Here is a 72,089-nt window from a genome sequence, read left to right as displayed (position 1 = left end):
TCCTTGTATTATGGTATCTCTTATCCTATTTTCTCTGTTCTTCCCTCGACTCAATCTTCCTGCTCCCCCATGTCATCTCTCCATTCCTCTCCTCCCCCTCTCTTTCTCCCAGCTCCCTCTCCACTCCCCCCATGCTCCGACTCAGCTAAGGAGATCCTGTCCCATTCCCATTCTCTGAGGTACCATGAAAATCTACCTTAGTGTCTTCACTGTTTCCCAAACTCCCTGACAGAAGGATTGTACACTGACACTCTCCTGATCCATGTCAAAAATCCATATATGAATGAGTACATATCATATTTGTCTTTTTCTGACTGGGTTACCTCACTCAGGATGGATTCCTCTAGTGCCATCCATTTGCCAGTGAATTTCAAAATCCCATTGTTTTTTTCTGTTGAGTAGTACTCTGTACCTCATATTTTCCATCTACTCTTCAGTTGAGGGGCATCTAGGTTGCTTTTAGATTCTGACTGCTATGAACATAGTGGAACAGAGTTCCTTGTTGTACGAATGTGCATCTTTTGGGTATATGTATAACAGTGGAATTGCTGGATCTTGTTGTAGACTGATTCCTATTTTCCTGAGGAATCTCCATACCGATTTCTCAAATGTCTGCACAAGTTGGCATCCCCACCAGTAGTGGAGGCATGTTCCCCTTTTTCCGCATCCTCTCCGGCATAAAGTGTCATTGGTGTTTTTTATTTTAGCCATTCTGTCAGAAAGCTTTTAACTCTTCTCATTCCATGTGTCAGAGAAAGAGGCAATTAACCAGAACTATTATGTGATTCTCTCGAATTTAGAAAACAACTGATTTATTATGATGCTATATAGATGTGTCTCATAACATACCTGAGCTACCTTGTTTTATAGGAGGAACCTGAGCCTTTTGATTTAGAAATTTATGTTGGCAAATACATCTATTTTCTCACATGTTTTGTCTTCAGTTTTTAAACTTTTTGGGGTATTAGTGTGCATGCACAGTTCCTTGGGTGTATGTGTATGTGATGTGAGTATCTGAGTGCAGGACCACAGATGCCACAGTACATGTTTTTGAGATTGGAGGTATGTCTTAAATGTCATTCCCCACCTTCTGCCATCAGTGTGACAAATTCACTTGTTCTTTCCTGCTAAATATGTTGGTTTTTAGTTGGTCTATAAGTTTATAGAGATTCCCATGTTTCCACCTTCCAACTTATAGGTTACACTGGGAATGATATCAGAACTCTATCCTGTCTTGTCTTCTTGTTCGCTGCTAGTCTCTCTGCTTCTTACTCATTATGAGACAAGGCATTCTTCCCTACCACTCCTTTTCCACTAAGACTCTTCATATCACTTGTATGTCCAGACACAATGGGACCGAAACATAGGTTAAGATAAATCCTTTCTCTGGTAAGTCTTTTGGACAAGAATTGTTATTATGCCAATAAAATTGATTAAATGTGCACTAGATCAGGATCAGGGCAATTATCTGCATCTCCCCAGGAGTCTCAAGTAGCAAATTTTTCTAGGGTGCTTTCTTTTCCTTTTCTATATAAGGAAAACTGAATCATAGCTGTATGTATTTTAGAGCTAATATGGAGAACTTATGTCTGTACTAATGGCAGAATATATTGCCTTAATTTCAGTTTAAAGAAAATAATGCTCATCATTATTATCATTGGTGTTTTGCTGTCATTATTAAATTTGGACTGAGGGAATTCAGAAAATGCTTACATTTAGTCTTACTTATCCCATACTCAGTTGCCTTGTTAACCTGGCTTTGCTTGCTTGTTGGAGGCACCGCCATGGCTTAAGAAACTATCCAAAGGAATAAGTAGTGTGAAACCATGATGATCAACACAAATCTCAGAATCCAAAATTCAGAGACAGATGCTATTACCATCTACTGGTAAAGGTGGCAATGCTGGTATGGGCTCAGGTGGCAATTGATCCTACCCCTATCTGAGAGCTTGGATCCAAAGAACTAAAGGGGGCCACTGAGGATTAAAATTTCTGACATATTAGGCAATCATTGACCTCTGTTCAGCTTTAGGACATGGCACTATCCAAACAATATCAAAATAATTCTAAAAAATCCATAATAATTTGATGTAAAGAATAAGGATTGACAGCTGACCAACTCAAAACTTCACTAAACATAAAATGTAGTGTCCTCTTTGTAATCTATAAGTACCCATGTGACCAAGTACACACAAGATTACAGCTCTCAATGTAAGGTTAAAAATCAATGGGCTACATGCATATTCCTTGATTTTGATATTATCTTATGAATAAATAAACATCTTGATTTATACAAGTGACAAAAATTTTATGCAATGAAATTTGCATATAATACCTGGCTTTGTTTTAATGAATGATATATGCACACACTTTGATTGTCCAACTGAAAGTCAGCAGTTGAGAAGGACTGAGATTCACTAGGTTCAGAATGTGAAAAACTTTGGCTACCCAAAATGTAGAGAAAACTATAGAAAAGGAGAGAAAAATAAATTTGTCCTTGACCTATTCCGACATCTCATTGACATCCCATTGATGCCTTATTAAGTAGATCTATTTCTCCTTTCATGATTTTCACAGGAAATCAATTTTCCTCCTAAAATGAAAATATTTCACACAAAAATAAAGAGCTGTGTGTGAAAGATCTGAAATCAGAGAAATGCTTGAGGGGTGTATGTGCTTTGAGAGAGAAGACATATTTGACGAAGAATTTGCTCTTGTATTTACAAAGCTGAGATATATCAAAGAGAAGAAAAATCTTGTGGTCTTAACCAAGCAAGATGCCAGACATTGGAGAGGAAAACACATAGAGGCTTTAGTAAGACTCACAGAATAGGTCAGCTAAATGCAAATTTTGAAACTGAAAGGCTGCTTTTAGTCCACCCTTCTTGCTTAGAAGAGAGTTTTAAGCCTCTCAAAATTCCAAGAGGCTCATATATTTTGGACTAGTTAAAATACTATTAAACCAGAGAAGGATTATGTAGATTATTAGAAGGGGGAATGGTGGGTTTGCTCATTTTTTTTTTTTTTGCTATCTTGTTTTATTTATTTTTTTTCCGTTAGTTTTTTTTAATTTTAAATAGCTTGTTTTACATGTCAATCCCAGTTCCCTCTCCCTCCCCTCCTCCCGCACTCCCCTTCCACCCTCCCTCCCACCCTATTGCCACATACTTCCACATAGGGGATGTCTAGAGTCTATCATTTTACTCTTGGTAGGGTCAAGGCACTCCCCTAAGAGTCCAGGCTGAGAGAGCATCTCTCTTTGTGCTATAGGCACATGAAGACAGATTGTATACCAGGAATAGACACTGATCCACAGCTCAGAGCCCCATAGGTTGCCCAGTAATGTAGCATTCTCTGAATCAATTTCGATTGTTGATGCTTTCAGTTTAATTCCCCTTCATACATGGTACTATTCATAAGTATTTGTACAGGGGCTGCAGACGACCAGCAGGAAATATTTAGAACATGTTACATTAACCTGTGCATTGAGAATTGACAATCAAACATAAATCCCTGGATACTGTTGTATAGATCAGCTCCTCTACACCATTTGGATGTAAGATGGAAATTTTTATGAAATTGACCAAAACACTTGGTTTACCGACGTGGTTTCTATTTGTTCAGTTTGTGTGTGTTTTTTAGTTTATGTATGTAAACCCATGTTTGATTGGTGCTTAACTTTTAACATATTCGTGATATTGATGGTTCTTAAAATTTCAAAATTACGTTTCATATAAAATTTCTTACATACATATATTAACCCCTCCAATTAAATTAACACAACACCCTTTTTAAATATATCTTCATGTGACTTATTTGTAAAACCACTGAGGTAATTTACTGGTCTATATAGACACAAATATAGGACCATCTATTGGATCATGTGTAGCCCCTTCTAGACAGGCTTTCTGAAGAAAACTAAATCTTGTTCTGCCAGAATCAAGAAAATGCTGATCCATACCATCTGTGACAGGAACCTTATGAGTTCTAACCATTTTATGCTTTATCCCTGTGCCTTTAATATAGTATGATACTAATGTCTGATTTACAGTTATTCATGGCACAGTCTTTTAATATTTAAACATTGACAAGTATGACTCTCTACTGATCATGATCACTATTTCCTTATAAAAGAATTTTATGTTTCAAGGATTGAAAAATACCTAATTCCATGTGTATAAGGATATGAATTTAGGAATTAGTTTTTTATATTTCTATTTAAGAGCAATATTATATGATTCTTCAGGAGATTCAGGTCAAGTTAAGGGATCTAGGTATAGTTCTATATTGTGAAACGAGCCTTTAATCCAATCAGAGTTGTGTGTTAATGCCATTGAATTTAAATCACTGTAATTATGACTGTGCACCTATTCTTTCAGGGAAGTTGCTGTTTAGCTTACAGTCACAGCTAGGTAATTGGTTAAAAATTGTGAGGACTTTATTGAATGAATTAAGAATTATAAACACTACAGGTATTTGAAAAGTATCTTATGGAAATGTATTACTAGGTACTTAGCAAAAAATAATACACATGTACACATGTAAAGAGGGATTAATGGAGTTATCCTCTAATAGATGTACAATGCATCTGCCAAGTATCATAGTTTATTCAATGAATAACTCCAGTTCTAGGTGTGGAATATGTCTTTATGAGTTGTTGTTCAATGGAATTACATATAGTACAACTAACATTGTGGACCATTGCTGTTATCCCTGTATACAGTGAATATTTGGATATAGATCCTGTTACTGAAAATACCACATACTTGAGTTCATAGAACATGAAGGAAAAGGTATCTCCATGGAAACTTCATTGCATTGTGCTGGAAAGTTGTATGAACACTACCAGTGGTGGGGTGTAAAAAGCTATTAATGGTTTTAAGTTATTAATTCTTAAAAAGAATATGTAACTCTGCTTGCCGTACTCAAGTAACCTAATAATTCCAGTCTATATGCACAAATTTATTTTAGACTATATGGTGTTATTTTAAGACAAAATTAAATTAAGAAGGAAAGTACACTTTCACTTCTGATAAACACAAAAGTAACCACCAGGTTAAATATTAAATTAATCAGTATTTAATTAAATAATAAAATATTGATTAAGAACTTTTTTTCATTCATATTGAGCATTATGTACTATGAACACAAATAGAATCTGTCCTTACATTAATGGAAGTTGGTCACTGAATTCTTATGCTACATAAGGAAGATCTGGATATTTCAAATGTTATGGATATACATTCAGACACTGATAAGAAGCATAGTGCCATAGAACACTAAGCACTTACATTAACATATACATGTAGATGGCTGAGCAGAATACTGATGTACTTCTCTATTAAAGCTGCTCATGTGATAAAAAGGAAGCTATGCTCTATTCCTTGATCATATTAGAAAATGATAACATGATTTAATATTTATCTTGATATATTTTCCCAAGGAAATAGTTATTAAAAACTTGATGAAGAGGCCAAGTGAGCAAAGTAGAGCAAGAAAAACGTTTGAAGACAGCTTTGGCTTACAACACTTACCCTTAAATAAATGCATGGGAATTGGAACGAAAAATGTATTATGTATGTCAAAGGAACAGTCATTAAACTGTTCCCTCTAAGTACTCTTGGTAAGCCATTTTCAGAATGAATGGCTGAGGTTCAATAAGGGCACTTCATATTTAATGTCTGCCTCTAGGGTATTATTCTCTATGAAGTTTCTGTTCAACACAGATTTTTTTGTTTAAATGTCAATTTTGAAGAATGATTTCTGCTATTCTAGCAAAAGATTACATACAAGTTACAAGAACACTTATAAGCTCTTCCTAATATATACTAATTTGGTCAATAAACAAAAATGATTATCAATGACACTAAAAATGAACTCTGAACAAACATGGTAGACACAAGTCTTGATCAAAAGAAGAGCTATTATATTTTGGCACTTAGTAGTAGAAACATATATATATATATGTATGCATATATATGTATGTATATATATAAGTAATTTGGTGATGAAAAAGAATAATGGACTTATTATCTGACTGAAATTGTATGCATACATTATATGTAAATATATTGATGGTAACTCTATAAAAAGTGTTAGTGTTTTTATCACACAACTAGGAACACTTGATTTTTGACGAAGAAGCTAAAACTATACAATGGAAAAAAGAAAGCATTTTCAACAATTGGTGCTGGAATAACTGGGTGTTGGTATGCAATAGACTGCTGATAGATCCATGTTTATCGCCTTGTACAAAACTTAAGTCCAAATGGATCAAAGAACTCAACATAAATCCAACCACACTGAAACTCTTAGAAGAGAAAGTGGGAGATACTCTTCAACGAGTTGGTACAGGAGACTACTTCCTAAACATAATACCAGTGGAACAGACCTGAGATCGACAATTAACAAATGGGACCTTCTGAAACTAAAAAGCTTCTGTAAGGCAAAGGATACAGTCAACAAGACAAAAAGGCAGTCCACAGAATGGGAAAAGATATTCACTAACCCCACATCTGACAGAGGGCTAATCTCCAAAATTTACAAAGAACTCAAGAAGCAAGTCTCCAAAACACCAAAGGATACAATTAAAAGGTGGGGTACAGAACTAAATAGAAAATCCTCAATAGAAGAGTCTAAAATGTCTGAGAGACACCTAAGAAAGTGCTCAACATCCTTAGCCATCCGGGAAATGCAAATCAAAGCAACTTTGAGATATTGTCTTACTCCTGTCAGAATGACTAAAATCAAAAACACCAAAGACATATTATGCTGGAGAGGATGTGGAGAGAGGGGAATACTCCTCCACTGTTGGTAGGAGTGCCAGCTCGTACAGCCACTTTGGAACTCAGTATTGAGATTCCTCAGGAAAATAGGAATCAATCTACCACAAGACCCAGCAATTCCACTCTTAGGCATATATCCAAAAGAGGCAAACTCATACAACAAGGACATCTGCTCCACTATGTTCATAGCAGCATTATTTGTAGTAGCCAGAACCTGGAAGCAACCTAGATGCCCCTCAACTAAAGAGTGGATAGAGAAAATGTGGCACATTTACACAATGGAGTATTACTCAGCAGAAAAAAACAATGATATCTTGAGATTCGCAGGTAAATGAATGGCACTAAATTAAACCATCCTGAGTGAGGTAACACAGTCACAAAAAGACAAACATGGTATGTACTCACTCATATATGGATTTTAGACATGTATCAGGATAGTGCCAGTCTGCACTTCCACTGACAGAGAGTCTGGGAAACAGGAAAGAACCTAAGAGATATGCATGGTACCCCAGAGAAGAGGAATGGAGCAAGATCTTCATTCCTCTTCTCTCCCTCCCTCCATGGGGAACATGGCTAGGGGTGGGGGAGAGTGGGAGCTGGGAAGAAGAGAGGGGGAGAAGAGGAAGAGAGAGTAGGTCATGGGGGAACAGGAAGGGTGATTGGGGGTAGAATAGGGGGAAGAGGGAATCATAGGTTAGAAGAAATGTCAGGCACCAGTGTGACCTATAGTGATCTAAAGGGATGACACCAACTGGCAAGCTAAGGAACAGTGGAGGGACCAGCTCGAATACCCATTCCTGATAATGAACTTAATGTCCATAACCATCCTGGAGCCTTCATCCAGTGACTGATGGAAGCAGAGGCAAACACCCACAGTTAAACACTGAACTGAACCCATGGAACCCAGTGACAGAGAGAGGAGCAATGAGCAAACTGGCAAAGAATGGGCTGGCAAAACTACCAGAGACAGCTGATCTGAACAGGGGAGAGCTCTTGGACCCCAGACCGACAACAGGGATGCGAGCATGGGACTGATCCAGACCCCCTGAATGTGAGAGTCAGTGAAGAGGCCTGGGCAACCTATGGGATCCTGGGCAGTAGATTAGTGTTTATCCCTGGCATACAAACAGACATCGTGTGTCCATAACACGAAGAGGGATGCTCTCTCAGCCTGGACTCTTAGGAGAGTACCTGGATCCTGCTCTGAGTGAAGTGACATTCTAGATATCCTCTGTGTGGAAGGAAATAGCGATAGGGTGGGAGGTTGGGGGGGATGGTGGGAAGGTGCGGGAGGATGGGAGGGAAAGGGAACTGGGATTGACATGTAAAACAATCTATTTAAAATTAAAATAATAATAAAAGAAAAAACAAAAAAACAAACAAAAAAGACATATAGTTATACAAACATGGATGTATACATCCAGTTTTCAAACTATCATGTGAAATATACAGTGTTTTATAAGTAAGATCTGCTTCCTTTCATAGGATCATTGAAGGGCAATATTTTGTTCTTTGTGTTTTTTATGATAAACACATTTACATTTTAATATTAAATATGCATATCAGAACTATAAGACACAGTCATAATAAAATGCAATATAAATACAAAGCAAATGCTAAAAAATATTTTTGAAGGGCAGTGTATATGCTCACGTTAGGCATCTGTCTGCTGGGTAGAGGAAAGAAAAGCTGTTTCCCCCTTGTGAAGCTTGCAAGTCAGTAAGAAGTATGGAAAAAAAGTGGTGATGAAATAAACCTTGGCATTAGATATTCAAGATAAGGGAATGATGCTGTCAAGAGAACCTCCAAGTATTTGTTAATAAAAAGTGAGTGAATGCCAAGAGTCATGTAGAATATCTTACATGCATCAAGATCTTAGAATAATATTGTTAAGTAAAAGTAAAAAGGACAATAAATGGTAGCAATCATTGACAGGTAGAGAAATATATCATTTATTATCTTTGGAGTACTGCTACCAAACACAAAATGTACAACATTTGGTTACTGATTCCTCTACCTTTATCATTAATGGTAGATATATCAATGCTCCCAAAAGATGAGTCTAATGACTTTTCCCAAATCAAGTAAGATGTTAGTTACATCAAACATATGAGAGTTTGGTTTTAATTTTCTTAGTTTGTTCCTTGATTTAGAACCCAGAAAAGAAAACCATATGAATTCAAGGACAAACTTTGCTAAATAATTACTAAAAGTACAATGTGTTTCAAATCATAAACCACAGTTCATTTCATGAAAGAATTAAATGTCAATCACTGTGTTTTCTTTAATCAAATCCTTTAAATACATATACTATTTTTCTTATGTAGGTGAAATTATTTATTTATTAAAAATTCACAGCATTGCTTGTGAAAGTGTCCCATTATTTTTGGAAAATTTCTCATTTTTCTAGGTTAACATTTTCAACTGTTTCTTAAGTACAAAGACAAAAATAATTATGAGATCATAGCATTAAGCACTAATGTGAAAATATGTAATTAATATTTCTCCCAAGTATCTAACTTCAATGGTAGTTTTCAAATTGTGATTAGCTATTTTTATATTTAATGTTTGCTTGTTACAATGACAATTTTGCATAAAACTTTTATAAAGAAGAGAATTTAAATTAAAGTACTAACTTTTAATGACAAATAATTTGAGACGTTGAAAATGGAGTTCATTTGGAAGTCAATGTGTATATGAATATGTTTTATTTAATTAAATCATGAAGTGTTTTCTCTTAGCAAACATGGGAGCTGCTAGCAGGAAAGTAGCCTTGTCTTAGTATTTGTCTATATTCTGTTGAAGTGCATGTTAACATTTTAGATTCCCATCATAGCACGTTTTCAATTGAAAAGTCATATTTTAGGAAATCAAATGTTTGAACAAAAGGAATTTTAATTGTTTAAGAGTCACGTAGTGGGACAAAGTCATTTTAACTGCATTCATTTGTTTTTTTAAGTGGTGGACCAGAGATGGTGTTCATCAGTTTTAGATCCTGCACTGACAATCCTCCAGGCATATTTTGCAAATTGTTTCTGTACAAATGTTGCTTTGTGATTTAGATCAGATAGAACACATGTGCATGTAACCCAAAAATAATGAAAAAATACTTATAAAGGAAATGAAATGCATATTATAGATACTCATATCTCGTTATTTTCAGTTATCAAAATGATAATCAGCATGCTATGAATTCAGTTGGCTAAGGAATTCTGCATCTCTTTCTTTTCTGTTACTTGCTTTAATCAGTTAGTTTCATTTGTCTTAGTTTTGAAAGGTTTACTGATAGAGAAAAAACAAGACAAAAACTATGGATTAATTTTCAGGAAGACATTTCAATTGTACCTTTAATAAAATATAAAAACACAATATTTAAGCATAATATATGAAAAAGCAGAATATTATTAAATAAGAAATATATGCATATTCAATAACTGATCCAAAGTGTAACTGAATCCATAGCTCAGATATTCAAACAAAATCCATTGTATTTGAAAGTTATATTGTTAGTTAAGGAGGGGTAGAAAAGAATTTAAATATTTTGGAAGAGTTTATTGTATTGATTTATTCACTGTTGTTATCATAGTTGTTGGTTTGGTTTCTATGAATGAATAGGTAGAGTATAAACAAGTTAATTTTGTTTCACAAAGCACAGGAATCTTGGAAGTCAAAGACCAAACTATTAGAAGTTTTAGATAGGATTTGGCTGCATAAAGGGTTTAATATATGTTGTTTTTTGCTATTTATTCACACAACAAAGCAAAGAATGGGATATCTGGAGGTCCCTTTATAGGGGAAGGAATGGTATGACACTTTTTGTTTGTATTGTTCCCACAAACGAATCATCTTCTAACAGGTCCCTCTTTTCTAGCAACATGTATTGATTTGTGGGCTAACATTCCAGCATTAATTTTCAGGAGAATTAATATTCTTTCACATGCCATTATTTATTTTTTATTATGTAAGTTTCAAGGCATGATATACTGCATTTCATTTTATATAAATATCCTGCATCAATTATCAACAAATGCAAGCACCTAATTAAAAACATTAAAAATACTACTTTTAAAAATATTTTAGATTCATTATCATAATACAATTTTTAATGATCTAAACTCTATTAAGTTGCAATAGCAACATCCTTTAAACAGAGAAACTAAATTAGTAATGTGTCAAAATGCCAAGTCCATCATAGTTAACTATGATACTTTTACAATTGCCAATCTGACTATTAAGTTGTGTTGTATTTATTATACCATTGATTCATTTTGACTTAACAATTGATTGCCTTATTTTCAGAATAATAATTACACCTGGGAAATGATCATTTTCCTTACTCATGACAATCATTCAAATGAATGACCATAGTTTGCAGATTATGAGCTGCTTGGCTCTTGTAGTAGATGTAATCATCTCACATGATAGCTTACTATTTTAATGATATGATATTATCAGAAGTTTGTAGCTGGTCTTGATACAAATGATGTACAATGTGTATGGAATGTAGAGGAAATAAAATTATGTTATCCTAAAGCATGCAATTCCAATATGTGAAAGATTGCAAAATTTGATTCCAAGCATTTTGGGTGTTAGCATTTTTTTTGTTTTCTTTTTTTGTTTTGTTTTTTTTTTGAATTTTTTTTTGAGGGTAGAGTTAAATATTCTTTTTTTTTCCTTTATTTTTCAGTTTAAATGTAGATAAGAAACAAGGTTGCTTCACAAGTCAGTTCCAGGTCCCTCTCCCTTTCTCTCCCCTCCTTCCGTGCCCTCCCCCAATCCCCCCCCCCATTATCCCCTCATTTCCCCAGGGAGGGTGAGGCCCTCCATTGGGGTGTCCATATTCTGTCATTTCATATAGGGCAGGGCCTAGACCCTTCCCCAAGAGTTCAGGGTGAGAGTGCACCTCACATTGTTCGATGGGAGTCTAAAGTCCCTGTGTATACTCGGGATGGGTACTGATCTGCTGCCCAAGGCAGATTACCTAGGCCTCCTCACTGACACTCACATTCAGGGGGGTCTTGATCAGTCCCATGCTGGATTCCCAGGCTGATGCCTGGGATTCAAGAGTTAACCTTTGTCAGGTCAGCTGTTTCTGGGGGTTAAACCAGCCCAGTCTTAATCACTTTGGTCATCAGTCCTCCCTCTCTGTTACTGGCTTTCTTGAGTTCAGCTCAGTATTTAACCAAGGGAGTCTGCCTCTTCTTCCATCAGCCACTGAATGAAGTTTCTGTTTCCCAGACTCTCTGGCCATGGGATTGTAGGCTGGCACTCCCCAGATCTATGTCTAAAATCCATATGAGAGAGTACATTCCATGTTTCTCTTTTTGTGACTGTGTTACCTCACTCAGGATGATTTCTTCTAGTGTCATCCATTTGCCTGCAAATCTCAAGATATCATTTTTTCTGCTGAGTAATACTCCATTGTGTAAATGTGCCACATTTTCTCTAGACACTCTTCAGTTGAGGGACATCTAGGTTGCTTCCCAGTTCTGGCTATTACAAATAATGCTGCTATGAACATAGTAGAACAGACATCTTTGTTGTATGAATGGGCATCTTTTGGATATATGCCTAAGAGTGGAGTTGCTGGGTCTTGTGGTAGGTTTATTCCCATTTTTCTGAGAATCTCCATACTGATTTCCAAAGTGGCTGAACCAATTGACACTCCCACCAGCAATGGAGGAGTGTCCCCCTTTCACCACATCCTCTCCAGCATAAATTGTCATTGGTGTTTTTGATTTTAGCCATTCTGACAGGAGTGAGATGGTATCTCAGAGTTGTTTTGATTTGCATTTCCCGGATGGCACTTTCTCAAGTGCCTCTCAGCCATTTTAGACTCCTCTATTGAAAATTCTCTATTTAGTTCTGCAGCCCACTTTTCAATTGGGTCCTTTGCTGTTTTGGAGACTTGCTTCTTGAGTTCTTTGTAAATTTTGGAGATCAACCCTCTGTCAGATGTGGGATTAGTCAATATTTTTTCCCATTCTCTGGGCTGCCTTTTTATCTTGTTGACTGTGTCCTTTGCTTTACAGAAGCTTCTCAGTTTCAGTAGGTCCCATTTATTAATTGTTGATCTCACTGTCTGTGCTACTGGTGTCATGTTCAGGAAGCTGTCTCCTGTAACAATTCGTTCAAGGGTTGGAGAGATGGCTCAGCTTTAAAGGCTAGGCTCACAACCAAAAATAAGGGTCTTAGCATTTTATTATATTATCCTAAAGCATGCAATTCCACCATGTGAAAGATTGGAAAATTTGATTCCAAGCATTTTGGGTCTTGGCATTTTTAGAAAGACAAAAGTAGATAGATTCACTAAGCTTCAGATCTCCCATTTTAACCAAATTACAAATATGTCTCTAATTTGTTTCTGAGATTTGAAGACTTAAAGTAGTTGTGAACTTATATTTCACTCAAATTCAATACACATTTAGAAAACAAAAGCTTTTGCTGTTATTAAACAAATTATATTTTAAATATAGATGATTTGATTTCAGTGAATTTTTAAAATGTAATTTTTGCATGAAACAATTGAGAATAATACACAGACACAGAAGTGCTTTGACTAATTAGCTAATATATCCTACAAACAAAATATTTATTTTATTAAATGTATTACAGTATAATTTACTCTATGACAAATGTAAATTTATAAGTTTAGAATTAACAATTGCATCAATGTTTTAAATTCCTATTGAAAAATTATTTGTTTATGAACAACTATATCCATACTTTTGCAGTTTGTGAATAGAACTTTATTCTTTCCCACATTCTCTTTGAAACAGAAATCCCAAAGGGAAGATATTGCAGGTTAGAAATTGCTCTTCCCAGATGTGATATTTTTGAGCTCTGTCTCAGTTATCTTCAGGGGTTGAACAATTAAAGTCAATGCTTCATCTGATTTCTTCTTTGAAATGGTTAAGACATTCGGAACAATCTGTATAATTTATTTAACAATGACATAAGAGTGGGTATTTGCATAGACCATATGTAAAAACAGAGATGCAATATTGCATGTGGTTTCCCCTGTGTTTTAAAGTCCATTCAATCTCACGTGAGCGTGCACTCACTGTGAATTCTCTCATTAGAATATTTATGGTGTATCTTTTCCTATATTTTTTCTAATGTCTTTTCTTTGGAACTTAAGATTTTCCTGAACCATAATATCCATGGTGTATGAATAAGAAAGTATAATCTCACCCTTCCAGTCAAACTACCACACATTGATTGGGTCAGAACAGACTAAATAAATCACCTCTTCTCACCTGCATCCACTTTGCTGAGTAACTTTCATATAACGAATGGTGTTTTGAAGGCTGCTGGAGCCATCACAATCCAGAGGTAAGTTCAGTAGTGAAACATTTGATCACTTTTCCACCTGAAAATAAAATTCTTGATGTGATCTTCCAGGTTCAACAAATCTCCAAATGTCTGATGTTTTAGACTGTTAAGTGAAGCTCATCTTAAAGATGGGAGAATAAGAAAGGAGATGATTTTTATGGGCAGACTTGTTTTCCTCCTTCATATGGGTCTTTATCTTTTCCTCATTATTTCACAAAGTGCTATAAAAGCTTTGTCAAATTCTTCTGGCTGAAATTTGGATCATTCATGACTCACTGCACAGTTCTTATATCTTGACTCTCTGAATTATTGGAAGATATATTTAAATGATACAATTTGTCTTGATATCATTGATTTAAAGTTGTGTGGTTCTGGCAGTCCACTTCATTTCCTCTGTAATTTGGATGTTCACACACTTATCTGCTTCATTTTTTTCTGCCTTCTTGTCATGTTCAGTCTTACATTACTTGTATCACAGCAACAATGCTTCTCTCTCTTGGCATTATAATGAAAACACCACTCTGTGTCCGTCATCCACTATTTGCTATCTGCCCTATTTGTATCTGCTGAGTTACTTCAAGATAAAATGTCCTCAATTGCACTTCTTTCACAATATTTTCTGAATATCAGTCACAAAATCAGCATAAAGCTTGCCCCTCATCAATAATACACAGTTTTGGAGCCAGCAAAATTACACATTGTCCATTGATTAATGTTATATTGAAGATGTAAAACCAGAATTTACTAGCTTATTAATAAATACACAATAGTATCCAAAATCATTATCTATTGGTGTTTAGGCATATGCTATACAGCTCAGCCTACATGCCTTCAGAGTGATTAGCACATTGCTACAAGTTCTTTCAATGATAGAGCTGAGTCGTTACATGTGGATATAAGTCTTGTGCTTCCTCTTTGATTTCTTCTGAAGGGCTGTTAATTCCACAGGTTTCTTCGGTACAGCCTCTGAGAAGAGTCCTTGGTAGTATTCTCATAACATTACCACACATTTATTCCTCACAATTCTCTTTAGTGCAAGCTCACAAATGCAATGTGCTTGGATTGCTATGGGTGTGGTTGTATTTCCATTGCTCATTCTGTATCATTCCTGTATGGTTTGACTCATGATAAAATTATTATTCCAAAAGGTTTAAACAAAAAAACAATTTAAATATCAAGGACTAATAAAGCAAGATCACAATCCATAAAAAATGTATATGGAATTCTGCATCCCTAATTTCAACATTGGGGAGTATTGCTGGTATCATCTGTGTTCAAATAGCTTTGTACACTGCCATATGTACAGCTATGTCACTCTCAGAACACATAGCCTATCTATCTGATTAGTTCCACTTTGTACCTACAACTTTCATTGGTACATATCACATGGCCCTGATATTTAGAGCATTCTTGGCTTCATGAAAATATTGGATTTACCTTTGAAGTGGCATCTTCACATCTTCATAGCAATAAAACTTGTGTATTTTTTTGGTTAATAAGAAACTGGCTTCATTCATAAGACTGCCTACATAATATTTTATTTAAAATATAAGTCCAGCATATGAATTCTATAAATAAATTGGAGACTAGGATAATAGAAATAATGGGATAATATATCTGGCTATCATATTAGATTTTGGTGTAAAGAAAAAGTTAATGGTATTTATGTGGTATGTAAATTTTCTCTCTTGCTTAGTAAATTATGTGTAGATAATAACAAAGGCCTTGATTTATGAGCCATGTAGATGGATTGAAAGCATTAGTAAATGAATAAATAAAGCATAATTAGAATTTGAAAATATTTCAATTCAGTGACAGCGCCAATGAATATCATATAACAAAATGTAAAACTATAGATAAAGTATCCACTAACCACACACATATTATTTTTTATCATTTTTATTTTAATTTTAAATAGCTTGTTTTACATGTCAATCCCAGTTCCCTCTCCCTCCCCTCCTCCCACACTCCCCTTCCCTCCCACCCTCCCACCCTATTGCCAAATCCTTCCACATAGGGGATATCTCGAGTCTGTCATTTTTACTCTGGGTAGGGTCCAGGCACTCCCCTAAGAGTCCAGGCTGAGAGAGCATCCCTCTTTGTGCTATAGGCACACGAAGACTGTTTGTATACCAGGTATAGACACTGATCCACAGCTCAGGGCCCCATAGGTTGCCCAGGCCTTCTCGCTGACACTCATATTTGGGGGGTCCAGATCTGTCCCATGCTGGCCTCCCCACTGTCAGTCTGGGGTCCAAGAGCTCTCCCCTGTTCAGATCAGCTGTCTCTGCTGGTTTTGCCAGCCCATTCTTTGCCAATTTGCTCATCGCTCCTCTCTCTCTGTCACTGGGTTCCTTGGGTTCAGTTCAGTGATTAATTGTGTGTTTGCCTCTGCTTCCATCAGTCACAGGAGGAAGGCTCCCGGATGGTTATAGACATCAAGTTCATTATCAGGAATGTGCATTCGAGGTGGTCTCTCCACTATTGCTTAGCTTGCCAATTGGTGTTATCCCTTTAGATCACTCGAGGTCGCTCTGGTGCCTGATCTGTCTTCTAACCTATGATTCTCTCTTCTCCCTATTCTACCCCCACCCCCTCAACTTCCTGTTCCCCCATGACCAACTCTCTTCCTCTTCACCCCCTCTCTTCTTCCCAGGTCCAACTCCCCCCATCCCTCGCCATGTTCCCCATCCATTCAGGGGATCTTGTCTCCGTCCTCTTCTCTTGGGTACTATGCATATAATCATATCTTTTATGCCACACACATATTTTATGGCTTGAAACATAAATATTACCCATAATAATATGCACACAGTGCTCTGTTGGGAGATGGTAATCTCCTTTAAGAGACATGGTATAGATTAAGAAATTAAGATGTAGACGGTATATGCTCCAAGGTTTTGATGTGCTTACAATCTGTCTTTCTTTCCTTCTCTTTCCCTCTCCATTTCTCACCTCCTTTCTCTCTAATTTTTTTCCTCTCTTCCCTCTCCCCCCATATGAATGTGTGTGCATGTGCGTGTGCATGTGTGTGTGTGTGTGTGTGTTTCCCCTGTTCCCTACCCTCTGATGTAAAGCATGTCACTCACTTCTGGGCTCTACATTACTATTTTCTGCTTCATCACAGGTACAAATCATCGTAGACATCCATTTAATTCCTGAAATTCCTAAAAACAAGAACAGAAATAAACATTTTTCCATTGAAATTGATTATCTCACATATTTTGTCACAATGACAGAAAGATAATTAATATAAATAATCAGAAGGACAAACATAAAAGAATAATTTATGAGATTATGATTACATGTTTATTCTGAAAATAACCACTAAAATATAATAATCGAGGAATTTCTTATAAAGCATAAGTCAAGTAACAATGTAATCAAAAAATGGTTTCAGATAAATAAAAAAGCACATAAAGAAGCAACAAACAATGAGTGATGAAAATATAGAACTAATTTACAATAGGAATACTGTATAACATGACAATGTATGAAATATTACCTAAAAGTTTTAGTTTTAAAGAATGTGAACTATTTTAAATTAAACAAAAATATGTCATGATAAAATACAGTGTCTTTAAATAAATATATCTTGTAATGTTGAAATTCTTAAAATTGATTGATATTAATAGTACCTTATATAGGTCAAACAGTATGATTTTTTTAGTATTGTATGCAGAATAAAACTAGAAAGAAAAACACTTAGTCATGAAACTAATAATCAAAGTTATTCTGGAAAGAGTTTGGTAAACTATTAGTTATGGTCGTTTTTAAATAACATAGAATATTTACTTAATTTTCATCTCTAGAATATAAGATACAAAGAACAATAAGAGGGATATAAAGAAGCATGATATTTAAAAATAATGGAAATCAATGAAGAATAAAATCAAAACAAACTTATCCATAATATGTAAGTTTTTGAGTGAATGTGTTAAATTATGTATTTTATATCCAAAGGAAGCAATGTAGGATTATGTTGTACATTCTTGCCTTATACTGCTCAAGAGCAAAATCAGCAGTCCTCTACACACACTTCCCTAAGTATACATTTTCCTAAAAGAAAAATGCTTCTGTGCTTCATTTGTCTTATTTGCCCAGAGGTATTGCTTATAAGATACCTTGCCAATTTTTTAATGATGTCAGTGAATGAGCCAGGATTGTTCTATGCCAGCTGCACAGGACTAATTATCTGCTTTTCTCAAATGTCTGTCTTTAATAATTATGGCTTATTGGGACTATATAGGCTCTAGGCTTGGGAGAGACAAGAGTACTGACTAATCATTTTTTGCCTTTTAATGAATATCGGTTTTATTCGTCAATTTAAAGATGCCTAACAATATCTGCCATACTCATGGATTGGTGACCATCCCAATTGACATCAGAGAGCCTTCATCCAGTAACTGAGGGAAACAGATGCAGAGACCCACGGCCAAAAAATGTTACTGAAGAGAGGTGGGAAGGATTGCAGAAGCCAGAGGGATCTAGAACATCACAAGAAAACCCAAAGAAACACCTAACCTGGGCTCATAGGTGCTCACAGATTCTGAATCAACAACCATGGAGCTGACATTCCACTCTCCTAGGCTCTCTACGTATATGTGACTGTTGTGTAGGTTGGTCCTCTTGGGATTCCTAACAGTGGGAGGAAGAGTTGTCCTTAATTAATGTTTTGGCTGGTTTGGGGAAAACTATTCCTCATACTGGTTTGCCTTGCCCAGCCTTACACATGGGGAGATGTTCAGTCTTACTGTAACTTGATATGTCATTCTTTGTTGATAACACATAGGGGACCTGTCCGTGTCTGAACAAAAAAAGGAGGAGTCGATTGGGGATTGAGCAGGAGAGGGCAAGTGGGGAGAGGGAATAGGATGAAAGGAGAGAGGGGAAACTGCATGGGATATAAAATAAATAAATGAATTTAATTTATAAAGAAAATAGGTTAGGCTGTCACATGAAAATCCTAATAATTATTTCTGTTACTGTTCGGCATCTGTATGACCTGCCCTTGGGGTTCTGACAGGATGTGCTTTCAGCTGCTGTCACTAAGCGCATCACCTGCGTATGTTCACTATGTTCCCATTTAAAGGGACCCTTGTCATTTCACATTCTCCTCTCTCTTTATCTCCCTCTCTCTGTTTGTATGTCCCATGTCTCTCTCAATCTCTGTCTCTGTCTCTTTGTCTCTGTAATAGCATGAATGTACTAGACAATAATATATAAAAATTCCATTTGGTAAGGGAACTTTTCAGTTTATTGGTAAACATTCACCATCTACTCCAGTCAGATTGGGTTATTATATATTTCCTCTGTGTGGGCAGTGGGTGGGTGGGTGTGTATTATGAACCTGAACCATTTGACTTGGCACAGAGACTCTCCAGCAAACTTGTAGCCCCCTCCTATCTGTGAATCACATATATATATATATATATATATATATATATATATATATATATGAAAACAGGTTTGTTATGTCCTAACAATGATTTCTTTTCTAAAGGATTAGAAACATCAAAGAGCTGCTAAATCGTTATGGATTTATACTGGCTTAAATGAACACCATCAGGCTTCACCCTTGTGTGTGCCTAGTATTCTCTTATATCTTGTATCACATCTGTAGTAGATTGTCTTCCCAAGGAAGACAGCCTAGGAAATAACCTTGAAGATAGAAACACTGTGTCCTTCTGTGACAGAAGGTAGATATGTTTCCTCTTCAATACTATTTATCAAAGAAAATGCCTCCTTCCGGGCTAATGGTAGGACAGGTCTACTAGCAGTTTTCTTTATAAAAGCGGTTTTCCAAATTTAAATTTCCTCAACTGTGACATGAAATTACTGTGTATAGCATCCACCTGGGGCTGTCTCAGCATTGTCTTAAGGGAGTTTAGGGGCTGTGAAAAACCCAATTGGTCATGAATCTCATGCCAATTGCAGTGCTGTGAGAAATAAAGTCCCTCATCTCTGAACTAGGAACCCCTGACTTCTGGGAGCATCTGTGAAACCGTGGCAGTTTACCTTGCTTAAGTAAAGCAGCAGTTGAAATCATCTATAGTTCTTGACATATATGTTCCTATATCAATTCATTTATTGTTGACTGATGAATGAAAAATGACAATGTATCTGTTAATGAGGTTCCATGTAAGTTTTGTACATTTGTACATTATGTTATATACAAGTGAGGTATAATATGTTTCCTTCACAAGCAAACATTGACTGTACACTAATTCGTACATTCCCATATCTGCACTTTTTACTTTTCGATATACACAATTCATATATCACACTACTATACTATAATAAACTAGAAGCATCCTCACAAAGTAGCAAGTACAACTATCAGGAAGTTGGAAATATTTTCTAGGTAACATTATTAAAGCAGATAAAATCAGTACATTGAAAACACACAGGTATGTACAGGTGAATTGTATAAAATAGTACTAAAACAATAAAAGGAATGTGGCAAAAATACAATGGAATATTTGTTATTATCATTATTACCATTTTTGCTTTTGAAGACAGTGTTTCCTTGTGTAGTCTTGGCTGTATGGAACTCACTCTATATACCGGACTTGACCAAACTTACAGAGATACACCTACCTTTGCTTCCAAAGTGCTGAAATTAAAGGCAAGTGCCATAAACAACTGGCAGAATATTTTTACCCATAAAGTAGCATAAAATTCTGCCATTTACAATTCTATCAATGCAGATAGAATTGGAAGTCATTTTGCTATTTGATGTAAACCAGGTGTGGAAAGACAAAATTACTTGCATATATTTTTCAACCTGAAACAAAATAGAATAATTTTCTTATGAAAATGAGTCTTCCTCAATATATTTCCTAAATAATTACCTTTGTTAGTATGTCAGTATTACTTATCTATGGCCACATGCCTCATCACATTTCTATTGATTCATTTTTAATTAAAATGTTGTATTTTATTTACTCAATTCTTAATATTTGCATGGCTTATGTATAAATATATAGAGAAAATAACCTAACCTTATTTGTAATAGTTTTAATGGTAACATGTATGAAAATAATTTAAGTGAAAACAGAAATTACTAAGAAATGTGGTATGTTTTAAAAATGTGCTGTTATAATTTTATTTTTATCAGAATTTTTTTATTAATATTTTTTTTATTTTCCATTTTAAATTTAGATAAGAAACAAGGTTGCTTCACAAGTCAGTACGAGGTCCCTCTCCCTTTCCCTCCCCTCCTCCCGTGCCCTCCCCCCGATCCCCCCCCATTATCCCCTCATTCCCCCAGGGAGGGTGAGGCCCTCCATGGGGGTGTCCATAGTCTGTCATTTCATATAGGGCAGGGCCTAGACCCTTCCCCAAGAGTTCAGGGTGAGAGTGCACCTCACATTGTTCTATGGGAGTCCAGAGACCGTGTGTATACTTGGGATGGGTACTGATCTGCTGTCCAAGGCTCAATAGATTACCTAGGCCTCCTCACTGACACCCAGATTCAGGGGGTCTTGATCAGTCCCATGCTGGATTCCCAGGCTGATGCCTGGGATTCAAGAGTTAACCTTTGTCTGGTCAGCTGTTTCTGGGGGTTCAACCAGCCCAGTCTTAATCCCTTTGATCATCAGTCCTCCCTCTCTGATACTGGCTTTCTTGAGTTCAGCTCAGTACTTAACCAGCCAGTAAATGAAGTTTCTGTTTCCCAGACTCTCTGGCAATAGGATTGTAGGCTGGCACTCCCCAGATCTATGTCTAAAATCCATATATGAGAGAGTACATGCCATGTTTCTCTTTTTGTGACTGGGTTACCTCACTCAGGATGGTTTCTTCTAGTGTCATCCATTTGCCTGCGAATCTCATGATTCCATTATTTTTTTCTGCTGAATAGTACTCCATTGTGTAGATGTACCACATTTTCTCTATCCATTCTTCGGGTGAGGGACATCTAGGTTGCTTCCAAGTTCTGGCTATTACAAATAAAGCTGCTATGAACATAGTGGAACAGACATCTTTGTTATATGAATGGGCATCTTTTGGATATATGCCTAAGAGTGCAGTTGCTGGGTCTTGTGGTAGGTTTATTCCCATTTTTCTGAGGAATCTCCATACTGATTTCCAAAGTGGCTGAACCAGTTGGCACTCCCACCAGCAATGGAGGAGTGTCCCCTTTCACCACATCCTCTCCAGCATAAATTGTCATTGGTGTTTTTGATTTTAGCCATTCTGACAGGAGTGAGATGGTATCTCAGAGTTGCTTTGATTTGCATTTCCCAGATGGCTAAGGATGTTGAGCACTTTCTCAAGTGCCTCTCAGCCATTTTAGACTCCTCTATTGAAAACTCTCTATTTAGTTCTGCAGCCCACTTCTTAATTGGGTCCTTTGCTGTTTTGGAGACTTGCTTCTTGAGTTCTTTGTAAATTTTGGAGATCAACTCTCTGTCAGATGTGGGATTAGTGAATATTTTTTCCCATTCTGTGGGCTGCCTTTTTGTCTTGCTGACTGTGTCCTTTGCCTTACAGAAGCTTCTCAGTTTCAGTAGGTCCCATTTATTAATTGTTGATCTCACTGTCTGTGCTACTGGTGTTATGTTCAGGAAGCTGTCTCCTGTACCAATTCTTTCAAGGGTACCACCCACTTTCTCTTCTAAGAGGTTCAGTGTGGCTGGATTTATGTTGAGGTCTTTGATCCATTTGGACTTAAGTTTTGTGCATGGCGATAAAGATGGATCGATCCGTATTTTTCTACATGCCAGTCTCCAATTATGCCAGCACCATTTGTTGAAGATGCTTTCTTTATTCCATTGTATATTTTTAGCTTCTTTGTCAAAGATCAGATGTTCGTACGTGTGTGGGTTAATACCCGGATTTTCAATTCGATTCCATTGGTCTGCCTGTCTATTTTTGTGCCAATACCAAGCTGTTTTCAGGACTATAGCTCTATAATAGAGCTTGAGGTCAGGGATAGTGATGCCTCCGGACGTCGCCTTGTTGAACAGGGTTGTTTTGGCTATCCTGGGTCTTTTGTTTTTCCATACAAAATTGATTAGTTGGTTCTTTGAGAAAATCAACAAGATAGACAAACCTTTGTCCAAACTTACCAAACAGCAGAGAGTAAACACGCAAATTAACAAAATCAGAAATGAAAAGGGGGACATAACAACAGACTCTGAGGAAATCCAGAGAATCATTAGGTCATACTTTGAAAACCTGTACTCCACAAAATTCGAAAATTTAAAGGAAATGGATGACTTCCTGGACAGCTATCATTTGCCAAAACTAAATCAAGAACAGATAAGCAATTTAAATAGACCTATAACCCCTACGGAAATAGAAGCTGTCATCAAAAGTCTCCCAACCAAAAAAAGTCCAGGTCCAGATGGCCTCAGTGCAGAATTCTACCACATATTCAAAGAACAGCTTATACCAATTCTTCTCAAAGTGTTCCACACAATAGAAGCAGAAGGGTCTTTGCCAAACTCTTTCTATGAGGCTTCAATAACCTTGATCCCCAAGCCACACAAAGATACAACCAAGAAAGAGAACTTCAGACCAATATCCCTCATGAACATTGATGCAAAAATACTCAATAAAATACTGGCAAATCGGATCCAAGAACACATCAAAACAATCATTCACCACGATCAAGTAGGTTTCATCCCAGGGATGCAGGGATGGTTCAACATACGAAAATCCATCAACGTAATCCACCATATAAACAAGCTGAAATACAAAAATCACATGATCATCTCACTAGATGCTGAAAAAGCCTTTGACAAAATCCAACACCCCTTCATGATAAAGGTCTTGGAGAGATCTGGGATAACAGGGACATACTTAAACATAATAAAAGCCATATACAGTAAACCAACAGCCAACATCAAACTAAATGGACAGAAACTCAACGCAATTCCTCTAAAATCAGGAACAAAACAAGGCTGTCCACCTTTTCAACATGGTACTTGAAGTTCTAGCTATAGCCATACGACAACAAAGGGGGATCAAGGTGATACAAATTGGGAAGGAAGAAGTCAAACTTTCACTGTTTGCAGACGATATGATAGTTTACATCAATGACCCAAAGAACTCTACCAGGGAACTCTTACAGCTGATTAACACCTTCAGCAAAGTGGCAGGTTACAAGATCAACTCAAGAAAGTCAGTAGCCCTACTATATACAGATGATAAAAGGGCTGAAAGAGAAATCAGAGAAACATCACCCTTTACAATTGCCACAAACAATATAAAATACCTTGGGGTAACGCTAACCAAACAAGTGAAAGACCTGTATTGTAAGAACTTTGAATCTTTAAAGAAAGAAATTAAAGAAGCCCTCAGAAAATGGAAAGATCTCCCATGCTCTTGGATAGGTAGAATCAATGTAGTAAAAACGGCAATCCTGCCAAAAGCAATCTACAGATTCAATGCTATCCACATTAAAATCCCAGCACAATTCTTCACAGACCTTGAAAGAACAATTTATCAGAATTTTGATGTCTGTGTGTAAGTATTTATTCATCATATAGCTATGAATGCTGCTCTTTGTGAGCTTGTGTTTTCACTTGATTTATTTTATTGCTACATCAAAGTAGCAACAGATATAAAATTATAATAGCAATAATGAGTGAATATATTCTGTAGCTGAATATATTCTGTAAATAGTATATCTTCGATATCATGGAAAAATCCACATTATTTCATGATACAATATTTAAATTTATGTTGTATTTTCACTTAATTTCTTTTGTTCCCATTAGGTGTAAAGAGTTAAATAAAATTTATTATAATAAATTTTTTTAAAGTACTGTCTTGCATTTCTGAAATTGCTTTAGACAGTAAGCAATCTGGCATTTCTTAGGCAGCTATTCTTATACCCCACCCTGCATTTGAAGGTAACATCTTTTGTTGGCAGTTTGTTTTCTATGTTCCCGGTATATTTCTCATGTTAGACTTATGTCAGATCTATATGTGATAAAGATTGACACCTCATCTGTGGCTTTCTTCTTCACGCAGTTGTTTTCTTAGGCTGGGAGGTAGAGGCACACACCTATAATCCCAGCATTTGGAAGGCAAAAGCAGGAGCTTCTATGCTCGTTTGAGGCCATCCTGGTCTACAAAACAAGTCTCAGGACATCCAGGGCTGTTAAACAGAAAACCCCTGTCTCAAAAGTTCAAAGCATTCCAGCCACAGCTCTGCCCCACACCATGTGCCTGGGGCCCCGCCAGTAAGACGCAAGCAAACTCCAGTATTTCTAACCTTGAGACCCACCGGAAGACTCCATCAAAAGCTATGTACCACCCCGGAGCATATCCAGTGACAGAAAAGCAGGGTAAATAGGCCCTATTTTGATCTCTTTGTGATGAGGAAACATGGTTCTTCCCAGTGCCATGATGGACTGAGCAGGACAAGGAAACCTATATGGAGGACTCGGGTGGTCGCCCTGGTTCTGAGGAGAAAACACTTGCCCAACTGGCACTTTGTGGCATCAGGCAGATGGGCACTATTATGGCAAGTAAATGTATGGTGTGGTATGGGAGACAGAGAGACAGAATAGTCCCTGTCCTATGGACAGAGGCACTTTTAGGTTTATTAAACCCTGGGTTTCAAGAGTTGACTTTAAATACTTGACAAATAGAGGCCCATACATAAAGTTTACCTCTATGCCTCTATCTCTCTCAATATTGGTTATATGTACCTTCAGCAATAATAATGCCTCAGGTTTCAAATTAAGTTCTTTGTTCCCATTGGATCTATTTTTGTTCAGCATGATAGAACGGGCATAATTGCAGTGACCTAGGTTGGTGGTGCAGAGTGATGTATAAAACCACGCTGAGTGAACAGCTACTATTCTTCTGCTAAAAAACATATCAATAAAATTGACTTTTTATAACAATGCTATTTATACATCAGTGATGTTCATCACTCAACCCCCTTCAAAGAGCCTTCTTACAGCAGATGGTAATTCCCACAGAAGTGCATAATGGGACAAAGTGCATAATTTTTAGCCTTCTGTCCTAAAAGAGATGTCCTCATAATACTCCTCACCTAACGTTCTATGTAGTAGAGGAGGCAGAAAGATTGTAAGGTCCAGAGGTGGTAGATGATTTTAAGGAAACAGTGTCTTCTAAGTATCACAGTATGGATAAATATATATATATGCGTGTGTGTGTGTGTGTGTGTGTGTGTGTCTGTGTGTGTCTGTGTCTGTGTATGCGTGTGTGAAATCACAGGGATTGTAACATCATGTACAGGGTCTGCACATGTACAAAGAATAGAAAAATGACAGCACAGAGAAGGGAAAGTAAACATATAGTCCAAACTCTAACCAAGAAACAATTTACTAGACACCTTAACTAGACCCCTACTGGGAAAAAGAAAAGTAGTTTTTGGGATGGGGGTGGATGGAATTTGGTTGGGTAGGATCTGAGAAAATAGTAGTAGGAGGGAAAATGTATTATATAAAACAAATAAATAACATTAAAATAAAGTGAAATATGCATACACATCTGTATTAGCAAACATTTGGTGATGTTAATTGCATCTAATCAATTATAACTAAATCATTAATTACCATTTCTAGCTTCAGTTGGTTATATATTAAGTATTTAATTTATATTAATTAATAACATCAGTTTAACAGGCACTCTCTTACACTTATTTTCTATTTTCTTTATTATCTCTAATCTTCTGGCCCAAGATTGCTAAGCCAAAATTTCAGTCCCCAGTGGACAGATGTTCTTTCTCAATTAAATGTTATATCACTTCATGCTTATACTATAAAAAATGTTCATTTCCCTTTTATCCATAAGCCTATAAAGGAACACAAGCCATTAACTTTCTTTAATTAATCTTTCTATTGCAGAGAAATAATGTAGGCCACATATCTTTGAATGGTGCACTAACTCTTGCCCTAGAACTGTGGTTTCTTAGAGATGCTTGTAGTTTAGTCAGTTCCCAAGGTTAGTTCTGGACTGTTTCATTGTTGATTGTAAAACAGATATTTCAAATATTCAAGAGAAACATTTGAAAAGTAGCATCTCAGCTAGTAGCTTTAATGTTGTTCTGAATGCAGAACTTTGAGGAAAATGTAACACTGGTATTCTGAGACACTAGGTCATCTGGACTCTTTGTCTTGTCTTTATTGGCATCTGTTCCTTTTTTTTCAGAAGACACAAATTTATAAAGTTAACATATATGTCTGGGTAATAGAAGTATGGAATGTGTGTTGTGTACAAGTCAGTTAATGTGATTTTTTGTTCTATATTTGTGTAAGCAAAGGGGATCTGTTAACTTTCTAAGTCTGCTTGAACTGTATAGTCAAACCTATACCCATGCCATGTGAAAGGATGGCGTGTAGTAATCAGTCAGCAGGACTCTGTAGCCAAGGGAAATTTTCATATCTCATCCAGTTTCAAGCTGTTTCCATGTAGAGGTAATAGCAGACATGTCACTGTATACTATGCCTTGTTAGAGTTTTGTATGTGTCTGTAAATGTGTCTGGACCTGGCTGGAGTGTTCCTGGCCATATGAAAACCAAGTCCTTGACTGGAACTTTTTTACCTTTCTCAGTCCCTATGTTTGGATAATCAAGTTTCCAGGTTAGATGCCATATGTAGTTAAATTATTCAGTCAGGTCTGCCAGCCCACAAATACCTGAATACACATGAATTGTAAAAAGCCATCCTACATTGAATGTTATACTCTTTCATTATGTATTTTTATTTATGAAACTATCAGATGTAATTTATTACCCTATCATGTTATCTTACTAAGATATAAGTGGTGTAGATTCTTTTGTGCTAATCAATATAATTATATTATTGTTCTTGCTTTTATTAGAATAAAATAAAATGCTTTGCACAGTTTAAAAAGTCAGGTATTAAAGAGTTCACATTCATTAGAAGAAAAGAGAATGAAAATGCCAACTTTTCTGAAACACTTCAGCAATGATACCCTTGTTTTAGAGTTTCACCCTGATATTTTGGTTTTTGAAAGAAGCTTTGTTTATTTGATTACTTAATTATTTTATGCCCTTCAACTCTTCCATCACAAATGATTTGGAGATGTCTCTCTCACACACAAATGCCATATGGCTATGCTTGTGAAATCCAAAGCATAAGATAAACAGATCTACTCTAGATGTAACATACAAAAGAAAGAATAAAGGATCTTTAATTTATTATGACTTCATCTGCCTTATTCAATCATGCTTTAAGTAATTATCAAGAATATTGCAATATATATGTCTTAGCTGGGACACAAATGCCATTGATTTTGTTGGACAACCCTGTCTTATGTCCAGTTCCCAGCACTTACACATCATAAAGCAGTCCAGCAATATGAGCCATGAGAAGTTCAAATTAAAGATCTTGTCTGACCTTCACTTCTTACTTGCAAATTGGAGGAAAGAATTGGTTGACAAAGTGCCCTGTTAATATAATTATCAAAAATAAGCTAACATATGATGGACTTGTGATAAATTAAATTCAAATACTCTAATATTTTAATTATGTTTATTTATTCTATGCATATGCATGTTTGTTTCATGTAGCACTAGTGTTGCTGGTACCCAGAAATGCCAGAAGAAGTTTGTAGATCCCTCAGAACTGTAGCCATTGACAGTTATGAATCACTAAGTGGGTGTTAGCAATCCAACTCAGATCGTCTGAAAGAACAACAAATGTTCATAACCTCTGTGCTATGTCATCATCCCTATAAGATTCAAACCCTAATAAAAGAATATACACTCATGTAAAATTATTATGATAATAAGGTTAGTAAATAAAAGGAAAACACAATGGCTTCTCTCAAAGGTGACTATTTTTAATGGTTAATATCATTTGAAAGAAAATTGGTCAATTTTGCCTTTTACTTATTTTGAGAATGCAAATTGATGTCAGAATGAAATAGCATACTACCTCAGAGTCAGTTTATTGGAAAGAAGAGGTAGTAACAAGAACAGGAAATGGTGTAGAACGACTGGGAACATCATAGGTATTGCTACTGAGCATGCAGAGTGGTATTTATTTATGATCAGTAACCTATGATCACTGTGTTGTTATATTTATTGATGTGTTCAACTGCATAACATTCTGGAAAGGAGAAGCCATCATGATAATGATAGGTCTGTGTTTTCCAAGAGTTATCCAGCTGAAGCAACTAGATGAATAAATGGATCACAGAACCTCTGTAGAGCACCAAGAACACTCTATTTAATGCTGTAATTGCACGTTCAGGTTATTGTCCATTTTAATAAATCTCATGAATAACAGGTAAGAAATAAATATGGTGCCAACTCAGGGGGCCAACAATGCATCATGATTGACTTAACAATGTCTCTCTCTGACGCGGGTGTTGAGGATGAGGAAAGTCATGCAAAAAAAAAAATTGAAAATGTGCACTTTGTATGGGTTGTTTCAGGCTTGAGCATATGAGTGAGAAAACATACTTACCTCTTATTAATCTGTACTATTGTTAAGTCACTGTAAATCTAATTTGACATTAGATTTTGGTACATTTTCTTGTGTCTCTGGAGAAGTATAAAGTCCTGTATCCTGTCACACATAAACAAGTTATGCTCTTTATTTCAAAAGTCAGCTACAAATACATCAAAGTGGGGTACAGAAAGACATCAAAGTCAATAAGGGTATAACACCAGAGAGGAACATGCTAGGCTCAAATGGGTGGTACAAACATATTTACCGATGTAGTTTTCTTCTGAATTTGGCTAATATATAACAAGTTGAATTTGAATTAATATTAAGCCTTCAGAATCCAATGTAAGTTTGTAAGCAGAGTTTCAGAAGATATTTCAAGTTTCAGAGAATTAAATAATTATTATATAATCAATAATTATGTGTTGATGTGCACAGGCTGGGCCTTACCTTTCAGCTGTTTAATTTCTTACTTTCCTTTGTTTTTATGCTTTTCTATGTGAGTAAATGGCATTATTATTTCTTTTAACATAAGACTTATTGGCTTGAAATGATGTTCAATCGGTTAGCACCATTCCTTTCACTTTCAGACAGGCTTGATTTTCCAATTTGGATGGGATTATTATTCTTCTCCACTTGTTTTCAAAAAGTATTAAGCACTCTTAATCACTGAGTGACTATGTTTATTGGTTACTTCAGCAAATCAATTCTTCCTGACTTCTTTCTCTGCCAAACTGTGATATATAAGTCTGGCACTCAACGTTTCTCTAAGTGAATTTCTACAGAATTCATTCGACTGGTCTTGTTTCTAACCTAAGACACCTAAGGTTCCCTCACATTGCTCTCTGAAATCAATACATACTTGAAAGTGTTATATCTGCCCTTAAAAAGCCACTTAATGAAAATCATCTATAGATTATTGTCAAGTTCTGTGTTAGTTTAAAAATTGTTACTAAAAAGAAAATTAGGTTGCGGCTAGGAATCATTGACACAGGGCTTGCTTAGTATGCCAGAAGCTCTAAATTTGGTACCCAGTAGATGGGGAAATGCCACACATCAATCAATCAATCAAACAATTTAATTTAAAGTCTGTACACAGAAGAATTATCCAGCAAAATCAAGATTATCTTAAAGTAATTAAGAATTAAAATAGACAAAAATGGCTGGGCGTTTGGGGGCACACGCCTTTAATCCCAGCACTCAGGCGGCAAAGGCAGGCGGATCTCTGTGAATTCGAGGCCTGCCTGGTCTACAGACGGAGTTCCAGGACAGTCTCCAAAACAATACAGAGAAACCCTTTCTTGATAAAACCAAAAACAAAAATAGACAAAAATGACAGTCATTTTAAAAATTCTAAAATTTCACATCTTTTATAATTTATGAAATTAATATAATGCAATGGAAACTGATTTAAACTGTATAAACAGCCATACGACTTTCAAAATTCCTTAATTGAAAATCTTTATCTATCATAAATTTCTGTAGTATGTATGCTTGTATTTTGTCAATTTCACCATATATACAAACATACATATATACACACTTATATATTTAGAATATTCTAGTGATACTTAAAATTATTGAGTATTATGACTCATAAATTATATATGCCTTTATTGTTATTTGTTTGCATTATTCGAGTTTTATTATTAATTCTCATTTTTCCTTTTGTTCTTTGTAGAAAAACTCTGCCCAGTTAGACAGTAAAATGGAAGCATGAAGAAACAATACATATGGGAGCCTGGCACTATATCTCCTGTCTCTTAGAATACCATGAAGGACAATAGTTTAGAAAAAGAGTCTGATTTGTAAAAGAGGATCACAGCAGCTATGGTCAGATCACCTTTTCTCATTTTAAAGTTGTTTTAAATAAAATTAGCAAGCCTCATTTCCCGTGTTCCTCTGTTTTCTCCAGACTGCCATTAATTCAATCTTCTGAAAGCTTCCAGCAATATTTTTCAATAAATGGAAGTAGTAAGTGTAGGTGTTCAAATGAAATCGTTGCTTGCAACTTCAAGACAGTGACAGAAGCCCTCTAATTATACTTATATTCTTTTTAAACATGAGCTGGTATTTTCTAAATATACTTTTTAGGCAATTTTCCTTTAAAATCCTAGTATACTTTTTTCCCTCAAATGTGTTATGACTTACTTAAAGCTTTCCTATGTACTGAGTCCTATAGAGTAGATATTGATCTATCTCCAAAGAAAATCACATGCTGTCTTTCCAGGAGAGATTTCAAAATGATGTTATTGATTATCTATGACGAGAAGAGAAAATTTAAAAAGTATGATGGCTACAAACTTACATACAGGCTACTACTTCATGCCACTTTGCCAAATATTGTTAACCACTGCCTGAGAGAGAATTATGAAGAATTAGAAGGATGATTGATTCTGGAGATCAGAGAACAGCTTCTCCTTGTCTTGTTTACTTAATAGTTGGCAAACAAGTTCATTTCCTCACTCTCAGGAATTACAGACATTTGCATCCAAAGTCACCCTTACTTCCAGCATTTTCCCCAAGTAATTGATATCTAGTTTCTTTTAATGTTTTAACTATAATCTAGCATGAGATCTTTTTTATTTTATTTTTTTGAACGTGAGCCTTTCCCATTTGCACTGAGTACACATTTCAGAGTGAGGTTTCAGTGCCATGTTAGCTATGATCCAAATGGCTACTCTAGCTTCTAAGCACAAAATACTTGACATGCAGATGATTATAGTCAATTTATTCATTTTGGTTAGCGTATAAATTGATATATATCTGAAATTTATAATTAATCCTTGTTGTACTTTGAAGGGGAGGACGTGAAAACACCTCCCCTATTCTCTAAACATGTAATTAGCTCCTGGACTTATTCACTTGCAGAGTGTTTGTTATTGACATTTGTTTACATTGATTCATAAAATGCTATTTTACACTCTGTGTAAAGTTAACCATTTTTAAGTGAACATTTATGGTTTATTACCATGCAGACAGGTGAAAAATTAGAAAAAGCAATAGATACTCTGAAATTCTAAAACATGAGAACACTTTTAGCAAATCTTTAAACTGTAGTAATGACAACAAAAAATATATTCCCTTTCAAGAAATTCTCTCTAATTTTTCTCATTGGTTCAATCCATAAGCATTTATGTAACACAGTATACAAGCCAACATTCATAACAAAGCACACCTCAAATAGTACACTATTTAGTGGACTGTAGAGCTATATTAAAATGAAAGACTCATTTTTGTGGTTTTAAATAGTATTACAAACCCAGTGTGTATAATAAGCATACCATATAGTCTGAAACATGGTTCAACTCATTTAATCTCATCAAGAACACTTAATTTGGATGACTTCTATTATCATTTTATAATAACTTTTGAAGGAAAACACAGCTTATAACTGATTTGTATATTGATAGTCATTAGAACAAGAAATCACCGAGCTTTAATATTAGTCCAATCTTATCTTCCTTGAAGAGTAATAAAAATAATTAATATTTATAGTTTAAACCATTGCCAAAGTCATCTAGTAACTGAGAGTTATTTAATATAAAAAGATAAAGGCTCACAAAAGAGGTAACAGAAGAGAGTTGATTTATATTTGAAATTCATTTTATATTTCATGTGCTGCTCTTCTACTTTATTGTCAATTGTAAATAATAACTTATATTTTGACTTTGTCTAGGATATTTTATTGGTTCGACAGACATAATATTTGTTAAGTTGAATAATTTGCAGGGGCGTAAGTAAAAACCCATGCTAACCACTTTGATGACCTGTGATTATTCTTCTAGTACCACACGGTAGAGAGAACTAACTTCCACACATTTCCCTCTGAGGTCCACAAATGTGCCACATTGCACACACACACACACACACACACACACACACACACACGTGCACACACACAAATCACATGTCCATTAATAAATGAAATAAAAAATTTAAATAATCCAGTAAGTACTTTACTGGTAAGAATCATCGAATCATCTCCTTTTCATCCAGAATAAGGTGATGGCAGGGAAACTGATCCCAGACCCTGAAAATAATGCCTGATTTCTACCCTCTGACCAACTGTCAGGTAGTAAGGGCTTCCAAACACTACTGACCCAACTTTCTGCCTTAACACAGCTCAAAGAAAATGCAGGTAAGAGGATTATCTGAAAGCACAGCTTACATTTCTGTGGCTGGCTAGTTTGCCGTATGGGGAACTAAATGTTCCATTGATCAACAGCCTCCCAATCTACACTTTTGCAGCCCCTCAGATTCTGGTGCTATCCAGTCAGCAGTCGCCAGAAACCCTCACAAGGGAAGAGCTAAGAGCCCCCAAATGCATTTGTGGTTTTCCATACAGATGAGGCAAGTGTTGACATTTCCAGCATTACTGCCTTGTAATTCATTCTCTTTTTCCCTGTCACTACCAGTCTCTCCTCAGCTGTTCTTTATATCTTACATCCCCTCTTCATTAGATTCCTGGTACCATCCAACTGTACTATTGAGGCAGGGTCTTATCTGAAACTATACATACACATGTGTGTTTAATAACAAAAGCCTTTGAAGAATCTACCTAAAGGTGCTGAATTTCACAACACATGAAAAATGACTTAAACTAAAATATTCCCAACATAAAACAGTTAAATTTGCCACACACACCCCATAGCACTTTAAAGAATAATATGATTTAATTGTTGTTAACTAGGAAAAGAGGGAGAAGTGAAAAATCGCTCACTACATTTGATGAATGTTGTTTGTGGAGCTTGTTCCTGCCTCCAATTGATATGCCATGCTGTGTAGACTCTCATGGGAGGCATTCCCCTTTCTGAATGGAAACACAGGAGGAGTGGATGGTGGAGGGAGAAGAAGAGAAGTGGGGGGAGGGGAGAGTGTAGGGGAGGGAGGGGAAGCTGTAGTCATAAGTAAAATAGATTTTAAAATATTAAATTAAATGAAAGTTTTAAAAACACTCTTGCTTAATTTGAATGATAGAACAGTCATTTTGTGTACATTTTTATCTAAGATACTATTCGAAGTAATTAATTTTTCACACTGGAAAAATGAGTTTGTACAAAGATCCAATGTGGAATATATGATATCACAATGGAAAATCTGTTTTATTATATATTTTTCTTAAAACCTCATACAGAAATAATATGTAGGAGAGAGGAATATTGTTCCAGTGATTCCTATTTATCATTGAGCTGAGGGATCTCATGAGCAATTTGGAGAAGAAAGGTGCCCCATGGGTTAGAGACCCACAGCAGGAGTTGCTCCACCAGACTAATGTTCTCAAGATTTATCTGTTTGTGTACACAACTTTTTTTCTTTTGACGATACCTATGGATGTTTCTTACATCATTTGGTACTGATCTGTAAGATGCTAGCTGTAAGGAAACAGGAAAATAAATCATAGACTTTTCTCGTTGAAAATACTACATAATAGACATTTGGAAACTTGCAGAAATGTTTTATTTTGTAAATCCCAAAATAATGTCCCTGAATTGTAAATGCCTTTGAATAATAATATCCATTAACAACTTTATTCTGAAATTCTAGTAGGTTAATATCTGGTAATATCATTTTTTGTGTTTAATCAAAATTCAAAAATATTTTATTTTGAATACAACTGGTCGTAGATTCCTGTTATTCCAGGAAATGACTAAAAGCAGTAGGATTGCAAGTTAAACACAAACAAGGCTACTCATACAGTTTCCAAAAAATGCTTTGCATATTTATCAACTCATGTTATGTAGATTTAATCTCCAAATATTTTACTTATTATAAAATACTTAGCATATTTTTCTTCATTATAAAATACATAGCATTATATTTTTCTTCTATGAGCTTGTTAAAGTTCTGGTCTATGCCCTAGACTTGGAATTCTTATCTCTCCTCTATGCCTATAATTCTGCTTGTTCTTTTATTGTTTCTCACATTTCTTGTTTGCTACTTTCCATTTTAAAGTATTTTGAATTCATTGCTATTTTGAAAAGGATCTTCATCTTTATCTTCAAGTTCTGATATTCTATCTTCTGTTTATTCATACTTGTTTTTGTAGTGATATTACGTTAATGATCTAATAAAGCTACACTTAGAATAATGCTAGCTACACTGGTTAGTCAAACAAACCAGATAGCTGTGGCACATGCCTTTAATTCTAGCAACCACACTAGTTATCCGAAGAGGCCAGGCAGTGGTGGTACACAGCTTACTCTGAGTACTTTGGAGACAGAGGCATACAGACTTCTGTTAATTCAAGGGCATCTTGAGCAACATGAAATTGATCCAGCCGAAAATGAAACTGAGTTTATATAAAAATGATCTCAACACTTGGGATACCAAGCCTTAACTCCCAGCATTAGAGAGAAATATGAGTCAGGAGGAGACAGGAGCTCCAAACAATCTGAGATTTGGCGGGGACAGCTGGAGTCCGGAGATGAAGTCTGAGGACAGGATCACCTTTTGATCTGAGCATTGATAGAGGTAAAAGAGGCTGGCGACATTGCTTCTTTGTTCTTCAGGATTAAGCCCAGTCTCTGAGTCGGGGTTTTTTAATATTAATATTGATTAGAATTTGTGCTACAAGTTTTCTTTTGTGTTCTCTAGTTGAATTAGTGGGGTTTTCAATTTTGTTTTAATTTCAGATTGAGTTCTCTCTAATACCAAAATATCCTGGTTGAATTCTACACTCAAGTCCTAGATTGTCTTTGTCAATTTTACTAGTATAATGCTATGTTTCCTTATTATTCACTCAGTAATTTATCCGGAATCTCTTTCTTCTTAGTTTCTTAAATTGTTTCTGTGTGTCTTCTATAAACTTCTTGAATACTTTGTTGAAGTTTATGGTTTTGTTATTTCTTTGTCCTGAGGCTCATTGTCAAGCAGTTCTATAGGACATTTAGTTTTTTATTTGTCAAGGGAGGTCAATGCAATATGGAAATTAATATATTCATTTACCAGAAGAAGAACTCACAGTCAAGCTGGGAAGATCAGAAGCATGGCAGTGAAAGACCCTGCAGTCTTTCTCTCAGTACCCTCTCCCAAAATGCAAAATGCAAGAACTTTTTTATTAAGCCGGTGTGCCAGCGTTCAGCAGCCTTGGGAAGGAGTGAACCCCGAGCAGAAATTACAGCAAGTTTTTAAAACCTAAAACTGCAAACGGCGTGGTGGGGGTACAAGGGGAGTTTGGAAGTTGGTGCCAGACCTTCATGAATCACGTACTCTTGTGGCTGTCTTGCTGACTAGCTTGTTATCTGTCTTAGGCAATGTCTGTGCCCTGGCTGAACTTTGTGACCGACCTGAGATCTGGAGAATGTTCCCAAGTCCTTGAAGACTGAGGTTTGGGAAATATTGTCAAGTCCTTGAGGACCACCAGGGGAAGATGTTTTAAGTGTAGCTCTTCATGTCCAAGGACAGGACAGCTTAGTAATTTTCCAAATATTGGGTGCCTAACTGTTGGGGCTCTTCAGCAGGCTTCCAAGAGAGAGTGCTTTTGCCTTGTCCTTCCTTTTATTCTCATCTGTGCCCTACCCATGTCCATGCCCTTTTTGGGTCAATGACAGTATTGTGAGCTCACCCTTACATTGATTGTTTGGTTTGGTTTGATTTGGGGACATTTTGTTTGGTGCTTTATTTTTTTAAGATACTGATTTGATCATTTATATTCTTTACATATGAATTTATTTTGCTGTGCTAAGACTCATATAAACAGAGCAAGCTGTAAAAGATGGTGTGTGGGCAGGGTGTACTTAGAGGTTGGAAATGACTTTGGTAGAATTATCTCTGATGAATGGAATGGCATACAAGATCTACTTCCTTGCCCAAGCCTGATGCATGAGTGTATATGGTGATATATTTTTATGATCTAATAAAGCACTGAGGATCAGAATTCAAAGCCAGACACACTAGACTGTCATAGAAGCTGGGCAATGGTGGCACACATTGTCCAGCTACTGATGAAAGCATAGAGATCATTTGTACTTGTAGTAGGGGAGGCTCTGCTAGGCCAGACCATTAGATATGGGACAGCACTTGATCTGGAAGCTTGGGTAAAAAACATAGATGGGGAATTCAGGTAGAATCAAAGGCTAGTCTCTAGAGAAGGAAGTAGTACTAGATGTCTGGCTGAGTAGAAAGGTTGGATGTTGTGGCAAGCAGGGCGGCACCTAGTAGAAGGCTAGAGATTGATTATTGCATAGTTGTATTGCAAGAAGACACCTGGGCACTGGATATAGTACTCCTGTTAGATCCAGTTTGTGAGAGAGAAAGTTTGGATGCTGAGATCTGAACGGCTCACCACACTAGAGCCTAGAGAGGAAATTGAGAGTTTGAGCTGGTAAAGCAGTCCTTTAAAAATGCTAATCTCTATAATTACTGATAATAGTGGTAGGGGCTAACATCCATATGTAGAATTAACATGTCTCTATTTAATACATCTATTTATAGAAGAGGATACTACCTACCTAATGTTTTTATATAGAAGGTAATGTGTTTAAAAATTGGGTGCAAGAGTACAATAGAGAATAAAGAAAAAATTTTCTCAAATATATTAATTTTCTGTGTTCTTTTTATTTCTGTCTTCTGAGGTTATCACAGCAAAATGATCCCACAGTAGAGTTCCCTCCTCACTGAGGCAGTGTGTTTTTTTAAAGATCCATATTTCTGGTTGGGATGGGTAGATCAGAAATGCTTCATGGAGAATCCTGCCAACACTGATGGAAAAGGTACTGTTATTACACTCAAGGCATTTGTTTAAGATCTTTAAACAATAGCTACAGGACAAGTTTTAAACTCACCTTAGCTAGGACCAAACTTGCAATTTTACTTGAGAATACCCACGTTGCTAGTGTAATCTTATGGGAAATAGTTGTGACTAAATTGGCAGCCATCAACATTGACATGTAGAATAAATATAAATAGTTGTGAAATAGCCTTGGAATTAGGTTATGTGATTTCAAAGACACAGCTGTCAAAGAGCCACACACTGTGTGTCAGCAAATTTCTAAATATGTATAAACAAAAATAAAAGGGCAAGTAGTTTGTCCAGTTTACTATAAATATAACAGATTTTAACATTTTTGAAGTATTTCCTTTCTCTAGTATGAAAAGGGTTATGTTTTTGAACCCATAACAGCAATTTGCAAAATTGACAAAATCTAGTATAAGAATATGCATTTCATCCTCTTATATGATTGCTTTGTTTTCTGCTAGATAGAATAGTTCTGCTAGAGTCATAGTTTTAAGGGCAGAGTCATGCTTTAACATGGCTATATCCATGCTTTAACATGGCTATATTGATGTATATAAATAGAGGGATTCCTCATCACAATTATTACTATTAAGATAATAACATTAGAGAGTTAATTCCTTAGAGGTAAACACATATTTAACTCAAAAATGTTTTTTTCAATATCTTGATTACTTTTTAACTTATCATTGTTTCTCTGACCCTTGTTTCAATATTTAAATCACAACTAAACCACTTTGTACAAATACATGTTTACCACTTTCGTGTTCTAGTTTCCACAGATCAATTTTGAGGTATTAGTCACTTGAATTTTAATTTGTCTTTATGAGATGCTAATTTCTTTTACATATAATAGTCCAAGCAACAAATATGTAGTAATATCATGTATCTACCAATGGTGTTAGAAATATAGTTACTGTCTGAATTCAACATTTAAATTAAAAACTTTAATAATATTAATTTCAAATGAATATAAAATAGGACTCAAATTATATAAAAGAGAAGCAGAATTTGTGGTGAGTAAATGGTAGAACCTACTTAGGCAGAGAATAGAAGAAACTTTGCACATTATACAAATTCAAGATAGTCATGGTGGTATATGATTTAATCCCAAAACTTTGCAGGCAAGTGAGGGCACATCTTTGTGAGTTCAATGACAGACTGCTCTATTTATGAGACCTTAATGAAATAAATAAATAAATAAATGATAGATAGATACTGATATCCAATGTGAGAAATTTGTGATTAATGGGCATAAAACAGCTTAACTTTTCAATATTGATATATTCAAGGATAGTTTTTTTCTACTCCTTGGGTGATGGGTTAAAAAATAATTCACAGCAAAACTGACTTATTTTTATTTCTACACTCTATTTCAGTTAGTTTTAAATATGGCTTTCTTGTTTGTTGATCTTTTCACGATGCGTTCTTTAAGATAAATTATGATTCTCTTGCTCTTTTATTTATGGAACGTATGGCTTATGATTATCATAGTATTATCCCGTATCTTTTTGGTGTGTTTGTTTGTTTACCTTTCAGGAAAAGGTTTCTTTGTGTAGCCTTCATTGTTCCGGGAATTTCCTCTGCAGAACAGACTGGCCTCTGTGTCCCAAGTGCTGGGATTAAAGGCATATGCCACCACTGTCTGGCTAATCTTCCATCTCTTAAAATTTACTCCCAAAAATCTATTCAAAATTTGTCTTTTTGATATAACTCACATTTTCAGAGAGCTGGTAGCAACCTTCAATGAGTCAAAATACATGTTATGTGACAAAAGTCTCAAATTCTTTATATTTTTATTTTACAATGCAAACTTGAGCAATAATACCTAAAAATACAATATCTATCCTTCATATTTAAGAATAGTTCCACTTATTTATGTCACTGTTCAATGCTACAGATTCAGTGGAAGTAATTCGTTTTCACAGATGACCTTTGTTACTTCAAAAGGGCACAAGATGATGAGTTCATTTCTCCTGTAATGAAATACATATGTATATTTTACTTTCAAAGACAAGAGTATAAATGTTTAAGAAAAATTTTAACACTTAAATCTTACTTAGTTCAGAAAAAGGAAGTTTGTTAGAAAAAATATATGATACTCTGAACTAAAAGAGTTATAAAATATGGATGACTCATGAGTATCTATCAAAATTAGTCCCAATATGAAGAAGTTATGTTCTACATGACATTTATCATCATATTTTGAGGAGTTAGGACCTTATCTATGAGTCCAGAGTAATAAGCTATGTAAGTAACTGGATTTGAAAATGATGATATGGAACATTAGAACAATTACTGATTCAATAAGTAACCTAAAACTCTCATCTACTTTGAATGACATCTCTGAAAACTTTGTCGCCTAAATTCGTGTTTTCCCTTCATAATATAGAGAATCGCAGCTTCCTAAGAAATCTTAAGTTAGACATATATCCTGGTTATACTGAAATGTATATATAGAGATAATTCATCTAGGAGAATGGACTCACCAGGACTCTTGTCTTGGTGTTGTGCCTGTTTTTACTTTTAGTATTTTTGAATGCTGTGACACTGAGGCAATGTTTATGTTTCCAATACAGTTACACTTTATTAAATAAATTATTAAGGATAAATTTTTAAGTATTTTGGTTACAGGTCAATGGTATAACACAAAAGCTGAACCACGTGAGTAAAAGAGATTGAAGATTGGATTATATGAATTTAACTGACAGAAAGCACAGGACGCTTTTCCTGTGTGATTCTGTTGACCTGTACCTGCATAGTATGGAGGGGTACTAAACACTAAGACAGAGGGAAGTCAATTTTCATTGGGGAACCCCTTCCCATCATAAGAAAGTGATTGAAGAAGCTCCAGTAAGTAAGGATCTACAGAAATGGACTGGTTCTTTGCTTTTAAGGGCAACTGTAGTCAAATAGCTTATGCTATAGCTAAACATCAGACATGGTATGAAGAAGAAACATTTACCTTTACAGTCAGTGGGTTATGGCCTGTGAAATATAAGATGGTAGAATGAAACATTCAAATGGTTTTTAAGCCTCAAGTAGTTCTCATGAATTTCCTGTTAGATACTAACTTTGGATTAAAATTATTAATTTAAAAATTCTAATTCATTTAAATAGATCTCTTGAAACCATGGGTCTTTAAACTATTAACTTATATTTACTTGGGCATTTATTCAACCCAAGGCATATGTGCCATATTATCTCTATTTTGTAAGGCAATAGTTAATCCTCTATCAATTCAAAGTAGCCTACATCTGACGGCTGCTTTTACCTTCCTTCAGTGTGGAATACAATATATCATTTGCTGTGTTGACACACTAACAATTCACAATGAGATTCACTACTGAATACTGTTTTCTTCAAGGTGTGCTTTAGCTCTCTAGAATTATTCTATACAATTTCAATCTTCTTCATTGGTCTATATTGTCTACATTTTCCCAAACCATGAAAGCTCTTTTGCCTTGGAAAATGGGCTCTACATATTCCTAAGATCATGAAATACTGTTTTTTTGTTGTTTTTAATTTTTCTGCCTGGTCTATTTTCCTCAGAGCATTTTCATCTATTATGTAGAAAAATAAATGACAGAATCTCTTTCTTTTTTAAAACTTACTTAATTCAGTTATGCACATATCCTGGAATTTATCCATCCAGTCATTGACAGCCAAATAGATGGTTCTGTATTTGGCTATTGTGAATAATGTCACAATGAAAATTAGGGTAAACATTTCTTTATGGGATTCTGCTTTTCTTTTTTTTAAATGATATATAATTTAAAAAGAGATTGATGAATCAGGTCTTCATTTCTTATTTGTAATTCATGTATCTCTATTCTTTATCTATTAGGCTATACTAATCTATATTTCAACCAGTGATATAAAAGTTACATGAGTTGTACATATTACAATGACATCGAATTTTCAAATGATAGAGATAAATTCTTTTTCTGCCATTAAAATATATGATAGGACATTAAACAGTTTAGATGAATAACAAATATTAAGTGCAATATCAAAATGTTCATATTCATATGTGAATAAAATATAATATTTTGAACTCTTCTTATTTAAAATGGTGTTTATTATACCTATTTTCCTGTAGAATTTTATATTCTTGTTTTATGTGTGACTAATACTCAATCAAATCCCTTTTAAAAAATGAAGCCCAATTAAGCCTTATGAGTCTTAATGATCCTTGAGAATAAATTATTATTTAAAATATAATCAACATTCATTTACCTCACCTATCATTTGCAAGCTATAAATATATATTTTTACTAAAATATAACATCGGTTTCTGTGAGTCATGACATCTATCATTCATGAGATTTCACGGTTGCAGCGTACTATATTAAGCAGGTGTAAAAAAAGTTAACTCATTGAAAGCACAATTTTAGTTTCTTAATCAGTAAATATAGGTAATCAGTGTAAGATAAGAAAAATTAAACCTTAATGAGAAAATGTTTTATATAACAATATTGCTAATAATAGTTTCAATATATGTGGGTAAACTAAAGTTTATTGTTTGCTACCTTAGTATTTTGTTCTAAGACTTAAGCATGTTATTTTGTAACAGAAGGGACTGAATGTTGAGGAATATAATGATTGAAACTATACAATTTTCATTTGCTGTGCAAAACCTTTTAGCAACAAAATTTTTTTCTCTTACTTTATCACTGTTGGTGGAATTCACAACATTTTTTTATTTCCTCAAATTCTCTTTTGCCTCCCTAAGGACATTATAAACAATAAAAATGGCAAAAAATAATCACAGATTTTGTTTTAAGTATATCTATACACAGTTGTAACAGGCAGATACTCCTTGTTTTAGTGTTTGTATCTGTATAATACTGCTTACACAATTTGTGTTGAGTCCTACATTTCTAAAATCATTAGGCAATATAATGGCCGCCTTTGGGGGGTCCATAGAATTGAGGTTTATAAGATAAATTATTTCCTTCTCTATTATTTTTAATAGGTTTAGAAACATTTCTTACTGTATTAGAAGCCCACAGAGTCAATTTTAGAGGCTGTTGATAATTTGCATTTCTTTCCAGGGTAAACACTGAATAGCATCTTGTTTTGTGACTATTTAGCTACTGGAAAAAGAGAACAACTAAGAAGCAGGTCACTTAATTCCTCTTTGATGTTGGAGACTGATAGATACTGAGTTTTAAATTACTACTTAGGATACCTTTCATTATTTTTGAAATACACAATTAAATTACACAAAGATTACACTAAGTGTTTTAAAATATTTCCAGAAGATGCTTAGTTAAATGGCAAACATCATTGAAAATATAACATGGTCTTTGAAAAACAAAAATAAAAGAGAAAGGAAAAGGCAGTTTAAAAGCATAGAAGTATAATTTGAATAATAAAAAAACAGAGAAAGATTTCGGGGTTCAAGCTAAAGATCAGAAAATAAAAGCAGCCAGTCACTAGAGATCTCACTTCTATCAATGCTCAGAATGAAGGGAAGAACCACTGGACCTCAGATTGCATCTTCAGACTGCACCACTTTCCACCAAGCATCAGAATTCTAGACTAATCTCTGAGACTGCACTGAACTTCTTATATATTCTCTAGTGCTGGGATTAAAGGTGTGAGTCACTGTCATGTACCCAAGGTGATCTTGGGTTCACAGCTCCCTTTTCCTCTGTGTCATGAGTCCTGAGATTAAAGTTGTATGCCACCACTGCCCAACTTCTATAGCTATCTAGTTTGGCTGGCTTGACATTCTCATCTCCAGTGGCATTATTAAATCATAAACAATATGTTAACACATGAATGCATTGATGATAAAATGACACCAATTTTACAACAAAACTCATCTTTTCAGTCATGTGCTCATTGTTAAATTGCTCAATGTTACTATATTATTATATTTTTCCTATAAGGTGCCACATTGAACAGCTTACTGGATCGTAAGTATCTCTAAAACAATTTAGTTATCTAAAACAGATTTATATTTCACAGTAGACATATCAAGATAACTATTGGGAGGTATATTATCTATAGGTATCAATTATATACCTTATAATTGTACTCTGTTTTAATGCAAATATTCTCTTAGTTATTGTTCATTGTTAACTGAAAAACATAGAGCATGTTATCATATATCGATATGTCAAAAATCTTAAGCAGAATGACAGTGCTTGGAATGCATCAATGATAATTTTTAATAAAAGTCTGGAATGTCAATTCTTTGTTTAATACATGTGCTCAGGGAATAGGCTGTATTATATTATTTCTCTCAGAATTCCATGTGAAAATTGATAAATGAGTTAGCAAATACAGAAAATACCAGCTTTAATTTATTGTACTTCATATCAAAACATAGTGTCTGTCAACAAATATGAAAAGAAAACTAAAAACTAATAATTATGGTTACCTAAGTACTTAGGAGATAATAGATGTATATTAAATCTTCCTTTCTATTCCTGTAAATAAATAGAGGGAAAACATAGAGACTGAACTAAATATGATAGCATAGACTCAGCTATAAATCCTGGTGTAGAGACAGGGAAATGGACAGAAAGTTATGTTCTTTTTTTTTTTTTTTTGGTTTTTATGAGATAGGGTTTCTCTGTAATAGTTTTGGAGGCTGTCGGTCCTGCCTGCGTCGAACTCACAGAGATCCGCCTGCCTCTGCCTTCCGAGTGCTGGGATAAAGACGTGCACCACCACTGCCCGGCAAAAGTTATGTTCTTATCCAGGAAAGTATATGTAACTTATAAAAACTGGCAGACAAATAATAATTTTTTCCAATAGAGTAATGCTGGGTATACAAACTATTGTCACCATGTTTTCATGTGTTGGTACTCTATGTGTCTGTGTGTTTGTGTGTGTGTATGTGTTGATTTATTTGATACTTGACAATTTTGTTTGCTTTCTACAAATTTTGTTAGGTTTTTTGGTAAGGGAGAAAGAACATGAAGCTGGAAAACTAGGAAGGTGAAGACAATCTGGGAAAATGGGACAGAAAGAATATTTCAAAAGTATATGAAAATTAAAAATATAGAAAGAGAAATGAGGATTTTGAATTTTTTGAATTTCCATTTTCAATTTTCTTGGACAATGTTACATTAAAGAGTCAGAAATATGAGAAATATAACCAGCAGTTGCTATTAAAGCCTGGTGTTTGTCTGTATTTGTATACATTTGATAATCTATACACACCCACAAGATTTCTAATCTTCTGTTAATAAATGTCTCTTACTTTCTAAAAAATATTTTATATTGTTCAGTGTTTGGTGAAAAGAAACTTTACATGCATAAGTAAGAACTTGTAATTTATTATGCAGGAGAATAAATAACCAAAATATCTAATTACATGCCTCTTTAATCAGTAACATACCAAAATTTCTGTAGGTGCTTTTAAAATCATAAAGACCTTCATGATCCTGTTTTTTTTTTTTTATTTTCCAGTTTAAATTTAGATAAGAAACGAGGTTGCTTCACAAGTCAGTTCCAGGTCCCTCTCCCATTCCCTCCCCTCCTCCCGTGCCCTCCCCCCATCCCCCCCTCGTTATCCCCCTCATTCCCCCAGGGAGGGTGAGGCCCTCCATGGGGGTGTCCATAGTCTGTCATTTCATATAGGGCAGGGCCTAGACCCTTCCCCAAGAGTTCAGGGTGAGAATGCACCTCACATTGTTCTATGGGATTCCAAAGTCCATGTGTATACTTGGGATGGGTACTGATCTGCTGTCCAAGGAAAATAGATTCCCTAGGCCTCCTCACTGACACCCAGATTCCGGGGGTCTTGATCAGTCCCATGCTGGATTCCCAAGCTGATGCCTGGGATTCAAGAGTTAACCTTTGTCTGGTCAGCTGTTTCTGGGGGTTAAACCAGCCCAGTCTTAATCCCTTTGATCATCAGTCCTCCCTCTCTGTTACTGGCTTTCTTGAGTTCAGCTCAGTACTTAACCAAGGGAGTCTGCCTCTTCTTCGATCAGCCACTAAATGAAGTTTCTGTTTCCCAGTCTCTCTGGCCATAGGGTTGTAGGCTGGCACTCCCCAGATCTATGTCTAAAATCCATATATGAGAGAGTACATGCCATGTTTCTCTTTTTGTGACTGGGTTACCTCACTCAGGATGGTTTCTTCTAGTGTCATCCATTTGCCTGCGAATCTCATGATTCCATTATTTTTTTCTGCTGAATAGTACTCCATTGTGTAGATGTACCACATTTTCTCTATCCACTCTTCAGGTGAGGGACATCTAGGTTGCTTCCAAGTTCTGGCTATTACAAATAAAGCTGCTATGAACATAGTGGAACAGATACCCTTGTTGTATGGATGGGCATCTTTTGGATATATGCCTAAGAGTGCAGTTGCTGGGTCTTGTGGTAGGTTTATTCCCATTTTTCTGAGGAATCTCCATACTGATTTCCAAAGTGGCTGAACCAGTTGGCACTCCCACCAGCAATGGAGGAGTGTCCCCCTTTCACCACATCCTCTCCAGCATAAATTGTCATTGGTGTTTTTGATTTTAGCCATTCTGACAGGAGTGAGATAGTGCATGCTGAATATTTGTTTCCCAATACCTGCAAACTGTGTGTAATCATCATAACCATGCATATTAAACAGAAACAGAAACACAGATGGAAATTGGCAATAGCTTCACAGCACATGGAGAAGGATATCCCGGAGATGAGCCCAGCGTTTACACACCTAATCTGAAATGATATCCAACTGTTAGGTCTAACATCTGGGCTCTGACCTCAAAAGAAATATTGAAGGGAGTGAATAACATGTTTCAGAAAATAAGATGTAATTTCAGATGAGAAAATTAAAAATATAAAATTAATTCAGTATGTTTTTTAAAAGAAACAAAAAGTAAAAAGAGGACACAAATAAACTCTTGGAAGAATGCCAAAAGAGCACAAACAGCTGAATCCAATTAAAAAAATGTTAAAACAGGATATGAGAGTAGAATAGAAAAGGAGATACACTGAAAGCAAATGAACTGGACATACTAGAAGTTAAATTTCAATAAGTTGAATATGAAGCTTTCTGGAACATTTCACCAGTTATAAAGAATATAAGGACTTGAAGACAGGGTACATGTACTGTTGTTTTTGACAACTTGACCTAAATTTTAAAGATCTGGATAAAAGGAGCCTCAGCTAATTTCTGTCTGATTGGTCTGTGGGCAAGAGTATTGGTGAATTTTCCTGACTGATAATTAATAGGGGAGGTTGAAGTCCACTGGCACTGATGATCCTTGGGCAGTTGTTCCTTGGGTATATAAGAAAGCAAGTTAAGCAAGGCAAATGAGGATGATGGCAAGCATCATCCTTCCATGGTCTTTGCTTCAGTTTCTGCCTCCAGGGTGAGTTCTGGCCCTAGATTCCCTCAGTGATGTTTCCTAACCTGAGTATTTTAAGATTAAATATAATTCTTTCTTCCTGTTGCTTTTGTTCATTGAGTTTTATTACACCAGCAGAAACCTTTTGAGAACTATAGAGTAAGTAGATCATTAACACAATGTCAAGCAAATTTGTAAGAAGGTAGGAGGATAACATTTGAGACATTTTTGTACTATAAGAATATTCAGTGAACAAGTTGCCTGTATAGGACTTCAAGCTAAACACATAGAAATGTTAAACAACATTAAATAGAAAACTATTTTAAAAGTAAGAAATAAGATGGCCAATAGGCATTTATAATACCAATGGTCAATATCAGTTTCTTTGTGCCATGCTACACCTCAGGCTCAAAAAAAGAAAAAAGAAAAGAAAAGCCCACATTCAAATAAACCAAATGAAAACATCCAAAAGAGGAATACCAAAACATATATAATAAAAAATCCATCATACTAACATTAAATTCTCCAAATGAAACTATAAGACAGATCAGGAAATAATACACTACAAATTCTGAGCGGCAGGCACTAGCTTTCAACCAAGATCACTCCTGAGTAAAAAAACTGTCATGATTGAAAGAGAAAATATCATTTTCCATAATAAAACACCCAAAGAAATTTATGACAACAAAGACAGCTATACATAATGAAAGGATACTTCAGATTGATGAGTGAAATAAAAACATCTATGTGGTTTATGATAAATGATGAATCATACCAAGAAAGTAGCCAAGAAAATTAAAATTACATGATCAAATACTAAATATTCAAGTTATTAAAATGCATAATATTAAGTAATTATAATAATTAATGGCCTAAATACCAATCAAAAAGTATTTTAATAGCATTATTCATCTATTTGTTAACTGTATTAACTTAAGGAAGCACACTTCATCTTAAAAAATCAGAGACAACATTGGAGCAAAAGTACGGAAAATCTTATTTTTAAGCAGATTCAAATAGGAACTAATTAGATTCTTCTATCCTAATAGTTGATAAAATAGATTTCAAATCAAAATTAACAGAGATAAAAAAGTCACTTCATATTTCTTAAGGGAACAAGAATATGGCAATACTGAACATGTACTCATAAAATGGATATATTCAACTTCATGAGACCACTACATGTACAGTGGTTTTTTATATATTATACAGATTAATTTATAAGTTCATTGTAAAGGGAAGCCTTTTTCTTGCCAGCCTGGTTCTGGAGCCGCATCAGTCCCACACAGGAGGCTATATTAATTATGAAGCTGTTGGCCTTGCTTGTTTCTTACTGGCTAGCTCTGACCTAAGTAATTACCCCATAATTGTTAATCTAAGTATTTCTCTTACCAGAGAATAGTTCCGGGCTTCCTACCCCATGGTGTTACATCTTGATTCTCTGTCTTTCTCCTTCCCAGAGTCCTTTTGGACTCCTAGTCCCACCTATCTTGGTTCCCTATTGGCCCAACAGTGCTTTATTGACATAATCACAGGACTTCCCACATCAGTTCATAATATTTAATGCAGACTAACACCAACATAATAACTGCGATAGATCATAGTACCTTACTCTCATTAACAGATAAGCCATGTTAGGAGAAATTAACAGAGAAACATCTTAATTAATTTATGTCTTATATCAAAAGGATGTAATAGATTTCTACAGAATATAACATGCAAATACTTCATACAGCATATTCCTCTCAGATGTCGACCTTACTTTCTCTAAATGAGCGAAAGTAGAGTGCATACTCCCAAGTAGTACATGTATTATGTGGAATGTTCTTCTGTATGTTCTTCATGTTGCTGTTAATGGTTGATGAATGCATCTATTTTACCCAAGAGTCAGTCAAAATAGAACCAGGCAGGAAATCCAAACAGAGATATGGAGAGAAAGAAGACAGAGTCAGAGAGATGGGGTGTAGCATTGGCGAAACAACTATAATTATTATTAAGCCTCAGAGTGATTATTTTAAAGGTGGTTGCAGGACAGGGCAGAAAGCATATAAACTTTCATTTACACATGTAAATTGCAACCTAGTCCCTCAAACCTCAGGTACTTGTAAGGAAGAGAGGCTGCAAATACTGTAAAGACAAGGGTAATGGAGTCTGCTGTGAAACAATATTTTCCAGAAATGACAGATATTTTGAACACCTGAACTCATAGTAGTTCTGGCTACTTGTGTAAGGACTGTATAAGATCAAGCAAGACACATACATGTCTAGGGCTGGTATTAAAGGTGTAATCTATAATTATCTTTTAGGCTGATTCAATCTTGTATAGATCTGAGTACCTTGGTCTCACAGTCAGATTGATCTTACTCTGTCTCTTGAGTCCTGGGATTAAACATATGTGCCACTACTGCTCAACTTCTATAGCTATCTAGTGTGGCTGAATGTGCATTCTGATACTTCAGGTGATCTTTATTAAGTAATAAATAGTATATCACCACGTGTCCCCATAACCATGAACATACTGGCCACACAAATTTGCCTCATTGAGTTTTTTTTTAAGTCAGTAGTGAGAGAAGTTTTGGAGGAGACACATGGACATAATGGAGAGAGGTTATGCTTCAAATACATTTATTCATGCCTTTAATTCTCAAGCAATAAATTCAACATATTTTCCAACAAGAGATCATATCCTAAGATACCAAGTGCTTCTTAACAAATAGGAAAGCTGAACCAATTTATTGCTTTATATTTGACCATAATGAAGAAAACTAGATATGAATGTGAAGAGAAACTCCAGAACATATATATATATACTTATGAATAATATACATTGTAGAATTTTGATTTAACCACTGAATAAATAAAAATTTAAAAACTTCTAACATTAAAAGACAACATTTTCCATGTTGATCCAGAACCCCTAAACATGGGTGTCAGTGAGGATGCCTAGGCAATGTACGGGGCCTCAGGTAGTAGATCAGTATTTATCCCTGGCATGCAAATGCACTTGAGAGCCCATTCCACATAGAGGGAGGCTGTCTCAGGCTGCACTATTTGGGGATGGCCTAGGCCCTGCCCTGGATGATATGACAGACTTTGGAAATCCCCATTGAAAGCATCACCTTCCCTGGGGAGTGGGGTGAGGGGGTTGCCGGGGTTGGTGCAGGGCAGGGCTTGAAGGGAGAGAGAGGTAGCTGGGATTGGCATGTGAAGCAAGCTTGTATCTTTTTTTTTAATTTTCTCTCTATCGCATTTTATTTTTTTGGTTTTTTTATTACTTTAATTTTAAATAGCTTGCTTCACATGTCAATCCAAGTTCCCTCTCCCTTTCCTCCTCCCGTACCCACCATCTCCCCCAGCCTCCCACCCTATACACTTCCTTCCACATAGGGGATATCCAGAGTCTGTCACTTCACTCAGGTTAGGGTCCAGGCACTCCTCTAAGAGTCCAGGCTGAGAGGCATCCCTCTTTGTGTGTATGCCAGGGATAAACACTTATCTACTGTCCAGGGCCCCATAGGTTGGTTGCCCAGGCCTCTTCACTGACTCTCACACTCAGGGCGTCTGGATCAGTCCCATGCTGGCCTCCCAGCTGTATGTCTGGGGTCGCAGAGCTCCCCCTTGTTCAGATCAGCTGACTCTGCTGGTTTTGCCAGCCCATTCTTTGCCAATTTGCTCACTGCTCCTCTCTCTCTGTCCCTGGGTTCTTTGGGTTCAGTTCAGTGTTTAACCATGGGTGTTTGCCTCTTCCTCCATCAGTTACTGGATGAAGGCTCCAAGATGGTTATAGACATCAAGTTCATTATCAGGAATGGGCATTCGAGATGGTCTCTCCACTATTGCATAGCTTGCCAGTTGGTGTCATCCCTTTAGATCACTAGAGGTCTCACTGGTGCCTGATCTGTCTCCTAACCTCTGACTCCTTCTGCCTTTCTACCCCCCACTCAATTTCCTGTTCCCTCATGACCTACTCTCTCTTCCCTTCTCCCCCTCTCTTCTTACCAGATCCCACTCCCACGGACACCTGGCTGTGTTCCCAATCTGTTCAGAAGATCTTGCCTCATTCCTATTCTCTGAGGTAACATGCATATCTCTCTTAGGTTCTTTCCTGTTTCCCAGACTCTCTGTCAGTGGAAGTGCATACGGGCACTGTCCTGATCCATGTCTAAAATCCATATATGAGTGAGTACATACCATGTTTGTCTTTTTGTGACTGTGTTACCTCACTCAAGATGGTTTATTCTAGTGACATCCATTTACCTGTGAATTTCAAGATTCCATTGTTTTTTTCTGCTGAGTAATACTCCATTGTGTAAATATACCACATTTTCTCTATCCACATTTCAGTTGAGGGTCATCTAGGTTGCTTCCAGGTTCTTGCTATTACAAATAATGCTGCGATGAACATAGTGGAGCAGATGTCCTTGTTGTATGAATTTGCAATTTAAGCTTGTTTCTAATAAAAAAACTTTAAAAAGATGACATTATTATTAAAATGTGTAGAATAAAATGAAAAATTCCCAAGTAGCAAATATAATAAGCCCAAAATGACTACATGGGAAAAACTAGCAAAACTTAACCATCTGAAATAAATGATAATATTTCAAAGCCCAAACCTACAGTGGAAAGAAGAATGAGGTACTTGAGGCCTATGCAACAAGCCAAGCCCAAAACTGTCACTGCCTAGTCAGGAGCTAGAGGCAGGTTAGCCCAAACCCAGGATAGAAACAAACATCAACGGAAACAAAAACATGATGAAATGATTCCTAATGATATTCTCTGCTATACTCATAGATTGGTGCCTAGCCCGATTATCATCAGAGGGTTGTCATCCTGCAGCAGATAGGAGATGATGCAAAACCTGAAGACAAATACTAGGCTGAGTCAGAGGAATCCCTCTAAGATGGGGCGAAGGGTTGTAGGAGACATATGGGTAAAGGACACCAGGAGAACACAAGCCACAAAATCAACTAACCAGGAATAACAGCATTCACACACTGTATGAGTATGACCATGGTTCTCTGCACATAAGCTTGGTGTTCTTATGGGACTCCCAAAAGTGGGAGTGGGGTTTTCTCTGACTTTATTTTTGCCTGTGCTTGACACCCTTTTCCTCTTACCAAGTTGCCTCATCTATCCTTGAGATGAGGATTCCTAGTCTGATTGTAACTTGTTAGGCCATGTTTGGTGGCTATCACAGTGAGGCCTGCTCTTTCTATAAATGAAACGGAAGAGGAGTGGATCTGATGAAGAGCAGATTTAGGTTGGTGGATTGTAAAGAATGAAGATAAAGGGAAGGGAAACTGCTGTCAGGATGTAATGTGTGAGAAGAATAAAAGGGAAGACAACTTTTCAACTGAATTATATATATTATTAAATAAATAAGTAAATGAGTAGATAGATAGTCAAATAAATATAAAAGCTTTCTCAAAAAGACAGACTACTCAGGAATAAGGCTAATTATGATAAAATAGAACTTGGTGAAATTTAAAAGCTGCTATACATGAAAAACATAAATTTTTATTCAGTAAAGAAACAACAAAGTAGGGAAAATATTTTCTAGCTAAATATTTGATAAAGAATTGCTGCCTAGAATACACAGAGCATCAGAAATACAAGTAAGTAAGAAGTAATGAAATAGGTTAATCAATAAATAAGCTAATACTTGGAATTTAACAGCTGTAAAAACTGAAGAGTAAGTGGTCAATAAGCATGAGAAAGATGTTCAGTATTACTAGCAATCAGAGGAATGCAAACTCAAACTACATTGAGATCCAATCTCACTACACTCACAAATGCAGTCATTAAGAGAGCAAACATCAATGACTACTGGAAAGGTTGTAACTTCACCCTGAATGCAAATCAATATGGAGCTTTCTCAAAAAAGTGAAGTAGGACTATCTTGTTTTTTATTCAGTTTTGTCATTCTCAGGCATTTGTGAAAAAGTGGCCAAGTGAAACACTAGAGAGCTACTAGCACATCAGTATTTATTGTCCATGATTGGTAAGTTACGGAATCAGATTATTCATCTATCAAGAGAGAGAAAGGTAAAATTACCATGTATGTTACATATATATGAATAGTTTTTCAGATTTAAAGACTGAAATGTTTTGTTATTTTCTGAAATAAATGGATGCAAGAACTGTAGATGTCAGTATTAAATCATTAATTCAGAAAGATAACTACATTGTTTATTTGCTCATCTATGCTCCATATGTTTTTAAATACTTATAAAATTGTGTATTAATACAGAAAAAGCAAGGAGTACACAAAACATATTCCAAATAAGGCATATATGTATATATACACATATATATGTCCTTATGTTACACATTATTTTGTGAAATGAACATGCATCACTCCTTTATTACCAAAGCCTTCCTTTAGTAACTGCTAAACATATTAGAAAGAACAATGCTGTTTACATATTGATGATAATATTAATGTTTTTATATATATGACACCCTCAAATGTGTACTGTTTGACTTAGGTAATTTTCTTTTGTTCAACACATTTATGAAAGGCATTTTTTAATCCCTCTTGAGGTTTAAAGAACCAATGCATATAATTCAGTAGTTTGCTTCTTTTAGATAGTTCCTCATTATTTCCTGAATGCACTGGCATATATGCCAAATAAAGGTCTCAGAAATTCTTCATCGTTTCCCTGCTCCATAAGGGAGAACCACAGAACTTCATTATTTGTATGTATATCGTACATCCCTTCTGTCTAATATGTTCTAGCTCATTTAACTTGGAATCATTAAATCCTCCTTTGAAGTAAAACATCTATCACTAATATTAGAAAGTAGTCATATACTAAAATTGTATTTTTTCTTTTCATGTCAAGATGTGTGTGATTTCCACTTTGCTTTTAAGACATAAAGACAGGGGCTCTATATTTTCTCTGTCAATTCCTTAGAGGTTTTGCTGACAAAATCAGATGAAAAATTTACCTCTTTTCCTGGGGCTCATTGGTCTTACAACTCTCAAAGATTTCCACTGAATATCTTTCAATAATGTATTTGAAAATAAAAATCAAAAGTAATTACTATACACTGTTAGCAAAAATATGTCTCTATAGATGTCATTGTGTGTTCCAGCAAGTTGAATTCTGTTATGAGCTAACTTGTAACAGACCTTCTTGCAAAAATATCACCCTAGGTGAAACCACTGTTTGAATTCCCTTGGTCTTCATCAAGGAGCCAATAAGGTAGAATTTTTAGATACTTCATTAGCTAATTTGACTGACTCATATGTCTGAATACAAATGTCTTCCTTAACCTCATAAATTATGCTATCCATTCTATAAACACTATTATAGAAAAGGGCACTTTGAATATATTTCTGATTGTATGTTTTCTAATATTCTTTATTAAAACAATGTGAAAACTGTTATTTAATAATTTAATTTGTACATCTTTGAGGATAATATTTTATAACATATAACTTTATTTTGATATTAACTGCCTCAAGAAATATGAATGGTCTCACACATGTTCTATGGAATCTATATACTTTAAACCCTTATAAAAATTACACACTGATTTTTTTCTTCTTAACAACATTACTCATTTTTAAATGAATAGATTATTCTTTTCACTTTCCCTCATTCCAGTAGAAAAATAAGATTATGCAAACAATAAAAGAAAAATAAAACCATGTAAAATGGTCATTTTATATTTTCTAAACATTTATTATGATCCAAGATTATTGTCAAATGAAACTTTTATACTGGTCAATAGTTTCTACATGAAACAAAAAAGGATGTAAGCATTCTCACTATAGCAAGACTATAAAAGACAGTCTACATTCTTGTTTACTGATGTACTTCAGAATTTATTGTTGGTTGCTTTTAATAGTTTCCATCTCTGTTGATATCATCCATCTGGCATATATATTCAAGCTTTAATTAGAATCTTTAATTTATTAGCATAATTATCTTTGTGCTTAGCTGATAAATCTACCTACTTTATTGTTTCAGAACCTAAGGATAAATATTGTTTTCCCACACTGACTTCTTGTTGTGTTATTTTGTTTGTTTCTCCTTTGCTGTGCCTCAACTTTCCTCTGTTGGCAACTACAAGTGGCACTTGGATCTGTGAATGACAAATATCAAACATTAGGAGTGTAATTCATAATGTTTCCATATTCAGTATAGGAAAATGTGAAGTATGCTGTTGTTATTATTTGTATCTTATGACTTGATTAAGGAAGTGTTTTCTGTTGTAGTCCTTGGAACGATTCTGAGTCCTAGCTCTTGGCTGCTGAATTTAAAGGTGTGTGCCCGGCATTTATGGATTGTTGCTGATTTTGCTTTCTGAATCTTCAGGAAAGCTTTCATACATCATAAATAATATATCACTATAGCTATGGTCTTCACAACTGTTTGTTATTTCTATTTCTCAGGGGTTTAAATGGTTAAATAGATCCATCTGCCACTTGTCCTTTCCATGTACCATCTCCCGTTCTCTTCTCACAAAAACGTGTCTAGTTTTACTGGTACCTATTTGACACTTTCATATTTGTATTTGTTTCTCTTTGATAGAAAAGATTATGTTTGAGTCGAGGAAGAAATTATTTTCCCATTGAAGAGACACTTTTAGTATTTCTTCAACTTAGTGTTGCTTCTGAGAAACATACAATTTAGTGAGAAGCATCATTGTGGCCCAACTTTTTTTTCTTCCATTCTGTGGACCTTTCTTATTTACCTATCACTGTTCTACATTGCTGCAGTCTTGAATGTGTATCTGCATGGGACCCTGGCACCTATCAGTGAAAATACTAAAAATCCACTTTTTTCCCTATATGCAAATTCTCTTCCCTTGACTCAAAGTTTATCAGGTTCTGTAATGTTTAAATTTTACTCTTTCAATTAGTTTATTAGTATGCAATCACATGTGGATCTTGCCCTTAACATATTTAACTTGGTGTATTCCACCTGGTGTATCAGGAAATAGAACACCTGGATTCAAATTTTGGATTATAAATTCATCTGGCTCCAGATTCTAACAATAATTTCTTGAGTGCATTTCTTTACATGAGTGTTTTTTATTAGTCTCGCTTAACTTTCTAAATATAATTACATAAAAGAAGTATTTTCTGAAGAAAAATAAGCTAAAGTGCACCTGATCAAAAAATAACTAACAAGTATAACTTCCTCTTATTTCTAAATAGACTGGTTTGTAACAGAGACTAGGGCACAACTCTTCCTGTGCTATTCCTAAAAATGCAATGTACTAAACACTCCCTCTGAGTATACACTGGAGGAAGAAACTTCTCTCCTGCCAACAACTCCCAAACACCCAGCAGCCACTTTCCCATTAATTGACTCGGAGGCTTAATATTACTAATAAATGCTTGGTCAGTAGTGAGGCTTATTACTAATTAGCAGAGTGAAGCTAACCCATAATTCTCATCTATTTTCAGCATGTGGCTTAGTATCTTTTCTTAGTATGACATTCTTTTCTTGCTTCCTCTACATTTGATTGGAGATGCCTGACTCTGAACTTCCCCTTCCCAGCATTCTCAGTTTGCCTTTCCTGCCTAACTACCTGCCAGCTTCATTAAGAACTTTATTAGGCCAATTTACATGACATATCTTTAGGTTCACACCTTTAATCCCAACACTCAGGAGGCAGAGGCAGGCAGATCTCTGTGAGTTTGAGGCCAGCCTGGTCTACAGAGCAAGTTCCAGGACAATCTCTAAAGCAATACAGAGAAGCCCTGTCTCAAAAACAAAATCAAACAAACAAAACAAACAAAAAAGTTTACAAGAGGATTATTCCACAACACACCTGAATTGATATCAGTTTTTCTGTATCATCCTGTCTAAATTTGATTTAGTGTGTATCCTTGGTTCATCCCCTCACTGTCTAGAACCCAAGCCATCTATGACACAGAAATCAATCCCACCTTATTAGAAGATACACTTCAAAATGAAGAAGATGGCTAGAGTAGAGAAGGCTTGGAAGCTAAATGAACTCACAGTGCAAAGTTACATTTTTTTTCTTTTTGGCTAATTGGACTTGTCCGTTTTTCTATTACATGTGGTACTACATAGAATCTCCTGTATTATGTATCCTTGGTACATTAAATCACTGCTTATGGCTGCATATTTTACATTTATAAATGAGCCATGGTTTTTATACATACATATCAGTGTCTTAAGCAGGTTGGAGATAACCCTGTTTGAGTTCATAGCATAGCAAATTACCAACCTATTTTTCTCATGTGCTAATATTGTAATGCTTTACAAACTTGATGCTCCATATGAATCTCCTATCATGTTACTTATACATATATGTTTTCATGGTTGACTATTAGGTATTGGATAACAAATTGATATGGTCTTCCCAGTGGATGAATAAGGCAGTATTTATGTATTTAGGAAAACACACACACACACACACACACACACACCAATTAAAGAAAGAGATTATGTATTTGAAAAAGAGAAAGGGGCATAAATGGGAGGATTTGGAGGGAGTTAAGGAAAGGAATAAATGATATAATTACACAGAAATCTAAAAAACTATTAAAAGTACATTAAGTCTATGGCAGCATCAAGACTTTGGAAGGGTGAGTGGAAAGGTTAAGATCCTGAAGATCAGAGTGAATGTTGTAAGATGGTGTCTTCAGGACAGAAGAGGCATGGTGCATAGGACTTGAAACTTCCATATTAACTGGCACCCCAACATGAATGGAGGTAAATTTCACAGGGTCTATTCTTATATAAAAAGCTACAAAGAGTAAATGTCTGCTGGGGAGGAGGAAAGATGTTTTTCCAAGAACAAGATCCTTAAAGGCCAACCTTAAATAGCTACTAATAAAGGGCAGTACTATCTAGACTCAGTAGGCTGAACTACATATATGATTGAAAATTAAAATGTATAATGCACAGCCGGGCATTGGTGGCGCACGCCTTTAATCCCAGCACTCAGGAGGCAGAGGCAGGCAGATCTCTGTGAGTTCGAGGCCAGGCTGGACCGACAGCCTCCAAAACAGAGAAACCCTGTCTCGTAAAACCAAAAAAATGTATAATGCACATATTAACATTGGCATATTAGTTATGTGCATGTACACATATATGTAGATGTTAAAAAAGAAATTAAAGGAAATAAGTGAGTGGCTTTTTTGTGAATCTAAATTCACACAAATAGCATTGGAAAAATGAACAGAAAAATAAAAGTAAAGATTAATCACCTTACTTTACATCTACCAAATGAAAGCAAACAAAATTTTCTACTACCATGTATTCCTGAATTTCATTCACTGCATTTAACTAATTTCCACCTATATTCCCGATGCCTAACTAAATTTGACATTCTTCATATGACTATGTCACTTTTATTCTCAAGTGATACTGACTTAAAATTCAGGAGAAATTTTACTAGTCACAAAAATGAATATATTTCATTTATTAACTGAGAAATATAATTTTTAAAGTAAACACAAATACAGTGGCTTCCATGTTATGCTAAATGCTATATTACTCATTTTGTAGCATATCAGGTGTTTGTGTTCTTCTTGTATAATTAATACAATCATCAAAAAGCATGTGTAACTTGGAGTTAAATTTATTACAGAAAGAAGGAAATACGAAAAACAGAGAGCATATTCATCATTGGTATTACTTATACTTTTAAAAATTATTAATTTGATTCTTATATAGTTCTCTAGGTATCAGATTTTTGGAACCATCACAAGTACATTTCTTAAATTTAATTGCAACTTATCATTTACATAGTCCTGAAATCACTTTTATTATTTGCACTCACATAAGAGAATAAAGTCATGATTACAGCCTTTTAAGAACTACAATGTTTATGTACATAGATGAAAACATGTAACTGAAATTTTATTCTTTCCTGTTACTGTCATCTGAAATTTCAACATGTTTCCTGTATAGTGTTTGGTGTTGGGATAATATTAAGAAAATATCTCAGTGTCTGTGACCTTTTAAATTTCCTACTCTGAATCACAGGTGGCAAACCGTTTCTTTGGATAAGAATTAATCTTGAAGACATCTTCCGTTTACTTTCAATAGGTTATAGCCCCTGAAGGAAAGGGTTTGAATGTCTTGTCAAATTTTATGGCAGGTTATTACTTAGATACAATTGTGTCCATTTCTATTCATAAAATGCCTAATTCAATCATTTTGTAAGAAACCACCCTAGGATTGGAGGTGATTTGATTTTGTCATCTGTGTGTCCTCAGAAGACGAAAATTCAAACAAATAAGTTTATTAAAATGTTGACTATTATAAATATCTCGAAGGAAATGTTATTGACACAAGTCGTTGCTGTTACAAGCTATGTTTGAGGGGCTGCATCTTAACAGGAGAAGAAAGTCAAATTTCAAATATTTGTGAAATTTCCATATTACATTGGGACATTTAAAGAGAGGAGCAGGTAATGTAAACATGACAAATAATTTGATTGTAGAACCTAAATATCTAAGCTATGAGCTCTGAAGAATCCTTGAATTGCTTTCAGATTATCTGCAAAATCAAAATAATGAAGCTTCCATATGTTGAGATTTTCACTAATCCTTCAAAAATAACAGGAGAAAATATTGTTAGTAGTAGTATAAACAGAAGGAAAACTCAGTGATAATAGTAGGAACTCTGTTCTTCCACATCACTCGCTTGCAGAAGTTAAACATTTTATCATTCTACTGCCATATTTTAGTAGTTTTTTCTTATTCTGAGCAATACCATAAACCTTTCTTCTCTCTCTCACTCTCTCTCTCTGTATATATATATATATTTATATCGCCTCCTCCTCTGTGTGTGTGTGTGTGTGTGTGTGTGTGTGTGTGTGTGTGTGTATGTGTGTGTGTGTTTGTGATGGCCTGAGAAGTCAACTGCCATAAGCGACAAAAGTCTGGGGTCTGGGGTTGTGTACATTACTAAATAGGTTAACCTAGATTATTAAATGCCACTAAGGATGCACCTGTCTCTGCCTTCTCAAAGCTTCAAATACTATGTTGCATAACACAATGTCTGTCCAACTAATTTGTTTTTGGTTGATCACACCATCTGTTATGCAAGCCCTACTTGAGATAAGTCATTTCCCCAGAATCTGCACTTAATCTGAGCACAGCTTATTATAAAGCATCAAACTTTGCTAGGAAAGATCATATGTGTTAACATTTGTATTGTGATGAGAACCTTGATTTGTATTGATACCACTTTTACTAAACAAAAGTGAGACTAAAATAAAACAGGATGTCGTAGGATATGATTATTAAGGATATTTATAATTACATTAAAAAGACAAAAAAGAGATAAAAGTCATGTAAGGAATTAATATACAGGGATAATATGAATATAATACTGACCAATTTTAGGTTGAATGAATTATTTCATAGTTAAAACACGCCTCAATAAAATCTAGGACATTCATATTGCTTTTGTTCCAAATTTGCTTACCTATTCCACTGTATGTATAACACTTATGAGAGCAAATCAGTTGAAATATTAGGAGGACAGTATTTGGTCTTCAATAATTTATATACATATATATAATGCATATTATTGTGAGGAAACAATAGATTCATTTCATTCATAATTATCAATTTAAATTGATTCTATTGTCTGCTAGTTTATTACCATTTAGACCATAGAGATGTGTAAATTATAGGTTTGTAAGAACTAGTTTTCATTCGAATTATTTTAAATTCATTATTGACACATATATACATAATTAATATATATGACCAATACTTGAAAGTATGAAGAAGCACTTTTTGATTGTAATTTCAGAGTTGACTTAAAGGCTAACACATTTTTTTTTCTTTCTGTGGACAAATTTTACCTTAGATTTTATTTCTAGCCCTGAGCTCTCAGAGTACTGGTAGACAGAGGATGGCTGACTAGATCACTTAAGAACAAAATTAGATGCCCTTAACAAAGGCATTTCCCACATCAAAGTTCTAGATGGTCACTTTATTTTTTAGGCAATTTCAGCAAGCTACTAGAGGACACAATTTTCAATCCTTCTGGCAAGTGAGGATGGAATTCTGCCTCTTTATCATCAATTATTATTGACCACTATCCTGAATTTTATATTATAATTTTTGAAGGCTATATTTTGCTCATCATATGACTTTCCTTATGAAAATGACCAGACTGACCCTGAAGCCATCCCTCTAATATTTTGCCTGAATAAGCGATGCTCATTCTTTAAATAAATGACCATTTTATGTCTAAATGAGACATTCAAGAAACACAATTGTTTCTTGAATGTCTCATTTAGGGTGAGGTCTACCATGGGTGATCTTCAAAGTCTGTCACCTCATTGGAGCAGGGCCTAGGCCCTTCCCTGTGTATCTTGGCTGAGAGAGTTTATTTCTATGTGGAATGGGCTCTTAAAGTCCAATCTTACACTAGGGATAAATACTGATTAACTACCAGAAACCCCATAGATTGTTCAGGACTCCTAAATGACACCCATATTCAGGGGTTCTGGGACCATCCTATGCGAGTTTCCCAGCTATCAGCCTTGGCCAGATCAGCCTGGTCTTGACCACTTTGCTCATCACTCCTCCTTCTCTACAACTGGATTCCGGGAGTTTGGCTCGGGCTTTAGCTGTGGGTGTCTGCTTATGCTTCTATCAGCTACTTGTTAAATAAAGGCTCTAGAATGGCATATTAGGTAATCAGTCATCAAACTCATTATCAGGGAAGGACATTTAAGGTAGCTTCTCCACTATTACTTAGATTGTTAGTTGATGTCATCCTTGTAGATGTCTGGACATTTCCCTAGTGCTAGATTTCTCTTTTAACCTATAATGGCTCCCTCTATTACAGTATCTCTTTTCTTGCTCTTCTCTGTTCTTCCCGACTCAATCTTCCTGCTCCCTCATGTCCTCGTCTTCACTCATCTTCTCCCCTTCTCTTTGTCCTAACTCCATGTCCCCTCCCCCCTGCTACCAATTAGCTCAGGAGACCTTGTCCCTTTCCCCATCTCTGGGGGACCATGTATGTCTCTCTTAAGGTCCTCCATCATTTAATCCAATGTCATGGTATCCAACAATCTTTGGTGGCTCCCTGGACAATGTACACATGTAGTGCATACAAACATGAAAGCAAAGCTTTCATACAAATAAAATAAACCAAATAAATCTTTTGAATAGCTAAATATGTAAATGGAAAATTTGCTAATTATGAATGTGTGTAAAATAGCAAGTTCACAGTAGTTTTCCCTATAACACTTGTAGCCATATCATGAATCACAGCATGGAAATATATTTAATGCTGATTCTATCAATTTACTGTATTCCCTTAATTTATTTTTCAAAATAATAATGTTTAACAAGATAATCACCATTGTACTTTTCAACTATAATTTATAGTAATTGATAAGAATATCTGGAAAAATACATATTTAAATGTCCATATAATAACTTAACCTTGTACATATAAATTTTTCTAACTTTTGCTACAAATATAGATGGCATTAATGTTTAATCAGTAACAATAAGTTGGTGTTGTAGCTTTCTGGGAAGTATGTGCTCAGCATGCAAAAATTTATGTGGTTAAATTCTTTAAATAATAGTATTCCTAAAAATAATAAAGAAGACTGGGGTTACCTAAAATTATGTTGATATCCTGTTTTGTTCATTATAACTGTCACTTATAGTTCTTTGTGTTTAACAATTCCTAACTGATGATTTTCTAAACTACTATTATTAGAAACATTGGAAGCATTATCAACAAATCGAATGAAATTTTTTCTCTTTAAGTTTTTAAAATTTCCTATGAATAAGTTTTTCTTGGATGTATGTTTTTTGTGATATGTGCATCACTGTTGCCCACAGAAACAGAAGAATCTAAGAGATTATCAGAGCCCCTTGAACCGGAATTGCAGATGTTTACTTGGCACCTTTGGGCAATGGGAACACAAGTCTGTCTTATCCTTTGTGAAAGCAGCAAGTTATCCTAACTGCTGAACCATGTCTCCATCTCCAAAACTATATATTTCAAATATAATTTCCAATATTATATCACACCTTGTTCCTCATTCCAAAAGACAAAATTGAGAAATACAAGACTTAGCAATATGAATATAAAAATCTTCTCATTTTATATTGTGCTTTACAAAATATTTCTGGATTTATTGAAGTTTAGATTAATATTTATGATTTTTTCTCTCCAAAGATACCTCTAAATCATTATAGTTTTATTATGGCTTACTTCAATACAATAATAAAATTCAAACTTTTTTAAAGTTAAAGTGAGATAAATATATAAATTCTATGTTTTTATAGGCAAGTGAACATGCTTTAATTTCTCTTTCATGCTAAGTAAAGCTCCATGTTGTAGTAATAAATATTTCACAAATTGAAATGTAATTTGTAAATCAGGAAAATACTGAAATATAGACAGTAAAATCAAAGCATATATCAATAAATCTATATGCTCATAGTCTTAAATATGAAATTTTATGTTAAATTGAAGCAAAAGTAAAAGTACCTTCATAATATTAAAATCCACTATATTTTACTTACTCTGCATTAGAAATGATTAATAAATATAATGCCAAATTAAATCAATTCATGAGAACTTAATGAAATTTAATGTTTGTATATCTTTTTTAGTATTTTCTTTTGTAATGTTTTTATTTAATTAGAAACATGAATGCTTCACATGTCAATCCCAGCTCCCTCTCCAACCCCTCCTCCCTTGTCCCTCCACCAACCGCCCAGCCCCCCTCCCAATCGCCACATCATTCCCTAGGGAGGGTGAGGCCCTCCTTGGGGGGATCTCTAAAGTTTATCATTTCATCCAGGGCAGGACCTAGGCCCTTCCCCATGTGTCCAGGCTGAGAGAGCATCACTTTATTTGGAATGGGCTCCCAAAATTTTTGTATATCTTAAATGCAATGTTTTCAAATTTTTTATATCAAATTATTTTACCATAGTAAACATTATGTTTGTATCTAAGAACACTCCTATAGTCTGAGAAGTTATCCACTGTAGGAAGATTTTATCAATAAAAAATTTAAATGCAGTGTTTTATGTCAAGAGGAACTTGAATAACTAAAGGTTTATATAAGATGCATTTTTATGGAATATATCTGATCATAATATGGTACTCATTATAGGATAGAATATTTGAAGCATATACTTTCTTCTATAAGATTATCAAAAGCAAATTAAATTCCAGGGCAAAGAATCCAATTCCAGGACAAGATGCTTTCTGCTTTCCATAGACACTGCACATGCACAGTACACAGACATTCAGGCAACAAATACTCATACACATAATATAAAGGAAACTCTTAGGAAATAATTATAGTGCCATTTAAACATTTAATGCAAATTTTCAAGATTAAATTAAGTAAATCAATTTAAGTGTAGATTATATAGTATACAATCAATTATAAAAGCAGGCAATCTTAGACTTACTCCCATAGATGCCCAGAATACCAGCAGACAGAACAAAACAACACATGGCTTACACTTGCAGCATTGTCATTCTCCTACAGGTCATTTGATAAAGAAAATCACAGGGTATACAAGAAAAAGGAAGAAAACTACAAATTGGTATTGTTAAGTATATGTGAAAGAAAGAAACAAAATTGCAATGCACTCTGTAAGTAACTACAATTCTGAAACTAGCAACAGCAAAAATTTTGATACATTTGCTATTCAAAGCAAAGTAAAACAGAAAACAATATCTATGTCTATCAATACAGATACACCAACATATGGAATTCAATGCACACAAAATCATTTCTTGATTATCTTAATGTTATCAAAAACTTTTCATGGAAACCTGAATGAAGGGGCCCTTTCAAACCTGTGTTTGTGTTTGAAAATAGGAATAGCCTAATAGTAAGTGTCTACCAGAAGTATAGTAATGTGCCTTTTAGTAGCTCTGAGAAAAATAATGTATGGGAAGCAGAAAGGGATTGTGGGAGCCAGGAGAGGAGGGGGAAGGAGGCAAATGGGATTAACATGTAAAACAAGATAGTTTCCAATTTTAGTATTAAAAAGAGAGGATAAAAACCCAACTACTCCCTAAAAAAGAATTCTCTGTGGGTGCTTTTATACAAGGTATAAAGAATGTTCACATTGATTTCTTTCCTCCCAATGTCCCTCCAACTCCTCCCAGCTGTCATGAATAGAGCAGCAATGCACATGGATGAGCAAATATCTAATGTGTAGATGTAAAGTCTTTGGTCATATACCAAGGAAGAGTATAGCTCATTCATATCATAGGTTTTTGTTTGTGTTGTTGGTTTGTATATGCATTTTGTGGATTCTCTACATTCATTTCCATTGTGGCTGCAGCAGCTTGCACTTCCAACAACAGAGAATGAATGTGTTCTTTCCCTACTATTATTTACCTGCATTCCCAGTGCTTGAAATCTTGGAAAGGGGAAATGATAGGGGAATTCTCTGCCTGAGAATTGAGGCTCTTAGCAACAACAAAAATATTTTTCTGTGACTGGATTCCAGGACTTCAGTTCAGTGTCTAGCTGTGGGTGTCTGCCTCTGCTTTCAGCAATCACTGGATGAAAGTTCTGATTCCCAGACTCTCTGACAGTGGGATTGTGTGCTGGCACTCCCCTGATTCTTGTCAAAATCCAAATATGAGTGAGTATATACCATGTTCCTATTTTTGAGACCAAGTTACCTCACTAAGGATGGTTTCTTCTAGTGCCATTCATTTGACTGCAAATTTCCAGATTCCATTGTATTTTTCTGCTGAATAGTACGCCATTTTGTAAATGTACCACATTTTCTCTATCCACTCTTCAGTTGAGGGGCATCTAGGTTGCTTCCAGGTTCTGGTTATTACAAATAATGCTGCAATGTACATAGTGGAACAGATATCCTTGTTTTATGAATGTGTATCTTTTGGGTATATATCTAATAGGGGAATTGCTGGGTTTTGTGGTAGACTGATTCCTATTTTCCTGAGGAATATCCATACTGATTTCCAAATTGACTGTATGAGTCGGCACTCCCACCATCAGTGACAGAGTGTTCAGCTTCCTCCACATCCTCTAGAGCATAAACTGTCATTGGAGTTTTTGATTTTATCCATTCTGAGAAGAGTAAGATGGTATCTCAGAGTTGTTTTGATTTGATTTTCCAAATGGCTAGGGATGTTGAATACTTTCTTAAGTGTTTCTCAGCCATTTTAGACTCCTCTACTGAGAATTCTCTATTTAGTTCTGTACTCCACTTTTTAATTGGATCCTTTGGTGTTTTGAAGACTTCCTTCTTGAGTTTGTCATAAATTTTGGAGATCAGCTCTCTGTCATATGTGGGGTTAGTGAGTATCTTCTCTGAATCTGTGGGTTGCTTTTTTGTCTTTCTGGCTGTTTCCTTTGCCTTACAGTAGCTTCTCAATTTCAGGAGGTCCCATTTACTAATTGTCAATCTTAGTGTCTGTGCTACTGGAGTTATGTTCAGGAAGCAGTCTCCTGTACCAAATCATTCAAGTTTACCTCCCATTTTCTCTTCTAACAGGTTCAGTGTGGCTGGATTTATGTTGAGGTCTTTGCTTCATCAAGGGGATACAAATTGGAAAGGAAGAGGCCAAACTTTCAGTATTTGCAGATGATATGGTAGTTTACATTAGTGACCCAAAAAACCCTACCAGGGAATGCCTACAGCTGATAAATACTTTCAGCAAAGTGGCAGAATACAAGATCAACTCAAGAAAATCAGTAGTCCTAATTTATACAGATGATAAAAGGGCTGAGATGGAAATCAGTGAAACATTGCCCTTACAATAGTCACAAACAACATACTATACCTTGGGGTAACTGTAACCAAACAAGTGAAGACCTGTATTGCAAGAACTTTGAGTCTTTGCAGAAAGAAATTAAAGAAGACAAGAAAATGGAAAGATCTCCCTTGCTCTTAGACAGGTAGGATTAACATAGTAAAAATGCCAATCTTACTGAAAGCAATATAGAGATTTAACATAATCCCCATTAAAATCCCAGCACAATTCTTCACAGACCTTGAATGAACAATTCTCAACTTTATATGGAAGAGCAAAAGACCCAGTATAGCCAGAACAACAATGTTCAACAAGGCAACATCTGGAGGCATCACCATCCCTGACTTCAAGCTGTATTACAGATCTGTAGTCATGAAAACAGTTTGGTGTTAGCACAAAAATAGACAGATAGACCATTGGAATTGAATTGAACACCAAGACATTAACCCATACACGTATGAACACCTGATCTTTGACAAAAAAAGCTAAAATCCACAATGGAAAAAGAAAGCATCTTCAACAAATGGTGCTGGCGTAAGTGAAGGCTGACATGTAGAAAACTGCAAATAGATTCATGTCTATCAGCATGCCCTATAGAATTTTTAAGATTTCCCTTGCTGTGGTAAACATCATGTGAACAAGTCAATATATGTATATGATAACATATTTTGGGTTTGAGATTAAATATTCTAACTTAAATATTCTCAGTAGGCAGGGAAAGGTATTTTCAAGTGAGTTTTCATAGATCATAACAAAACATTTTGATGTTTTTTTCCTGACTCTGTTTACAAATTTTGTTTGTTTATACTATGGTTAAATGTAAGAACATAGCATCATGCATTTCTAGGCTTTTCCTCAGTCTTTCATACTATGTACTAAATGCTGTATTGTTCAACTAATTACTCAAATTTAATAATGTTATATCATATTATGTGATTCATTATTCCACAATAGAGAGTAAACAATAAACTTTATGCAAGAGGTACAATGAAAATAGTTATCTCAAGAAGAAAAAACTTTAGAGAAATCAGAAAGCTGAAAACAACACTGTTATAATCATCACATAAATAGGTCTTTCTTGGGCCTCTCAGGTAAAGATGAAGTTAAATTTATGCCACTAATTAATGAATTAGATCTTATGACACTTGGTCATCTCAGACTTTTCTTGTGTTGTATATTGGAGAAAGTCTATTAATTGTGAACCTGTTAGGAAAAAGAAAGAAATCTAAACTTCAAATAACAACCTTTGCAAATGAGAAAACATTTTGACCACTCCAACATAAACAACCTGCCATGATATACCTAGCTTGCTGCAAGAAAAGAGTGGGATATTATGTTGGGAAGGAAGTTATATGTTAGTCTGTTAATGTTTTCACTGAGTACCAGCATATCTTCATCTCTTTGTTGAAACTACAACCATGACAAAGAGGTCTTTTGTTGGAGCACAAGAAAACCAGTACTTTCTAATCAATTCAGCAGGGAAATCGGAAGTTGGAAGAGGGACTGAAAGATTTTCAATCCAAAGGCAGAACATTACTACATCTTGTTATTGAGAGTCTCCAGGCTTACAGACTCTTATTGCTAAGTTTCAGATGATAGACCTTCTTTGACCATTACTAAAATCTGAAAGATCCATGTACATACCTGTTCAGCAGCTTGCAATTCCAACAACAGATTCTATTCTCTGAAAATTGATTGAGATCTTTAAACTTTTTGATCAGCTGAAAAAAAACATTTTCTTTACTTCAGTGGTGATTTCTATAAAAAAATGTCATGCACTATTATTTTATTTCAGACTGGGAGAAAGCTTCATTGGTGAAATTCTTTCTACACAGGACTTAGTCTGAACCTGGATCCCTCACACCTTTATGAATAGTTGTACATTGTAGCAGAGATCTGTAATCGGGATACTTGGTGGCTGATTAGAAACAGGAAGATTCACGGGAGTTAGTGGACAGTCAGAATAGCAAATAGAAGACCTCTAGGATCCCTAACAGATTCTGACTGAATAAAAAGATTGAGTACAATAGAGGAAGACAACTGATGTAACTCTCTGGGCCCAATCTTACACATATATGTACATGCTTATTAGCACAGAAGAATGAACCCCACCATACTAAACTATATACACCACACACACACACACACACACACACATATATATATATATATATATAATTAGTCTTAGTTTTGATTAAATGACATCTACTTATGTAAATGTCTATCTAAATATATATAATATATTTCTTTCTGTCTTCAATAAAATGCCTATTAGATACACGTTAATATCTGCCTACCTATCATTTATCATACATATGGCTTTCATAGGAAATTTTCTAAAATTCCAGTGACATGAATTGATAAATGGTAGTCATAGAACTAGTTGTAGGAATCTCTTTATGAATCTGTACAAGCTTTTTAATATTTGCTGAGAACATTATCAAATCTACTACCTTTTGATTAAATACCAGTGATCTGATAAACAAGACTCTGTTTACCAATGGCAGCATGGGTGCTATCATTTCCTTTATGTTATTCACAAGTATCAATGGGAAGAGTTGCTTATATCAGTGTAGACACCAAAGTCATGAACTTTAATCCCTCTATGCAAGGAAATGATGTCTACAAAATATATCAAATATTTTTGTGTGATATTTGACAGTCAAGAACCATTTGTGCAGTACTGTGTTGTAGAGCAAAGAGTTTATAAACCTCAATTGATATGATGATCATTCATTGAGGGAAAATAAAAAAAATCACAAAATGTGACAGTTTGATGATTCTGCATCAACTGGTTGTAATGAAGCAGTTTTTTCAAAGAAAGATAACATATTAGGACAAATCATCACTTTTGAAAGTAATAATTCATAAAGTGTAAATTATTCCATTGTCATTCCACAAAGTCAACTTAATTCTTCAGAGGACTAACAGTGACTCTTTTTTTTTCAGTTTAAATTTAGATAAGAAACAAGGTTGCTTCACAAGTCAGTTCCAGGTCCCTCTCCCTTTCCCTCCCCTCCTCCTATGCCATCCCCCCAGCCCCCCCCATTATCCCCTCATTTCCCCAGGGAGGGTGAGGCCCTCCATGGGGGTGTCCATAGTCTGTCATTTCATATAGGGCAGGGCCTAGACCCTTCCCCAAGAGTTCAGGGTGAGAGTGCTCCTCACATTGTTGGGTGGGAGTCCAAAGTCCGTGTGTATACTTGGGATGGGTACTGATCTGCTGCCCAAGGCTCAATAGATTACCTAGGCCTCCTCAGTGACACTCACATTCAGGGGGTCTTGATCAGTCCCATGCTGGATACCCAGGCTGATCTTTAACAGTGACAATGTCCTCTTCAAATCTGCAAGTAAGGTGTCATTACCATTGATATTTACCTGTAAGTATACCTTTTTCCATTTGGTCCCTTGTTTTGTTGTGAACCAAGGAAGAGTCTCAGTAAGTAAAATGCTGACTCACATACAGGAGGACCTGAGTTAGATTCAGAAGTCAAGTTCTGATTTCAAATACTGTGGTACAGGCTAGTAATGGGGACAAAATATGTACATCCCAGGACACATTAGTCATCTGATCAATTTCTTGAAAATGAGCTTTGGGTTAAGTAATTGTCTATAGAAAATACAGTGAAGAAGCTTTTGGAACAATAACCGAATATGAATCCCTCAAGCTAACACAGGTATTCACGTGTACAAAAATGCAAATACTACACACAGAAATAAAAGTTTGAGTGGATAAGATAATATGCGTAGATTCTATTGTAAAATTTAGTTTAAAGGATAGACTAATCTTTTGAAGTAGTATTGAAAATATTGAGTGGGAAAAATATATATCACCTGTGAGACTATGTGACATTTTTCATGATGACTCACAGAGGGTTTGACTGTTAGATTTCAAAAGGAGCTCAAGGCTATTTTCTGGACTTCTCTGTAATGTTAATGTCTAAGTGTTTTGTTTATTTAGAATATAATTACTTTGAGAATCTATGACAGCAATTCCACTTGCAGAAGTCTAGGAGCAGAATTTACAGTATGGTCTTGTGATGTTTGATAAAATTTTGAAACAGACTTGGTATCCTGGGGGTCATGGATTCCAACTGAAATCAAAGGAGCTATTTAACTGAAGTGTCTCCCCACAGAGAACAGTTAATCTTGAGCCCCCTTTTAAAGTTTCTGAAAGCCCTTTTATAGGTGTCTTCTATGTATGAGTGAGTTGACCTCCCGGTACTTAAGATGACATGGTTTGGGATGAGTGTCCTACATGCAACAAATCTACTCAAATATTTTATTATACATATCTTTTAATTTTTCACAATAAAACCATGAATTTCTGACATACAAATTTGTGGAGATTTTGGTTCAGCACTGAATCCAAATGTGTCAACTAATGAAGAAGAGAGATTATAAGCTCTGCCATCTGTGTGACCCAGAACACTGAGTGCAGAACAATGGGCAGATGCACTTACAATTGCAATCCAAACTACAATAACATTCTGTGTTAATTTTATAGTTTTCAGACTTTGTTCAGAGATATATGATTCAAGGTTCAATTCAAAATTACAAACTTTAGAACAACTTTACAGCCTTTTTATGTCAGTCTCTTTTTTAAAGACTTATGTTCTGATTATTCCACATAAAAGTAATTTTAACCAAGTTTGGTCTGTAGAAACACAGTAAGTTAAGAGTGGGGTTAAATAGGAACTTTCCTCCCACATGTTATTTGATTTTTTGTTTGTTTGTTTTCTTTTGTCTATTTCTTTTTTGTTTTT

The sequence above is a fragment of the Mesocricetus auratus genome, unplaced genomic scaffold (assembly GCF_017639785.1).
Source record: "Mesocricetus auratus isolate SY011 unplaced genomic scaffold, BCM_Maur_2.0 Super-Scaffold_100026, whole genome shotgun sequence".
Lineage (NCBI taxonomy): Eukaryota > Metazoa > Chordata > Mammalia > Rodentia > Cricetidae > Mesocricetus > Mesocricetus auratus.
The sequence above is the reverse complement of the archived record's forward strand: the minus strand, read 5'-3'. Positions refer to the sequence as shown.